We start from the raw sequence: 72,089 nt of genomic DNA on the forward strand, positions 1-72,089 counted from the left end.
TGGATGAAGGACAGCAGACTGAAGCTGAACTCAGACAAGATGGAGGTCCTCATTCTCGGACCCACCCCATCAGCCTGGGACGACTCTTGGTGGTCCACGTCACTAGGCACAGCCCTGGAACCCACGGACCACGCACGCAACCTGGGGGTCATCCTCGACTCCACTCTCTCCATGACCAGGCAAGTCAACGCCGTCTCTGCGTCCTGCTTCAACACCCTCCGTATGCTTCGCAGGATCTTCAAATGGATCCCCCTCGACACGAGAAAAACCGTTACCCAGGCCCTCATTAACAACAGACTCGACTACGGGAACGCCCTCTACTCAGGAACTACAAAAAAGCTCCTGAGATGACTCCAGCGCATCCAGAACGCCTCGGCCCGACTCATCCTCTATGTCCCCCCCCACAGCCACATCACACTCCACCTGAGAGGCCTGCACTGGCTCCCCGTCAACAAAAGGATCACCTTCAAGCTCCTGATCCACGCACACAAAGCACTGCACAACACCGGACCCACCTACATCAACAACCGACTCAGCTTCCACACCCCCACCCGAAGCCTCCGCTCAGCCAACCTCGCCCTCGCCACAGTCCCCCGCATCCAAAAAACCACTGCCGGCGGCAGATCCTTCTCCTACCTCACCGCCAGGACCTGGAACACTCTCCCCACCATCCTACGACAGACCCAGGACCTACTGGCCTTCAGAAGACTCCTCAAGACCTGGCTCTTTGACCAGTAGCACCCCCCCCTCCCCAGCGCCTTGAGACCCTCGCGGGTATGTAGCACGCTTTACAAATGCAGTGATTGATTGATTGAGTGTTTAACTGGGTTTGGGTCATTTCTCATTTGTAATAGTACATGACAGGTGTGATAATACAGAGATAGGTTGATTGCACCAACATTGTGGATTCCGGTGTATGGGCATATGTGACTGATCATACTACTGCGGACCATGATCATATACCTGTTGTACTGGATTTGCACACTTCAATGACGCAATCGATGGCCAAACGTATGGAATATAATTAGGTATTACCCAGTTTGGGCATGTTTTGCGTCAAGAGAGGATAGCAAGGCGACGCAACTCAATACAGTAACTCAATGCATATGGGTCAATGTGTGTGATTTGGCTCTTACTATTGTAGCTGTCCCACTGTGTGAACATTACAAGACGCATTTTTGCAAATCTGCTTGTATGCATGTGGAGTCAATGTGTCCAACCTTCAGATGCTATTCAGTGTGGAAATGAGAGAGGACATGTGTTTGTCATACACGTAGCAACCACTGATGTGTGCACTTCCTAGGTTTTTTGGAACATAAGCACCACCAATGACAAAGCATGCACAGGATAGCTAGCAGACGGTTGATCATGGCAGTGTTCCAAAACTAAACCATCACTTGTCCTGGAATGTTGGATACTACTTCCTAGGCACTTGTTTTTTTACTCCCCATGAGTCAGACATGGGATAATGCTATGTGGGTACCGTGTTTGTGACACCAAGTCCCAAATACAACCCACAAATGTCATGTCTCGCCACAGTTGGAGTCATATAAATGAGCCATGTCTTGCCTGTGGCAGTGGAGGACCAACAGACCAAGCAGCACGTGTTCACATATTTACAGTGGTAAAATGCACAAAGTTGTCTGGTTCAAGTGTGTGGGCCAATGTTTAGCCTCTATCATTATTGGGGTACATGTTGTCACAGTTACATGCAGGTCTATTCATGAGTCTGTGGAACCATTTCCTGCATCTACAAAGTATCCATGACACATCAATTGAAGGAAAGCCAATGAGGAATTGAGAACACACGAGGATAGTCCAGCTATGGCACTGCAGACGTGTTATGAGACTGACAACAGGGCAACCTTGGTGTGCTGACAAAGTTAATGGATCAGGATTCTTAAACCGGCAGGTTTCCTCACAACATTTGTACACTGGTTGGCCTCTAAAATTCCCACTGCATCTGGGAACATCAGTGCCTCTGTGTCCAGTAATCTCACAGCTATTCATCACGCAAACCCCATCAATATTTGGGGGGGGCAATGTGAATCAGCGTATGGACTGTCAGGGTCCTACCATGTGTTTACATTTCAAGCACATTATCTGGCGTTGTTTGTTGTGGTGGAGGAACCATACCCAATCCATGCATACAGGCATGGTACACTGTCACTACCTGTCACTCGTGCATACATGAAACCCAGACAAGGGATGGGCCATGATTAGGCTATTTGGAGAAAAGTTCCATCCCATGGTACGATAAGTAAACTGATTATGCTATACAATGTATTTGAGTATGCATTGTAGGGATAATGTTATGCAATAATGATTATCCAGACCATGATACAGTGATTAGAATAGGTGTTTATTGACATATGGTAAGACAGTGGTGATGGATAAGTAGAGTTAAAAGAAATTTTGGACAATATGTTGTCTCCGACGCAATCCTGCAGCTGTGTTTGGATGGTCCCCCTCATGTTGATGGACAGCATCCTCCCATTCCTCCTCTTCAGGCATTTGTGTGCCAGGTTCATATAGGGGAATGTTCCTTCTTACACATATGTTTTGCAGGTTGGCACAGGTTAAAATTATTTTGCACACCATTTCAGGTGAGTATAGGAGGCTGCATCCGGTGATGTTGAGGCACCTGAATCTTGACTTCAGGATGCCAAAGGTACTCTCGACTATGGTGCGTGTCCTCCTATGTGCCTCATTATAGGCATGCTTTGCTGCAGTGCTTGGGTTTGCAAATGGGGTCATGATTCATGGCTGGATCCCATACCCCTGATCAGCTGAAAGAGAAAATGAGTGAGAACATGTTGATGTAGCTTGCCCCATAATTATCACTTTGCATGGCAGTTGTTCTCTTGTGTTGTCTGTGACTAATCTGTGTTTGTGTTATTGTGTGGAATCCTAGGCTTCTAGGATGTACCATCAACATTGGGTTGTTTCCTTATCTGAACGGGTGTTTGGCTTATTGACCGATGTCAGCAGTATTTTTGTAGAGTTGCAGTACAGTGTGTACTCCCTTGCATTATGTCATTTGAAAGTGGTGTCCCTGTGTCTTAACTGGGGGTGACATGATACTTCCATACACAGAATCAATTCCACAGTGGTGGTAACACGGTTGCATCTATATACCCTGGACATCCCATCCGATTTCACATGCGCAATATAATTATTTAAACATCAGTGAGACCCTTAGATTTGGCTAGGTGACAATGTACAACACATCTCAGTACGTTGTCAGCACTGACGTGTTGACAATTGACTACACACTAATTTCACATGTGTGACAAGTTCACTGCAGACCTATTTCTCTGCCCTTGCCAAGTCGACTCAGGTTGTAACGTGTACCTATACTACTGAACATGTCCTAGTTCAAATGGCTAACTTGGTTGTGAGGTTGTCATTTTGAGTGTCAGAAGTTCCGTATGCCTGTACATCTGTTGTATGTGTGTGAATTTGTCTCAATGCGTATGTGTAGGAATGTGCACTTTCAATATTGTCCCATAAATATGTGTTCTTTGCACAGTCCACTTGCTTATAGTAGTGGGGAATTTGAGAGCAGGAGTGATGTGAGATATTGGTTCAGCCTCAATGATTGCATGTCACCTTCATTGTAGTCATCATCATGCTATGTATGTCATGGTATTTGACCTGCAGCATTACACATTACACACTCCTTAAACAGTACATATTGGTTGGAAGGGTGTTTGATTGAGTGTTATTGATGTGATATTGAAAGATTAATCTTCAAAATTGTACTGCCAGTTGAGGCCACGCCATTGTCATTTTGTTGTTTTAAATTGTCCCCTTATGTCTGTGGAGTGGCATCTGTTGTTATTTGGATCTGTCATTTGTCCATAGGTGTGTATCCCATTGGGTGAGGATATCAAACTTGCCTAGCAGTGTCACAACCTCATTGTCTTCCTGGCCACGTGTCGATATCGTGGTGTATGTGTTGTGTGTCCTAGAGGGTTGCTGTGCTGTGTGGATATAACTGGGTTTCTGTACTTACCAGCAAGTAGGCCATTTCCATATCGTCCATCGTGGAAGTGTTGATTGAAGGTGCAGTGACGGAAGATGAATGAATCATGTACACTCCAGGATACTTTGCCACAATTTTGGTGATCAATCCTCGCTGATCGACAATGGCCTGCACATTGATGGAGTGTGTGTGCTTCCTGTTGCGGTATAGATGTTCAGTTGCAGCAGGTGGCACAAGGAATACTTGTGTGCAGTCAATGGCACCAAGCACATGTGGGAAGTCATTAATTTGGTAAAACCCCTGTTTTGTCTCCTGCTACTTTTGCTGTGTGTTGGGGAAGCTGATGTGGCGTGGTGTGAGGGCGATGATAGCATACAGTACCTTGGGAAGGAAGGCGGAGAAGGAGGGCTGTGAGATCCCGGCAACCAGGGCACCAGTGGTTTGAAAGGAGCCACTTGCCAACATGTGGAGTACAGCTAGCAGCTTGGTTTCTGGTGGAATGGTGCAGAGTGTCTGCAAGCTGGATGCCAACTGTGGCTCAATGTTGCGCAGCAGCTGCTGAATGGCTTGCCAGTTGATCCTGCACCTCTGGATGATGTCTTGTTGGCGGAGTCCCAGAAAGGTTGTCCTAGTGCGGAATATCCTCTCCTGCCTTCTGCATTGCCTTTGGGGTCCCTGCTGGTGTTGTGGAAGCTGCTGTTGTTGGTCCTGTGCTCTGCGTCTGCGTGCATGCTGGATGAAAATAACCTTCATGTTTTCCTTTTGGAGCTCTGCTGTTGCTTCTGTGTGTTTGCCCCATGTTAACGCCTGCCCTGACCCAGGCATTATTATTTGATGCAAATCGGGCTGTGCGTCATTTTTTGCCTTCGCCTCCCGGCCGTGCGGGATTTTTGTGAGATTGGATAAATAAGGCACACAGGTGTTGAAGTCATTTTTTGGACGGGAACACCTACCTTGCATGTCATTAATGCAAGGCAGTTTCCCCTATCCAGAAAATGACGCACACGGCGGAATTTTGGCGTTCGCAGGCTCGGGCGTCAAAGTTTAAATATGGTGCACGGTTTTGCCACACATTTGGCCCAAACAGAGTATAAATATGCCCCTAAACCCACTAATAGACTACTTTAAAAGCACTCGAGTTGGCAAACAGTGCTGTTCTGAAACACAGACAACAACTCAGATTCTAAATTTTATGGTAGAATGTCTACAACAGCATATCGGGCTTAGCAAGCCAAAACCAGTATCATAGAGGAAGAATAGCACAAAGCCATCCAAGGTCCACCAGGCACTATCTAACTAACACAATGCAGATTCATAGAAGTACTCAAACAAAAACAAAGTTGCCAGTAGCCAAGGATAGAACAATCAGTAAGCCAAATCAAACCCAAAATAACTAAACAAATTAGAGAAATGTTTTAAATGCAACAGTTCAAAGTCAGACTCTGCAAATAACACAGGAGTAGACTAACAAGAATTAATTGCTAGATCACTATCACCACACTGCCATGCCAAACATGGTTACACAAACTACCATAATCAATTTTTCAAAATCAAACTTATACACCAACAGCTACAATAACTATACATACCCACATAACCCCTGCTCCAGAAACCCTTAATAAAACCCTAAAAAGGGTCTTACCTTGTCTGTCATACAGCAACAGGGAACCACGACTGACAAGAATGAAATCTACTACAACATGACACTAATAAACTACAAAACGCAGGTGTGCAAAACAATGACCACTAAATGAATATTAAAAGAAGTAAAAGTTGATTTTTCTTTAGAAATCAATAGAGATAGCTAAACAATTATAACAAGTGTTAAAAGATATTTGTAAAAAGTGTAAATGAGTCTTAAACTTTTAAGTAATGTATTGAACAAATACACATTCATAAGTAAGCTATAATAGAAATGTAAATGTCACTAACTAATATATACTTACATAATGCATTCTAAAAATGTAAGACTATAATAGAAAAATGTTTAAAACATCTAACTTTAAAGCATGTAATATAATTAAGAAATTAAAAATGATCAAACACATTATATCAATACAGATTAAATATTAGTTAATGCAAATTTGTAATTACAATAAACAGTTTTATTAATAATTGAGATATCATAAAAATTACAATGTAATAATATAGGAATTGAGATTTGGGCTCATATTTATGGGGAATTGGCGTACGGCAGCACCACTTCTTGCTGTGGTGTCCTAGTCCAATGTGAACGGGCAGGAATGCACCGTATATATGGAATATGGTGCATTCCTGCCAGAGTGGATTTGCGTGGCATCATGGATATGGTTAAGAGGATTGCACCGCCGGACCGTCAATAAATGTGACGGTCCAGTGACGCAAGCATCTCATAAATATGCCCCATAGTTTATTTAAAAAGTAAAATGTCATACTTTTTATAAAGAAAATGTATTAAATAATTACATGTATTGAAAAAGTAAGACGATATATATATATATATATATATATATATATATATATATACAAAAACTTCACATACACAAAAAATAAATACATTTGAAATTAATAAAAAAAAAAAAAGATAAATGTACATTTTCTTCAGTTATAATTTCATTTTAATTATTTTAAAAAGAATAAAAATGAGGAAACATAAAAAGTATTAAATCTTACTTTACAATATGTAACATTTTTAAAAGTAAAACTACAATTAAAATATTTCAATTAGACTTGAAATCATAAATATAAAAAATAAATACTTCTATACTCTTTTCACCCTATTCCCTGATAACCCTGATAGCCCCTAGATTCTTTTGAAAACCTTTTCAAAATTGTTTTTTACAAGAATAATACCTGCACGTTCATTAGAAAATAAAAACAAATTTGAAATACCATTTATGAAATGTACAAAGAAATTGCTAAAGATTTGAAGTTATGTTTCTCTTTAAAATGAAACTGAAATGCACATTTTATACATGTATACAATACTTTGATGTAATTATACTTTCATACTTTAAGACAAACAACTAAATTAAAATAATAGAATGAATTGAAACATGAAATACATTGCATATTTTATATGTATGTTTGTTGAATTAAAATTAAATAACAAGTATATATAAAATTAATTAAATATGTTTTAAAGATCTCTACACCTTTTTTCGGCGTAAACCCAAAATTCCACAGCTAACATTTCTATTGAATTTTTTTTATAAACAACAATCCATAAAATAACTTCAAAATAAAATACATTAAAGATTACAATTAATAATTAAAATTAAAATGTATAACATCCCATATTGTTTAAATAACTCTATGAAAACATTTAAAAAGTAACACAAAATTTTGCAACACTTTTGTAAAAATTAAATGACATACAGTAATATTTTTATAAAATATATTTTTTACAACAATATATAAACACTAAAAACTATATTTTTACCTTATATAATTATGTCCATGATGTGCTTGATATCACAGTATCTCAGTAGTCATATTTTTATATTGGGGTATTTAATTTTCAGTATTCTGTCAAACACCTGATCAACTGAACTGAATTTGGCTCGTAATCAGGACCCTTGAACGATAGAATAGTTCAACTACAGCAGGGCAAAAAATATCCATGGTATGTAAATTCCACTTGTAGGATCACACAGTTATTTGATTTAAGAAAACAATTTAAAGGTAGTCCATAGTATGGTATCTAAGCACTATGCCGTCAGCATTCACTTTTCAAAAGAACATGGCCAGTTTAATAATCAATCCTTGCTATTATTTTAACAGGTGGAACACTCAGATGTCAGGCATATTGGTGAAATATGAAGGGACAAGATCCCTTTGGGTCTGTGGATGTTGCTTGAGAATATTTCTACATTTGTTTCTGAGAATCTTTGCAAACGAAAGATAAATAAATGTGTGGCTGCTCTCTTGCATGACTTCGCAACTCATTTAATCATACTTCGCTTATTTTAAATATATCGTTTTTTTCCTTAATTGTCTTTCAGAAAGAAATGTGCTTACCATTTAATGTTGATTTCATTATTTCATATTTGTAGTGCTGTTTTGCTTATTTGAAATAGTTGTCTGCTTTGATCTATTATGTTGGTTGGGTAGTTCAAGTTATATATTTCCCTTTGATTTCCACATATTTTACTCAATTTCTTTCATGGTCTGTAATACTTCTGCATATTGACACACCTTACCTGCCTTCCTTCAAACTAGCAAGCAGTGCAAATAAATTGATAATAGTAGATGCTGTTACATTTGTGCTGATTAGGTTTCAACATATGTTCATTTTAGTTTTTTTAAAGTTTTTTTTTAAAGAAAGCATTTCTTCCTTTCCATTATTTGTTACCACACCTTCAGTTTTCCCTATGAATGTTTGTGACTTTTTAACTAACATGCTTCTTATAGGATATTTTCCTGGGAGGTCTGGTCACCTGACTCAAATCTCCTGCATTTCCTCAAAATAGAAGGTAGTTGTTAGAAATGGGGTCTTCGGTTGGCAGTCAGGTTACCCTCTGTTCAAGCGAGGACCCTCACTCTAGTCAGGGTAAAGGAGAATCACTGTCAGCTAACCCCCGCTCACCCCCTTGGTAGCTTGGCAGACTTACCTTCAGAGTCTAGGTATGAAGTATTTGTAGCAACACACACAAAAACTGTATAAAAACACTACACAATGACACAACACAGGTTTAGAAAAATAGGTAATATTTATCTAAACAAAACAAGACCAAAACGCCAAAAATCCAACATACAGAAGTCAAGTTATTAATTTTAAAAGCAAAAGAGTCTTAAATCATTTTGTAATCAGTAAAAACACTGTTAGCATTGAAAAGTACCTGGGTAGCGTCAAAATAACACGCACGGGCGAGTGTGCTTTGGAAAAGGTTAGTGATGCATCAATTTCTCACCCGCAAGCGAGACCATGCATCTTTTCTCCTTCTCTGGTCGGGTCGGCGTGCATCGTTTTTCCTCTCCGCAGGAGAGCGATTTATCGATCCGGGGAAGCACTCTGGTCCGGGCAGTTGCATAGTTTTTCCTCACCCAGCAAGGTTTACGTCAAAAATCCTGCTGCATGGTATCAGCAAAACTGCGCTGTGTGGGTTGAGATGTTACCAACCTCCATTAGCGGTGTTGTGTGTTGTTTCTCCAGCGGCGTACGGCGATCTTCCAGCCGCGCTGCAGGCGGAGCGTCAATTTCAGCTGCGAAGCCGGCAGCGCGTTGTTTCTTCAGCCGCATCTCGGAGGTTGCGTTGGAAATTTCTCTGCACAGCGGTCTGTGCGTGGATTTTCAAACTTGGTCTGTCAGCTTTGCCTGTCAAGGCCCCAGGAACTGGATAGGGCACCAATTGGAAGGGCAGGAGTGTCAGCAGAGAGTCCATGTGCTGGCAGTGGAAGTCTTTGATGGCCCTGAGACTTCAACAACAGGAGGCAAGCTCAAGACAAGCCCTTGGAGATTTCTTCACAAGCAGGAATGCACAACAAAGTAGATCACGTTTTTGTCCCCTTGCACAGGCAGAAGTAGCAATTGCCTGATAGCTCCACAAAGCACAGTCATAGACAGGGCAGCACTTCTCTTCAGCTCTTCTCCAGGCACAGGTTCCTCTTGATGTCCAGATGTGATCTAAAGCCTGTGGTTTTGGGTGTCCTTCTTATACCCATTTTGGCCTTTGAAGTAGGTTTACTTCAAAGGAAAGTCTCAATTGTTTGTGAAAGCCTGCCTTGCCCAGGCCAAGCTGCATACACACACCAGGGGGTTGGAGACTGCATTGAGGGCAGGCACAGCCCTTTCAGGTGTGAGTGACCACTCCTACCCTCCCTCCTAGCCCAGATGGCTCATCAGGATATGTAGGCTACACCCCAGCTCCCTTTGTGTCACTGTCTAGAGAGAGGTGCAAACAGCCCAACTGTCAAACTGACCCACACAGGGAATTTACAAATAGGCAGAGTCACAGAATGGTTTAAGCAAGAAAATGACCACTTTCTAAAAGTGGCATTTTCAAACACACAATCTCAAAACCATTTTTACTAAAAGATGTATTTTTAAATTGTGAGCTCAGAGATCCCAAACTCCACATGTTTATCTGCTCCTAAAGGGAATCTACGCTTTAATCATTTTTAATGGCAGCCCCCATGTTAAGCTATGAGAGAGATAGGCCTTGCAACAGTGAAAAACAAATTGGCAGTATTTCACTGTCAGGACATATAAAACACATTAGTATATGTCCTACCTTAAACATACACTGTATCCTGCCCCTGGAGATACCTAGGGCCTTCCTTAGTGTCTTACATGTAAGAAAAGGGAAGGATAAGGTCTGGCAAGTGGGTACACTTGCCAAGTCGAATTAGCAGTTTAAAACTGCACAAACAGACACTGCAGTGGCAGGTCTGAGCCATGTTTACAGAGCTACTAATGTGGGTGGCACAACCAGTGCTGCAGTCCCACTAGCAGCATTTGATTTACAGGCCCTGGGCACCTCTAGTGCACTGTACTAAGGACTTACTAGTAAATCAAATATACCACTCATGGAAATCCAATCAACAATACAATTTACACAGAGAGCATATGCACTTTACCACTGGTTAGCAGTGGTAAAGTGCTCACAGTTGTAAAGCCAACAAAAACAGGTCAGTAAAAATTGGAGGAAGGAAGCAAAAAGATTGGGGATGATCCTGCAAAAAGGGCCAGGTCCAACAGTAGTGCACTGAGGATGCATACAGCAGCTGAACTATAAAGGGTGCATGCCAAATTGAACTGTTAGACTGTTGGAGCATATCTCTGTCTCTATCTAGCACATAGCTTAGCCCAGAAAACGCCTTGATTATGCAGTTTTTGAAATACTTTATGTAGGTCAATCTTTATTACAAATCTGTAATATGGGGCTCTGGCAATTTCACTTTTTTCAACAACAGTGATTCTCCCTCAGTGTGGCAACATGAATCCTCTAGCCATACTCAACCAGTTTTACCTCTCAATAAGTTGAAGGCTGAGGACTGCATTGATAATTCTAATGATGCTTGGAGGACAACACAGATCTGTGTCTTATCAAAGAGAGATAGTTAGTACATCATTGTGCTTTGGATATAGCCGCAGCTCAATTTACAAAGAATGTTGGAAATTTGCTCAGGAAAAGTTGTAAATATATTTGGAGCAAACTTTTGACTTTCCTGAATTTATATAAAGTTCCTAGAGTATTTTTGTGTAGTAGGAGATTCACAGAAGCATTTAGATAATAAACATTTGTGGATTTTAAAATGTATTATATAACATGCATTTCTGAACACGAACATGCAGTTTACCTTCAATTTACACTTACTTTTTTGAATACTTGAAGACAACATTTCTGAGATTAACTTACTTCTGCCCTCAACAAAATAATTTCTGAATAATTTTCACATATGGGAACAGTATGTAACCAACCCCCAAACTTGCAGGTTTGTGCAATGTTCAACAACTTTAGATGGTTTACCTACCCATGAATAACATTAGCTGCTCCAATGGGTAGATTTATTCACACACAGAATTTCACCCTACTTGTGTAATGTTATTTGTATGTTGCTTTCCAAGTGCACAGTCTTGATTTGCCAATAAAAAATGGGAAGCACATGATGGTGATCAACTTTTATTACAATAACTTGTAAAAGTAGTCACATTCTCCCAATCTAGTATTGATGTCTGAAGCAGGGAGATAACAAATAGCTTCATATGTAGTGATCTTCCTCCATGCACTCCAGGAGTGTTGAGCATGGTCCTCTAGATCACAATTTTTCACATCCTTAGGTGTATGCTGTTGTGCTACGATCAGCTCAGTAAGTGGTCCTAGTGCCTTTCTACACTGCATGACAGTAGTCCCTGTTTTCTTCAACCAACTTATAATTGTCCCAAGTCAACTGAATGTTTGAATTACTTGTTTCCTTCCTGCAGATATTCAATTAGCTGCACTTTGAAATGATATACCCTATTAAAGTTGGACAAGCTTTCATGTTGATGAAAAGCTAGTAAGATAACAGTACCTGCCAGTGTAGAAGAAGATAGTGTGGTATAGAATGCTGTACCCTCTTAAAGGAAATCAGGGGACAGAGTTCTGTCTGTGATCTATAGCAAGTATCATATGAGCACCCATAGCCATCAACAGCTCCATCATGTCCCAGTTCAAGGCTACCTTTTGTTTAGTTCCCTAGTGTACAAGAACCTTGTCTCTTATCTTCGTCTGTGGTGCCATTTGATGGCTCTTTTAGCGGACACAACTGCTCTGCAGCAGAGAATGATGGGTTTATCTTATTTCAGAGTGCAGTTGTGGGAGCATGGTATACTATTGATGATGTAGGAGGATGGTCATTGAACCACCATGGGGTTTTGTTAGTGGCCAAGAAAACGACTTGCAAATTGGAGTTAATTATCCCTTGTAACACAACACAAAGCAGTCAGGTTAAATCAAACGCAGTGTGCAAAACATTTAAGCAGTGCAGCCATAGTAGAAAAATTTACAATAAAACTCCACAACCAATTTGAAAATAAAGGAACAATTTATGAGAAAAATATGGCCAAAGCAACAAAACCCTGTAAGTGACATTTATTTTGTAAAGATTTAAATGAAAATAGCACCAAAAAGCACAAAATGCCTATTATTGTCGTTGGAAGCAGTATACCGGGCCCTAGGCATGATTTGAGGCCGACTGCAAAGGAGCTGTGGTTTAATTCAAGTTGATTGTTCCCTGTGTCTGAAGTCAAAAAGTTGAAAAAATTTCCAAGGTCCTACAGAGAAATTTACTTTATAACTTTTGTGAAGAAACGTTTTGCAATTTCTTCGAAGTCCCAATGCAGAAAGGGACTTAGGCGATGATTATGAGTTTGGCAGTAAGGTCACAGCCGTGGAAACAGCATGCTTCTCCCTGAACGGCAAATGGCAGTTCGCCAGCCCAATTACGAGTTAAGCGGGTGCACATAGGATAGACTGTCCTGCCACTGCCGTCACCCCCAGGAAATACAGGCCACAACTCTGGAGGTCAAGGCCAATATGTATGTGTGAGGAGGACAACCAGGCCCATCACCAGTCCAATCACGATGCAGATTGCTGCCGATGTGACTGTGGCAGCCACATCAACTCACCTGAGCTGGTAGAAACAGGGGGATAAAAGGCATAAACTCACCAGTTCTCGTACACTGACGTAATGGAGCTGATATTACACATCCTGCTGCTGCTGGATGACAGCCAAAATCCATACTGTTGTGGATGCAACCGACGATAAGTCCTCATCTCACCCGTTTACATTTGCTTTCTATGTCACAGATGCACAGACAGGTGCAATATAAGGTGCAGGGTGGCCCTGGGACAAAAATAATTTGTGTGTCCCTATCTGGAACAGCCAATAATGTTTGCACCTAAGTCACCTCTCTGATGTCCTCTTTGGCCAGCTCACTGACACTGCACAGGGTCACTCCTCCAATATCAAAATGTGTGCCTCTAGAAGTGACAAGAAGAGTGAAGTGTATCCACAAAACACTAACACAACAGCAGGTCCACACTAACATCAAAGCAAATAATCACAGTGACACCCTCAAAATTCACACAGGCTATGTCCACTATTGATGGACAACAAACCTAGGTGGGGATGTAGCATTAAAACAAAACACACCTTTGATGCTATAGTACTGCACTAGACCCTCACACATCAGACGCGTCAAACAATTACATTTGGAAAATGCTATACTAAACAATACACCTAAGAACTAATGCAAGCCCACCATGGAAATACCCCCTACAGAACAGGCTTTTTACAATCAGAGGGCCCCCTGAAAGTCTGGGTCTCTGGGCCAGAGCCCACTTTGTCCATGCTCCTAAATGTCTCTGTGCACAGGCCCCAGGCTCAAATTATAACCAGGACATACAATAGCATCACCAGGTGCTATGTACCTGTGTACAATGTGGAAGTGCAAGATATTTGAGCAAACACATCGATAACTGCATGCCTCACATACAACTAAAGTAGGTGTAAAAGACACACAAATCAATGGACACATGTCACAAAAAGAAGACGAAAAGCCACTTCAACCACCGTACGGGTCTGGAGAATTAATTGACTTACTTGCACATAGTCAACACATATCCAACATACATTATAGGGTGGAGTGCAAGTCAAATGAGGGTGACAATGCACAAGACTAGCTGAACCCTTTACCATTTGAAATACCACACAAAACAATGTCAGGCCCAGTATGGATACATCACACATATATATCCATACAACAGTGCCCCTTAACCTATGTAAATTCTGTACTGGTAAAAAAAAATCAATATAGTAACCTGGTCACATTGATCACCATTAAAGGGGAAAATAACACACCTGCAGTCTCACACCCCAGTGTTACACAGCACAGAAATTAGGTAGGGCATGTGCTCTCCACCATGATGAATGCCGGCCCAGAAAAGTACAAACCCAACACATTCTACCACAGTCTGTGCATGTACATAAGATGGTACACCATAAACATATGAGGAGCATAACATGCCATACCCAAAGACATTGTGTCACATAACCAATATTCAAACATTTGGATGCTCACAGAAGTGGCAAGAGAAAATTAAACAAGGACCAAGGTGTTCTCAAGATGAAGAAAACTCTTTACATATCTCAAAGAGCAAAAAGTGTCCAAACAAAAATCAAAGGACAATGGCCAGTCCAAAAGATATTTGGTGTGCACAGTGCTGTGCCTCAAAACTTGCTTCTTCAGACACTGCCAGGTAACCTCCTTACAAAAGGGCATCTATTGGGCAGGGGAGGCACCTCTGAGACATTATTGGGGTGGGGTTCGTTTGGGTTTGGGATGGGTGGACATAGCATAGGAGTGGGGGGTTTGGAAGAGGAAGGGGTGAGTTGATACTTAGGAGGAGGGGTCTTGGATATGGAAGGGGTGTAAAGTTTCTTGGAAGGGATAGCTAGTGACCTGCAAGGGTTGGATGAAGAGATACTAGAGGTGGGTTGGGAAGTGGGAGGGGCAGTCGTGGGTGGGGTGGGAACCTCTTTTGCAGTTGGGGTAGGAGGTTTGGGAGGGTTCAGAGCCTGGGAAAAGGATGGGTAGTGGGTTTGAGAAGGGGTCGGGTTTTGGAGGTAGAGGGAGTGACCATGACAGATGTGCCTTGTGTTGTTGGTGCAGGAGTGTCTTTTGAATATGCTGCAAGTATGAGTGTCAACTAAAGATGGGGTGTTGGGTGCTTGCTTGTGTCTGTGTTTTGTGGGTATGTATGAGGTGAATGTGGTGTCAGTAATGCTTGCTGATGTGGAGGTAGTGGGAATTGATGTGGTAGATGTTGCTGTGGCAGTGGCTGTGGGTTTAGTTGTGTGAGTGGTGTGTGAATGGATAGTGCATGTGGGTGTGGTATTGTCAGTACTGGATGTGGTGGTGGGTGTATGTTCTGTACATATGTGTGTGGTGTCCAATGTGCTGTGTGTGGATGTGATGGGGGAGTGGTGTGTGTAAGTGGATGTTGTGTTGCCTGTGGTGGGTGTGAATGTAATGCATGTGATGGAGTCTGTGATGGTGGTGTGTGTAGTGTTATTGTGTTTTGGATTCATGTCTGATTGTTTTCTTGTGCTTCTAAGTGTGGATGTGCTACTTGGGTCTGTATGGGTGTGTGAGTGAAAATGTGTGTCTGTGCTTTGGACAGGTGGGGAAATAGGGTATTGGTTTGGTGAAGGGGAGGGATAATAGGTAGGGAGGAGGCTGCACAGAGAGAGGAGGCCAGAGCCTGAAAGGATCTCTGTAGGCCAGGCATAGCACTATGAATGCCTTCCAGGCAGGCCAACATCTGATGGAGATGGCTGCCTTGCCCAAACAATTCAGAATGACAGTCTGACCCACAGAGATGGGAGGTCAATAGCCTCCTCAGTCTGTGCCGTGGGTGGGACAGGATCAGCAGTTGAGGTGCCTGGATCAAAGGAGTCTTAGGATAGTGGCCCTGGCCAACTGGGTGGGGAGCTACAGGGAGGGTGCAGATGGAACTGGTAGTGGGAGACAGGGATAAAGATGGCACAGATCCTGTGGGATCTGCCACCACTTGGGAGTGTCCACTGCAGCAAGACTACAAAATTGAGCTTCCGTCCTCCGTGGTACTCCCCAGACCCTCGCAGCAACTGGGCCCCTTGCTGTCCTGTGACTCATAGCTGGACCCACTGTGGCCAGAAGCTTCCCCAACAACATTGGCACTGTCTCCTTCACTTCCCTGGATGTACCTGAAATGACACATTAAGAAGGGTTAATTGCATCTGCGTAAACACACCTGTTCATCAGATTCAAGCACAAAATATTACAGGAGGGCACAAACTACTGCATGTACTTGGCTCACTGCATGTCTTCCAAATTTGGCAGGATCTAGTGCATGCATGCTAGATTAGCAGAAAATAGTTGGTCACAGTGATGTCATAGTGATGTCACAAACTCCCCCCAACCTAGGCCAGATTTTTTCTATTGAACACTCCCTCATCGTCCAAGTAGTCAGACAGTTGACCGGCTTGTATACTTTGGTCCTTGTAGCATACACTGCTGAACCAATGGTACAAAATATGATGCAGAGCAACAAGACAACACTACAGTGTCCAGACAAGCGCCAGATTCCCCCTAATGTTAATTTTCCTGAAAAAAACATCATAATATGGTGATGGGCAAGTCATTCAGCAAGGAAGATGCAATAAGTTCTGTGTCAGGGATCATGCCACATACAAATGCACAGTTCACACTGCTTAAACTTTTCTGGTGACACTTCTTCATTTGACTTGTTTCAAGATAGTACAGTGAAAGTTGTGCTTAGGTAGCTTGCCTGCCTATCACATGCAGCATATAAATGTGGCCCGCAGAGAATCATGGCCTAGACTTTGGGAGATACCTACTACAATTTCACACATCACAATTAGTCCATATAACAACAGGAAAATCACCAATGAACTGGTGACAACACCATTTTCACCTTGCATTCCTAGAAGCCCACACACCTTTGATGTTTGTTTCATGCCAGTGAATGACAATCATATAAAGAGGTGCACACACTTCAGTTTGATGGGATGGCAGAATACTGCACCATTTAGGATATGAAACACCATGGCTCTGTAAAAATGAGTGCAGGCACTCACATATGGAACTAAATTGTCACACATGACCCCCTGATGCATGTCACCAGTCACTGAATGTACCTTCAAACAGTATTGCAGATGAAAAAACTCCAGAGAAAGGTACACTGGTAACATGTAGCCACTACTGCTGATGCCACCTGTGATGTTTGCATACTCATTTCATTGGAAACTCTTTACTTACCAATGGGAAGTACAGGTCAGTTACTGCAGGTAAAGTGCACCTGTAATATGGGTCCCAGAACATGAAACACAGTAGTGAGGGAGCATCTCTCCTGGCAAAATCAAGACGAGTGGGCTGTCTTCTACAACGTTCTACCAGAACATCAAACAACATGAGGTGATCATGGCCTTACTCAGTCATGTGTCTGCTCAAAACAGAAAATTGGCAGAGGCCTGGACTCTTCTGGCCTCTTGGTCATACACAATGAGGCAAAGAGCATCATCATGCACCCACTACCAGACCTACACAATCAAGCACTCTTCCTGTGTGTTGGACATGACACACCCACAGTGTTTTTGGACAAATGGTTCATTGAAAAAGAAAACAGTTTGTAACGTGTCATGGATAACTCTGGGCTGCATTCACCCCCTTGAATCTGCTGTGAGGCCCTCAACTTGCCTATCCAACTCTGGATAGACTGCTGCCAGAATATGGGCCATTAGGGGGGCAGCTGCCGGCACGTGCCCTGTTGGGAGGTCTTCCCCAGATGGACTTTTGTGATCTTCTTGGTCCAGTGCCTCGGGTCCTCCCACTGCTTCCTACCGTGGACGCTACGCTGACAATAGCCCCCAGGGTCTGCATTTTCCAGGTGATGGCTTTCCATATTGTCTGCTTCTGATGGGCGTTGACCGGTATGGACACAAGAGATGAAAATAAAGTATGTCAATGCAATTATTTGGCTATTGTCATTGGTTGTAACTCAATTTGCCTACAACTTGCACAAGGCAGAATCAACAATGAACACGTAACAAGTTTGCTTTCCACAAGCTAAGCATTAGTAAGATATGTAGATACATGTGGTGTCATCCGCTGCCCAACCTCATCCCTGGTCATGTCCTACACTGACTAAGCCAACACACTACCATTATGTTGCCGAAGGCCACATACACAAACTGTGCTGCTGGCCATAATGAAAAATGACACACCATTCTGCGTTTAATAACAGCACACTATTTGTGCTTTACTGTACAGACACCTTTGCAGCCAGGCCCATTCACTTGATGCATATGGTCCATACAGTTTGGAATCAAATTACAGACTACATCCTAAGACTTGGACACTCACAACAGCCCTCCCATTATAACCAGTGACAGCTTCCTCAATGCTGATGTGTGGAAATGTGGATAAGTTAAAGTAATCTCATTCTACGCCTGTTGAAGTATGTGTGTGTATATGTATCTACATTTCCATAGTTGTCTTTGGTGTGGATGGATGTTAACAACTTATTGCTACATACTCCAAAAACAAAACAATATCTGCACTGGAACTGTGTAACATGTGCACTAGGCCTGTGTTTGTAAATCATTACATCTGGGATTTGGAATACAGCTCTGTAGGTGTAAGGGGCCTGTCAACATGAAATGTGACACATTCCCAATGTGGATCAATGGAATGAGGCATCAGGTCAAACGGGGTTACCGCAGTCACCATTCCAAATGTATTCACTGTAAAACCTGGATAATAATGTGCTCATCCAGGTGTCAGAGATCTATAGGGACAATACTCTTGGCCTCAGTTGTAGTGCCACACAATCTCATCCCCAGCCTGGCCCATGGTAATGATTGGGCACAACTCAATCTCATTTCTTGCTAATTGTTGGCAGGGCATACTACTCCAAAGTGACCCTCCTATTTCATGCATTTCAAAATGACTTTTTGAAACTTTAAGTAATTCCCTATGTGTGTGCACGGCTGTGTGGCACTCTAAACCTGTCTGTGAGCTTTAGCTAGTTCACAAACAACATATTTTTTGAGACATGGACTACACTGAGTGATAAGTGGCAACTTGCACCTACTAACCTCATACTTAAGAGGTTATTTCAGGATACATTCACAGCTCATGCAGCAAGGGTCAGATATGTATTTGCAGAGTTAGTAAACCCTGAATGCCACATTACTCCCAGCTCCCAGGTACATACCCTACCAATGGAATATACAGGTTTCCACACTTCACACATCCTAATGATGATGTTCAGTACACAGTATGTAGTGCTGCCCAATCCAAGACATCATTAGCCTATATAAGGGCCACATTCCTGTACCCCTGTAATCAGAGTGAACACTAGGTGACAGAGGCACAATGTTATCTCTGGAATGGACATTAGAGATTAAAACTGAGAGACATATTAATGTGAGAGAGCTAACTGTTACTCTGGTAAGCCATAGAGCTGGCCATTCAGGGAGAGGACAACAGTTGCCAGCATCTCTAGCTCCTCTGCTGAGAAGGCACAGGCCCTCTCACCTGCTTGGGTGGATATGATTGCTCCTAGAGGTCCCAAACAGCAGTTAAAATGGAGGAGATCTTGATAGCACCAGTGTGAGGAGGAAAGTGAGCTTTTTTCAAAACCACAGCAAACATGTACATGACATACGTGGTCAACAGTGTATCCAGACACAGCCATTGGTCTGTGTACTCCACAATCAACAATGTTAGCCTATGGCTGTGTCCGTCATGCACTCATTCATCTACTGCACGTTCAAATTCCTTCTGCGGTGTCTGATGCTCAAAGTCCAATATGTGAGGTCAGGCAGCCGCCATTTTAGCAGCTGATAATGCTGCAATGGAGACTGTTATCTACGTCACCGCTGCTACAAATGAGGGGTGACATCTGTAATCCTGTAAATTACTTTTTGCAAGGATTTTAATTAACCTCTCAGGTGCCTGGGATGAGCTGGTTACGTCCTCGACCACAGTGCTTGGGTGACGAGTATGTACCCAGCTCATCCTGTACCTGGATCACGGGTTGCCCCCATCAAGTGGAAGAGAAATGCTTGCATTTCTCTTTCAATCTGGTGGTGGGGGCGGGCAGAGAGATATGAAAGGAAAGGAAAGGCTTTTCCTTTTGTTTTACATCTTTCTTAGCACTTCTGCAGCCCGATCAAAAAGCGATCGGGCTGCAGAAATACCCACTAGATACCAGTGAGGTTTATTTAGAAAAAATAAACAATGAACGGGAGTGACCCCTTGGACAAGGGTCTCTTCACTGGGGGGCGGATTTATCTTAGGCCAGATCAGCCTATTTCCATTAGGCCGATCTGCCACCAGAGGGGATAGAAACCAATTAGACACCAGGGATTGGTGTGTATGTTTTGTTTGGGGCAGCGGCCTCTTGGGCAAGGGTCACTCCCCATGGGGACACATTACTGTTGGCCATTTCTGCCCCGCTTGGGGGCAGATTAGCCTATTTTAATAAGGCCCATCTTTCCCCAGGGGTTGCAGAAACCACTTAGGCACCAGGGATTCGTATGTGTGTATGTGTTTTATTCGGATGGGCAGCCCCTTGGCAAGGAGGAACATTACTGTTGGCCATTTCTGACCCCCTTGAGGGCTGATCGGCCTATTTTTGTAAGGCTTTCTGCCCCCCAGGGGGGGGCAGAAAGCCCACCAGACACCGGGGAAGATTTTTTTTTTTAAGTGGTTTGGGGTATGGCCATACCACCACCCAAAATAAATGGGGACAAAGTTGTTCTGCTCACCGGTGGGCAGATGGAACAATTACCCCCAATCCACTCCCCGGGAGAGCAGAAAGCCTCCTAGATGCCAGGGAATAAAATAAAAAATAGTGGGGGGGGTGACTACCAACCAGCATGGGCATGGTTATGCCCCCACCCCAACTGAAGAGGGTAACAGTCTTTCAGCTCTCCCCCCGCAAACTAAAATATCTTATCCCAACGGTAAGCAAGAGGACATTTGCTTATTTTGGGTTTTGGTTTCCATTTGGGCCATGAGAGCTTGTCTAACTCTCAAAATCGTCCCACTTGGAATGGTGAAGGCTGCACTTTTTGGACTTTGGGATGCTGCCATGTAGGAAAATCTATGTGACCTAGGCACATCTGAAAACTAAACATCTGGGTGAGTCCAGGGTGGTGTGCTTCACTTGCAGCCTGCTCCATTTTCTTACCCACAATGCCCTGCAAACCTCCAACTTTGCTTGAAATCACACATTTTTTCCACATTTTTGTGATGGAACCTTCTGGAATCGTCAGGAATCTACATAATTCCTACCACCCAGCATTGTTCGATCTATACAAATAAAATCTCTGCCCCACTTATCAGCCTAAGAACATTTTGCTTAAACTGCCCTTTTGGACCCGCTTTGTTTTGCCACAATTTCAACATGGTTTGGCTCTTCCCTGTCACAGGCACTTGGCCCACCTACACAAGTGAGGTATCATTTTCATCGGGAGGCTGAAGGGAAAATTGGGTGGCCAGAAATGTGTGCTGGTGCGGTGATCCCACACAGAAATGTGGGGAAATGTGACTTCTTAGCTAAATTTGAAGTTTGGTGAGGATTCTGTGTAAGAAAACACTGGGGGATCCACACAAGTCACACTTCCCTGGAATCCTTTGGGTGTCTAGTTTTCAGAAATGTCTGGGTTTGGTGGGTTTCCCTAGATGGCTGCTGAGCCCAGGACCAAAAATGCAGGTGCCCCCCCTGCAAAAACAGGTAGTTTGTATTTGAAAATTTTGATGTGTCCAGGTATTGTTTTGGGGCAGTTCCTGTCACGGGCACTAGGCCTACCCGCACAAATGAGGTACCATTTTTATTGAGAGATGTGGTGGAGTGTTGGGTGGAAGGAAATTTGTGGCTACTCTCAGATTCCAGAACTTTTTGTAACACCGAAATATGAGGAAAAAGTGTTTTTTTGCTAAATTTTGAGGTTTGTAAAGGATTCTGGGTAACAGAACCTGGTGAGAGGTCATAAGTTACCCCTTCCGGAGTTCCCCTAGGTGTCTAGTTTAAAAAAACTCACAGGTTTGGTAGGTTTTCCTGGGTGCCGGCTGAGCTACAGACCAAAATCCACAGCTTGGCACTTTCCAAAAAACACTTCAGTTGTCAATGTAAAAAATTGATGTGTCCATGTTGTGTTTGAGGGCGTTTCCTGTCACGGGCACTAGGTCTACCAACACAAATGAGGTACCATTTTTATTGGGACCCTTTGGAGAACTCTAGGTGGAAGGAAATTTGTGGCTCCTCTCAGATTCCAAAACGTTGTATCTCCGAAATGTGAGGAATAAGTGTTTTTTTTTGTTTGCCAAATTTTGAGGTTCACAAAACATTCTGGGTAACATAACCTAGTGAGAGCCCCACAACTTACCCCATTCTAATTTTAAAAGATGTATAGGTTTACTAAGTTTTTCTTGATGCCGGCTGAGTTAGATGCCAAAATCCACAGCTAGGCACTTTGCAAAAAACACGTCAGTTTTCTTTGGAAAATGTGAGGTGCCCATGTTGTGTTTTGGGGCATTTCCTGTTGTGGACACTAGGCCTATCCACACATCTGAGGTGCCATTTGTATCGGGAGACATGGAGGAATGCTAAGTAGAAGGACATTTGTGGCTCCTCTCAGATTCTACAACTTTCTATCACTGAAATGTGAGGAAAAAGTGTTTTTTGCCAGATTTTGAGGTTTGCAAAGGACTCTGGGTAACAGAACCTGAGGAGAGCCCTATAAGTTACCCCATCCTGGATTCACGTAAGTGTTTAACTTTAAAAATTTACAAATTTGGTAGGTTTCCCTAGGTGCCAGCTGAGCTAGAGGCCAAAACTCACAGCTAGGAACTTTCCGAAAAACACGTCAGATTTCAATGTAAAAATGTGATGTGTCACTATTGCTTTTCCTGTCGCGGGCATCAGGCCTACCCACACAAGTGAGGTACCATTTTTATAGGGAGACTTGGGGGAACACCGAATAGAAGAACTAAAGTTACTGACCTTTGTCTTTCTCTACATTTGTTTCTTCCAAATGAAAGACAGTGTGTAAAAAAGACATTTATTTGAGAAATGCCCTGTAATTCACATACTAGTATGGGGACCCCAGAATTCAGAGATGTGCAAATAACCCCTGCTTCTCAACACCTTATCTTGTGCCCATTTTGGAAATACAAAAGTTTCCTTGATGGCCATTTTTCACTCTTTATATTTCACCAAATTAATTTCTGTATAACCGGCATGCAATAAAAACCCATTGCAAGGTGCAGCTCCATTATTGGCTCTGGGTACCTAGGCTTCTTGAAGAACCTGCAAGCTCTAAATATCCCCGCAAATATAAGAGTCCAACAGGTGTAATGGTATATTGCTTTCAACAGTCTACCATAGCTGAAAAATGTTATAGAAGAAAACGTGGACAGGAATGGCCCTTTTTTCACCTCAATTTCAATATACTTTTAATTTTAGCTGTTACTTTCTGTAGGAAAACCTTGAAGGATCTACACAAATGATCCCTTGCTGAATTCAAAATTGTATCTACTTTTCGGAAATGTTTAGCTGTCCGGGGGCTAGCATTAGTTTCACACCCATTTCTGTCACTAACAGTAAGGAGGGTAAAAGCACAAAAAATGGGGTATGTCCTAGTGAACTGCCAACATTGTGTTGAAAAATGTGGTTTTCTGATTTAAGTCTGCCTGTTCCCGAAAGGTGGGAAGATGGTGATTGTAGCACTGAAAATCCTTTGTTGATGCCATTTTCGGGGGAAAAAACGTAAGCTTTCTTCTGCTGCCCTTTATCTCATTTAAAAAAAACTAAATTGTAGCTGAATTTTGGCTCAAAATCTGGGTACCTCTATAATCCCTATGATGTTGGAAAAAAGGGACGCAAATTTGGCGTGGGTAGCTTATGTGAACAAAACATTATGAGGGCCGAAGCACGAACTGCCCCAAATTGCCAAAAAAAGGCTTACCCTCTGAAGGGAAAAGGCCTGGCAGTGAAGGGGTTAAACCATTCATGTGTCTGGTGCGTTAGTGTGCTTGTTGGCTTGGTTAGTGTGGTGCACTGTAGACAGTCATTGACGTTATCCTCCCCATTTCCAAATATATGGAACATATGATTTATTTAAAATAAACATCAGTGTTGTACATTTTGGCCATCAATGGGTCAGAGCAACAACGGGGATTGTTAATGCATGTTGCAGAGTATAGTATTTAGATGAAAATGTCCTGTCACATGATTTTTGACTTACTATTCACTTATGATATTCTGATGATTGTGACCAACCTTCATATACTTTTCCATTTCACACATAGGTACCCTGTGAGAGGGAAAGGTTGACAGCCTCCTGTGTACCACCCATTCCCAGACCTTCTGTCAATGGCAGTAAGGGATATCATCTGCAAGTTTCAATTGAATAGGCAAACCATACTGGACCTATGTCATCAGTTGGAGCCTGATCTCCTTCCACAAAACACAAATCTTACATGTGTTACACCAATAGGAAAGTGATGGCAGTATTGCGTTTCCTGGCAACAGGTTCCTTTCAAGGCACTGTGGCAATCTGTGGTGGTATGTCACAATCAATGTTCTGTTTTGTTCTAAGAGATGTTCTTTCAGCAGTGATTTGACACCTGGACAGCTACATCTTGTTCCTCAGGCGTGAGGATTTAGCAAATGTGAAGGCTGGATTCTATGGAGTTACAAGGATATCCCACAATGCCATTGATGGCACCCATATGGCCTTAGTTCCAGCACATAACAGGGAACAGGTTTACTGCTTGGCTGGTCTGTACATTTCCAACATCTTTGCCTGCTTCGCTGGATTTGCTCAGGAACTGTGTAACTGAATGTTGCACCTCTGACTGTCTTCCACCTAGGAGACTTAGCCTATTTTAACCGCCCATGGGTGTTGGTCCAGCTAAGGAGTCCTACAAAGCCTGGCAAAGTCTGCTTCAATGAGGCCCATGAAAGGACAAGGCGGCCAGTTGAGCAGACTTTTGGGCTTCTGAAGGCCAGATTCCGCTGTCTGGAAAAATCTGGAGCCCTCCTCTATTCACCCAGGAAGGTCTATAAGCTCATTGTAGCCTGCTGTATGCTTCACAACCTGGACCTGCGATAGAACATCCCTTGTATCACAAAGGATGGAGAGCCTGAAGTGCCACCAAGTGTGGATTATGGAATGCCAAATTATGGTAACAATGGTGAGGAGGGCAGAGCTGTATTGCATCAAGATCGCATCAGCAACTTCTTCTCAAGAGTATAAGTATTTTGTCAACCTGTCATGACTGGTTAAAGGTTTTTGTTGAGCAAGGAATGCCAGATGGAAAATAGTTTTGTGTTGCTTTGTTTTGCTCATTCAATTTGGAATGGACTGTGTTCTCAAGGATTTTTTCTATCTTAAATGCCTTACCTCTATTGGTTGTCAGCTAATTTTCCTTTCTATTCTGTTTCAGGCACCTTCACTATGGCATCATCATTTCGACATTTCAGAGTTGGGAAACTACTGGGTATTTGGTGCTGTTTTGATGTACAATGTTGAGAGTGGTAGTTCTGTGGTATGACAGAAACAGAATTTAGATGTACAAATCCTAGGGCAGCTTACACAGTGATGCGTTGGAGGTAAGGCGTAAACCATTGCACTTGTTCTTGGTCATGTGGGGGTCATAGTGCACTGTGTGTGCCAACATGTGCTACAACAAGATTTTGTGTTGGAGCACGCAACATGATATTCTCCCTCAAGTTTGGCTAAATCTTTATTTGTGTGATGTGTTGGTAGCTGTTGATGCTTTTTATCAGTGTAGGGCAAAGTGCTTGTAGCATGACACAGAGATTTGTTGTTGAGATTCCACAAGACACTGGGAATGTTGTTTGGAATGGTCCTGTGCTCAGACAACGTTGTACTGCCATGTATATGCATATTGACCCTTGACCCTGCTTCAGGCAGGTTGCTCCCTACACCACTGCCTCTGCTCCAGGTGCCCGTTTTTTCTTGGATTCCTTTTTACCCGCTCCCCTTGGCTCCCCTTGGCCCCTGCCGCTGCGTTCCCGTGGCCCCGCCCCTCCCTCCCCTTCAGATCTCCTTTCCCGCCGCTGCGTCCCTGCGGCCTGCCCCCCTGCTCTCCTATTTGCTGTTCTCCTCTCTCCTCCCTGCTGCCACTCCCTCCCACCTCCCCTCATATGGCAGCCGCAGGGTGGTGACGAGAGCGACCCTTGACCCTGCTTCAGGCAGGTTGCTCCCTACACCGCTGCCTCTGTTCCAGGTGCCCATGTTTTCTTGGATTCCCTTTTTCCCGCTCCCCTCGCCTCCCCTCGGCCCCTGCCGCTGCATCCCTTTGGCCCCGCCCCCTCCCACCTTCCCCTTCAGATCTCCTTTCCCGCCGCTGCATCTCTGTGGCTCCGCACCCCTGCTCTCCCATGTGCTGTTCCCCTCCCTCCTCCCTGCTGCCACTCCCTCCCACCTCCCCTCATATGGCAGCCGTAGCGAGGTGAAGAGAGCGACCCTTGACCCTGCTTCAGGCAGGTTGCTCCCTACATCGCTACCTCTGCTCCAGGTGCCCGTGTTTTCTTGGATTCCTTTTTTTCTGCTCCCCTTGGCCCCTGCCGCTGCGTCCCCGCGGCCCTGCCCCCCTTCCTCCTCTTCAGATCTCCTTTCCCGCCGCTGCATCCCTGGGGCCCGGACCCCTGCTCTCCCATTTGCTGTTCCCATCCCTCCTCCCTACTACCACTCCCTACCACTTCCCATCATATGTCAGCTGTGGTGCGAATGTGCCACTGGCGTGCCAAAGGTGCGCCTAAGGCAAGCCCGTCTGCGCCCGTCCGGACCCGTCCGCGGCCAGCGCCAGTCCCCCTGGACCCACGCGCCCCCCGCACCACCAATCACCGCTACACAGCCAATGACCTCCACGTCCTCAATCCAGGACGCTCATCCATCTGCTTCCAGTCCACTCCGAAGCACACCAAAGGACCCTTCTCCTGCAGAGCCTGCAACTTCACCTGCACCCTAACCACCAAGCTCCGACACAGAGCCGCAGACAACCACCTCAACTGCATTCTGCTCAACACCTGCTCCGTCCACAAGCACGCAATCGAACTCTGGGACCTTCTGCCCTCATCATCACCTGACGTCGCATTTCTCACCGAAACCTGGATGAATTCAGCCTCAGAACCAGACATAGCCATAGCCATACCTGAAGGCTACAAGATCACTAGAAGAGACCGCAGCAACAAACCAGGAGGAGGAATCGCCATAGTCCACAAAAGCACCATCAGAGTCTTCACCAGCTCCCACACCACCATCAACTCCGCCGAGCAGCTCCACTTCAAAATCCACGTCAACGCCAACACCACCCTCAGAGGAACACTGGTCACAGACCCCCGGGCCCCCGACCTCACTTCTGCGCCGACATCGCCGACATCATCATTCCCAAGCCCTCGCCTCAACTGACTACATCCTCCTCGGCGACCTGAACTTCCACCTAGAAAACAACAACGATATCAACACCACCAACCTACTCGACAACCTCGCCAACCTCGGCCTCAAGCAACTTGTAACGTCACCCACCCACACCGCAGGACACACACTCGACCCCATCTTCTCAGCCAGCAACCACATCTCCTTCAGCCACACCACCGAACTTCACTGGACCGACCATCGCTGCATCCATTTCTCCTTCCAGAATCCGGTCACTCACCACCTCACCACTCAATCGCCCCACCACTATTGGAACAGAATCTCAACAGAACAGCTGATCTCCACGCTCTTCCAGGCACCCCCTCCTAGGACCCAGGACCCCAACACAGCCTCCACCAACCTGCATCAATGGATAGACGACTGCGCCAACACCCTCGCACCACTCAAACAACCCTCGGACCTCCACCACAGATCCAAGCCCAGCGAAGGTCATTGAGAAAATTGTGAACAGCCAACTATCCCCCTTCCTGGAAGACAGCAAAGTGCTCGATACCTCCCAATCCGGATTTCGCAAGAACCACAGCACTGAGACCGCACTCATTGCTGCCACAAATGACATCAGGACCATGCTCGACGAAGGCAAAACAGCAGCGCTCATCCTCCTGGACCTCTCCGCAGCCTTCAACACCGTTTGTGACCACACCCTTCGAAAACGCCTCCACAACACCGGGATCCACTGCAAGGCCCTCGACTGGATCTCTTCATTCCTCTCCGGCAGAACCCAGAGAGTCCACCTTCCGCCTTACCTGTCCGAATCCTCCAAAACCATCTGTGGCGTCCCCCAGGGATCCTCCCTCAGCCCAACACTTTTCAATGTTTACATGGCTCCTCTCGCCAACATCGCACGATTCCACCACATCAACATACTATCCTACGCAGATGACACCCAGCTGATCATCTGTCTCATGAATCACCCTACAACCGCAAGAAACAACCTCCACAATGGACTTCACGCCATCGCCAACTGGATGGAATCAATCCGCCTCAAGTTAAACACAGACAACACAGAGATCCTCATCTTTGGCAGCAACCCCTCCGCTTGGAACAACTCCTGGTGGCTTACCTCCCCAAGAGCCGCACCCACACCCACCACCCAAGTATGAAACCTGGGAATCATCTTAGACTCAGCATTCAGCATGACTCAGCAGGTCAACACAGACTCCTCTTCCTGCTACAACACCCTTTGCCTGCTCTGCAATATTTTCAAGTGGATTCCCGTCTAAACCAGAAAGACAGTCACCCACGCCCTGGTCAGAAGCCGACTGGACTACGGCAACGCGCTCTATGCAGGAACCACGGCCAAACTACAAACGAAAATGCAACGTATCCAAAACACATCCGCCCGACTCATCCTCGAAGTCCCACGCCGCGACCACATCTCTGCCCACCTCAGAGAACTACGCTGGCTACCCGTATCGAAGAGGATTATCTTCAAACTACTCACCCACCCACACAAAGCCCTCCACAACACAGGTCCAGCCTACTTCAATGACAGACTCACCTTTCACACTCCCTTCTGTCAGCTCCGCTTCGCCAGCCTCACCCTCACCTCCGTCCCCCACATTCGCTGCACCACCGCTGAAGGAAGATCCTTCTCTCACCTCGCTGCCAAGACCTGGAACTCCCTACCGCTCCACCTATGCCAGACCCAGGACCTCCTGACTTTCAGGAAAAGCCTCAAGACATGGCTATTCGACCAGTTGCTCCCCCCCCACCGCCTTGAGACCCTGACAGGTGAGTATCACGCTTTATAAATTACGTGATTGATTGATTGACATCTTTGATGAGGAATTCCCTTTGTGGACTAGATGATATGGCTTCTGCTGGTGACAAAACTCACGTAAAGTTTGCCTATTCACAATGAAATGGTCAGCTGGGTCCCCTCCTTCCATGTTGAGAATGTCTGCAAATAAATCATGACCACTGGTGCAGAACATTGGTGTCTTGTCTGATTTGCTATGTGTCTGACATGGGTCCTGATTATTGTTGATGCAATATACTTGAGTTGGTATATGGATACGCACATGTATGTATGTTTGGGTGAGACATCGTTGTGATCCTGAGCTAAACCTTGAATATGTCCAACATATACATACTTACACAAGTACATATTTATACCATTGTCAAGTTCTTGTGGTAGTATATGCATACAGTGGTAGATGTGTGAAAAACAACAGGAGGAAATTAGTCAACTGCTGTTTTTGTTTTAGTTTATTGAATAGGATAACTGAAACATTGGGTATAACAAAAAGAAAAGTGAAGAAGTCAGTCATGGTGGATGAAACCATAGTTGTAGTTCCCTCAATCTTTAGAGTCCAAAGTCCAAAATACTGAGCTGTCTGAAAGGTATGTGTGTCCAGAAATAGTCCACAAGGTGAATGTGTAACACATACTTGAGGAAATTAAGTATGAGGTTTCTTGGTGGTGGATGTATTGCCATCCTTACCTCCTTGTAATTTTCTGGGAAGGCCCCACTTGCCAGTGCAGGGGGATCCACATCTGCAGGGACTGGGGGTGTGTGATGGTACATCCTCCTCTGGCAGAGCAGAGCCTTTCTTCCTGTGGGTCCTGTAGATGGTCCTGATGGAGTTGGACCACAGGTAGAGGTTGATGGTGCTGGGAAAGCCCTGCACAGGAGGGTATGGATGTCCACCAGCCCCACTAATTATGTTGGAGTTATAGGCCTCCAACTGATAGTGTATGTCCCTGTACAGCTGCTTCATCTCCCTCAGTTTGGTGAGTACCTGGCCCATCATGCCTTTGGACTTATGGTAGGCCCCCAAAACCTGGCAGATGGAATCTTGGGTGTGAGTGTCTTCAGTGGTCTCACTCTGCCTGCCCACAGTTACCCTCCCACGACTCCTCCAACCACAAACACGTGTCCTTAGTCCAGGGTGCAAACTCCCACTGGTGCCTGGCTCCTCTGTAACTATGGTAGTGATTATCACATCAGGATTCAATACTGGGGGGCACACAATGGTGGTTTCTATACCAGGTACACAGGCAGTGGTGGATGATGTTTGCTGATGTGTTATGACTGGGGTGGGAGGTGTTGTTGTGGGCCCAGTGACACACAAAGTTGATGTCTGTCAAGGCAGACCAGATGGACCAGCATCATCCTCCTCATCCAGATCACCAGGAGAGTTGTCGTACCTGAATTCTTGGTCCGGGGGTGGCGTGGGTGTCTCACCTGTCTGCCTGGGCAGGCAAGGAGTTCTGCCCAATGGACCTGTTGTGAGATAGAAAACAATGTTATTGTTGGAAGTGTGTTGGCTACCTCCTGGTCTATTGTGACACAGTGAGTAAAAACGTAGGAGAAGAAAAAAGGTAAATATTACTATTGTGATACATTTAATTGATCTTAAACTTGTTGTGAAGACATTTGTAGACATAAAATTCATGTACTTAATTCATGCATCTCTTTTTGGATGTCCTGATGTGTTTCCCTTTAGCACTGATGTCTGCACGTGACATCTCCCCACTATTCTATGCCATCACAGTAGAGATTTCACATTTCTATCTGACCATTTTAAAGGCCTCGCTGTGTACCATACAGGCAAGAGCACAACTTGTATTAATTCACATTACTCATCATGTGTCCAGTGCTGTAACAATGGTTAACCTGTAATTAGTAGAGAACTGAGTTGACTTCATGCCTAGCTAAACTTTGGCCTTTTGGATGGCCCTTTTAGTTAGCAACTGACACATAATAGCTCCTAAATTGTGATTTGTTTGTGGGACTAGACTTACAAACTCCATTGCAACAAGTGGATTTGATGGTAATTGATACATGTGATCCCTTCTACAACACACATTGGCAGTGATAAGAAAAACCCTCTCTGTTACTTTATGGTTTCCATGTTGGAAAACTAGATGGTTCATATATTTACCGAAAGTGGATTGGGTGCAGACAGGACATTGAGACTGGGTGACAGTTAGTGAGCTGTAACTTACCAGAGTCGACTCCCCCAGGTATTCCTGCCAAGCTTTCAGGATGCAGGATGGCCAAGACCTTCTTCTCCCATGGTAGCCATCTGATAGGGGTGCTAGGAGGACCACTACCAGTCCTATTGGACTCCATGTGTTGTATTTGTCTGCATTCAATGATCATTGTTTTTGTGTGTTAGAAATGGGTCTCTAGTTGGCAGTCACTTGGCACCCTGTCAAAGTAGGGACCTCACTCAGTCAGGAAAAGGGAGAAGCCCGCTCAGATTAGCCCTGCTTACCCCCTTGTTAACTTGGCACGAGCAGTTAGGCTTATCTCAGAAGCGATGTGTAAAGCATTTGCACATAACACAGTGATAAGTGAAAACACTACAAAAGGACACCACACCAGTTTTAGAAAAATAGGCAATATTTATCTATAGAAAACAAGACCAAATACAATAAAAACCATACAGTAATAAATATATGAATTCTGTATGATTTACTCAAAAATACAGTTCCTTAAAGTTGATAGCTCCCGCTGGGGCTATCATGGCGTCGTGATCAACAAAACCAACAGTTCAGGCCGAGTGCGGCATCGTGAGCCAGCTACGATGTCTGAAAGACCCGCAAACAGTACCTTTGCAATTGCCTGGCATTCTGATTCTCATGGTGTGCGCCAGAGAATGGCTTTGCTGGCGTCTCTGGCGTCGCAGTGTTGGTTCCGGAGTCGGTGCCGGAGTCATCGGGTCCTTGAAGTCACATGCGTTGCAGATTGAACTCTGGGTTGATGAAGTCAGAAGCACTGGTGTGGATGGCATTGATGCTGAGGTGCAAAGTGAGACGGTGCAACGTTCGGTGCCCACAGGTAACTGTGCAGGAGGAAGCTCAGTGATGGCTTCCAGTGGCGTTGGTGCGACCAGGGCTGCAGTGTGAAGCGGGCAGGTGTGACATGTGGTGTCACCAGGTCACGGTGCAGGCAGTGGTATCATTGTTGCTGAAGCGCTGTCATCAGTAGGCCCGAGCTGGTGGGGTGGGACGCGACGGTGCTTTGTGACCCTCACAAGCAGTGTCCACAGGCCGCAGTGCAGGCAGGGATGCCTGGTGACAACACTAGAGTTGGTGGTGCTGGCATCAGAGGGCCTGGGATGTGGTAGGGGACAGGAAAGTGATTTGTGCTCCTCACCAGCGATGACCACAGTTCATGGTGCAGGCAGCAGCACCGTGTCAGCAGGAGCGGCTTCGTTGGGGATGCCCAGGCTGCTGTGTGAGCAGGCAATGCCAGACTGCGGGGCCCACATGTCGCAGTGCAAGCAGCGACTCGGTAAAGTTGTCAAGTGCAGAGCGGGGCAGTGCGGCTCTGCGCAGCATCGGCAGGTCAGTGGAGTCATTGGTGGCGCCACAGTGGTTTCTCCTCTTGAACAGCACAAAACACACAGTTCCCAGTGCTGCTAATCGTGGAAACTGAAGTCTTTGGTGTCCCTGAGACTTCCAACAGGAGGCAAGCTCTACCCCAAGCCCTTGGAGAACTCTCTCAAGCAGTACACACAACAAAGTTCACCATTTGCCCTCTTGTCAGGCAGAAGCAGCAACTGCAGGCCAGTCCAGGTAAGCAACACAGCAAAGGGACAGTACTCCTCCTTCAGCTCCTCAGTTCTTCTCCTGGGTAGACATTCCTCTTGATTCCAGAAAGATTTTAAAAGTCTGGGGTCCAATACTTATATCCCTTTCTGCCTTTGAATTTGGCAAACTTCAAAGGAAAGTCTCAACCGTTTGCAAGATCCTTCCTTGTACAGGCCAGGTCCCAGACACACACCAGAGGGTTGGAGACTACATTTTGTGAGGGCAGACACAGTCCTTTCAGTTGTAAGTGACCACTCCTCCCTCCACTCTAGCTCAGATGGCTCAGCAGGATATGTAGGCTACACACCGGCTCCCTTTGTGTCACTTTCTAGAGGGGAGGTGTAAACAGCCTAACTATCAAACTGACCCAGACCGGGAATCCACAAACAGGCATAGTCACAGAATGGTTTAAGCAAGAAAATATCTAGTTTCTAAAAGTTTCATTGTCAAACTAGCAAACTAAAGACCAACTTCACTAAAAGATGTATCTTTAAATTGTGAGTTCAGAGACCCCAAACTCCATATTTCTATCTGCCCTCAAAGGGAATCTGCACTTTAAAGTTATTTAAAGGCAGCCCCCTTGTTAACCTATGAGAAAGATAGGCCTTGCACCAGTGAACACTGCAGTTTGCAGTATTTCACTGTTAGGACATGTAAAACACACCGGTACATGTCCTACCTTTTAAATACACTGCACCCTGCCCATGGGGCAACATAGGGCTTACTGCAATATGCGTAAGACACAGAGGTATGCCAATTAATGGTGAAACTTGTAGTTTCCCTGAACACTAACGACATGTTCTTATTCTCAAAAGATGAGGGGACTGAGGTTGACCAAACAATTTCTATCCATGAATTATTTGGCAGAAAATCAGGAACAGAATATCAACTGGGATAAATGAAACATGTTTTACGGTCATCCTACTGTAAATGAAGATGTACTGCCAATGTCATGAATTCTTAGATGGGAAACAGTCTTACTTTGCTACCTAGGGGTGCAGATATATCACATGGACACCACCTTTGGGTATGGAAATATCAGAACTGCAGTGGCCTTGATGTGCAATGCTGCATTTTGAAACTCCTCACCATTTACAATAATGAGAAGAATAGCTGTAGCAAAAATTGAGGTACTCTAATGCATTTTATAAAATGTTGCTAATTTACTGATATTGGTACCCAGATGTCTATTTCAAGATCTTGATACTATGCTACTGACCTTGTTATGGAACATATTCAGACCAAGGAAACAATTAGTACATTTTCAATGAGGGTGACACAGGATGGTCTTGGTGTCCCAGACTATGAACTTTATTATTTAACAATGCAGCTTCAAGAGGCTAATAAATGGCTTGACAAAGATAAGCAGATACTAGGAAAGGAAAATAGTACCCACAAGAGAGAATTAATTAACATTGTTTCTCAAGTAAAAGGGCACATTAGGTAGCATGCAGAGAGTGGTGAAGTGCCTTAGAACTGTTGGATATGTTGTCTGTAAAGAACATACACTATGATTCTGTAGTCACCCTAGATTTCTCTAAAGGGTATACCTGAATTTCACAAGAGTCGACTCCCCCAGGTATTCCTGCCAAGCTTTCAGGATGCAGGATGGCCAAGACCTTCTTCTCCCATGGTAGCCATCTGATAGGGGTGCTAGGAGGACCACTACCAGTCCTATTGGACTCCATGTGTTGTATTTGTCTGCATTCAATGATCATTGTTTTTGTGTGTTAGAAATGGGTCTCTAGTTGGCAGTCAGTTGGCACCCTGTCAAAGTAGGGACCTCACTCAGTCAGGAAAAGGGAGAAGCCCGCTCAGATTAGCCCTGCTTACCCCCTTGTTAACTTGGCACGAGCAGTTAGGCTTATCTCAGAAGCGATGTGTAAAGCATTTGCACATAACACAGTAATAAGTGAAAACACTACAAAAGGACACCACACCAGTTTTAGAAAAATAGGCAATATTTATCTATAGAAAACAAGACCAAATACAATAAAAACCATACAGTAATAAATATATGAATTCTGTATGATTTACTCAAAAATACAGTTCCTTAAAGTTGATAGCTCCCGCTGGGGCTATCATGGCGTCGTGATCAACAAAACCAACAGTTCAGGCCGAGTGCGGCATCGTGAGCCAGCTACGATGTCTGAAAGACCCGCAAACAGTACCTTTGCAATTGCCTGGCATTCTGATTCTCATGGTGTGCGCCAGAGAATGGCGTTGCTGGCGTCTCTGGCGTCGCAGTGTTGGTTCCGGAGTCGGTGCCGGAGTCATCGGGTCCTTGAAGTCACATGCGTTGCAGATTGAACTCTGGGTTGATGAAGTCAGAAGCACTGGTGTGGATGGCATTGATGCTGAGGTGCAAAGTGAGACGGTGCAACGTTCGGTGCCCACAGGTAACTGTGCAGGAGGAAGCTCAGTGATGGCTTCCAGTGGCGTTGGTGCGACCAGGGCTGCAGTGTGAAGCGGGCAGGTGTGACATGTGGTGTCACCAGGTCACGGTGCAGGCAGTGGTATCATTGTTGCTGAAGCGCTGTCATCAGTAGGCCCGAGCTGGTGGGGTGGGACGCGACGGTGCTTTGTGACCCTCACAAGCAGTGTCCACAGGCCGCAGTGCAGGCAGGGATGCCTGGTGACAACACTAGAGTTGGTGGTGCTGGCATCAGAGGGCCTGGGATGTGGTAGGGGACAGGACAGTGATTTGTGCTCCTCACCAGCGATGACCACAGTTCATGGTGCAGGCAGCAGCACCGTGTCAGCAGGAGCGGCTTCGTTGGGGATGCCCAGGCTGCTGTGTGAGCAGGCAATGCCAGACTGCGGGGCCCACATGTCGCAGTGCAAGCAGCGACTCGGTAAAGTTGTCAAGTGCAGAGCGGGGCAGTGCGGCTCTGCGCAGCATCGGCAGGTCAGTGGAGTCATTGGTGGCGCCACAGTGGTTTCTCCTCTTGAACAGCACAAAACACACAGTTCCCAGTGCTGCTAATCGTGGAAACTGAAGTCTTTGGTGTCCCTGAGACTTCCAACAGGAGGCAAGCTCTACCCCAAGCCCTTGGAGAACTCTCTCAAGCAGTACACACAACAAAGTTCACCATTTGCCCTCTTGTCAGGCAGAAGCAGCAACTGCAGGCCAGTCCAGGTAAGCAACACAGCAAAGGGACAGTACTCCTCCTTCAGCTCCTCAGTTCTTCTCCTGGGTAGACATTCCTCTTGATTCCAGAAAGATTTTAAAAGTCTGGGGTCCAATACTTATATCCCTTTCTGCCTTTGAATTTGGCAAACTTCAAAGGAAAGTCTCAACCGTTTGCAAGATCCTTCCTTGTACAGGCCAGGTCCCAGACACACACCAGAGGGTTGGAGACTACATTTTGTGAGGGCAGACACAGTCCTTTCAGTTGTAAGTGACCACTCCTCCCTCCACTCTAGCTCAGATGGCTCAGCAGGATATGTAGGCTACACACCGGCTCCCTTTGTGTCACTTTCTAGAGGGGAGGTGTAAACAGCCTAACTATCAAACTGACCCAGACCGGGAATCCACAAACAGGCATAGTCACAGAATGGTTTAAGCAAGAAAATATCTAGTTTCTAAAAGTTTCATTGTCAAACTAGCAAACTAAAGACCAACTTCACTAAAAGATGTATCTTTAAATTGTGAGTTCAGAGACCCCAAACTCCATATTTCTATCTGCCCTCAAAGGGAATCTGCACTTTAAAGTTATTTAAAGGCAGCCCCCTTGTTAACCTATGAGAAAGATAGGCCTTGCACCAGTGAACACTGCAGTTTGCAGTATTTCACTGTTAGGACATGTAAAACACACCGGTACATGTCCTACCTTTTAAATACACTGCACCCTGCCCATGGGGCAACATAGGGCTTACTGCAATATGCGTAAGACACAGAGGTATGCCAATTAATGGTGAAACTTGTAGTTTCCCTGAACACTAACGACATGTTCTTATTCTCAAAAGATGAGGGGACTGAGGTTGACCAAACAATTTCTATCCATGAATTATTTGGCAGAAAATCAGGAACAGAATATCAACTGGGATAAATGAAACATGTTTTACGGTCATCCTACTGTAAATGAAGATGTACTGCCAATGTCATGAATTCTTAGATGGGAAACAGTCTTACTTTGCTACCTAGGGGTGCAGATATATCACATGGACACCACCTTTGGGTATGGAAATATCAGAACTGCAGTGGCCTTGATGTGCAATGCTGCATTTTGAAACTCCTCACCATTTACAATAATGAGAAGAATAGCTGTAGCAAAAATTGAGGTACTCTAATGCATTTTATAAAATGTTGCTAATTTACTGATATTGGTACCCAGATGTCTATTTCAAGATCTTGATACTATGCTACTGACCTTGTTATGGAACATATTCAGACCAAGGAAGCAATTAGTACATTTTCAATGAGGGTGACACAGGATGGTCTTGGTGTCCCAGACTATGAACTTTATTATTTAACAATGCAGCTTCAAGAGGCTAATAAATGGCTTCACAAAGATAAGCAGATACTAGGAAAGGAAAATAGTATCCACAAGAGAGAATTAATTAAGATTGTTTCTCAAGTAAAAGGGCACATTAGGTAGCATGCAGAGAGTGGTGAAGTGCCTTAGAACTGTTGGATATGTTGTCTGTAAAGAACATACACTATGATTCTGTAGTCACCCTAGATTTCTCTAAAGGGTATACCTGAATTTCACAAGAGAGATGGAATAAATCAATACAATTGTGGCAGGAGGAGGCAATTAAATGAATAGTTAATCTCTACAACAATGGCATATTTTTTAAAATATCATTATTGAGGATTTCCAAAAAAGAAAATAACGAAAAGGCAACATGGAGCATCCACAACATCACTTTCAAAGGCTGCACTTTGGGCAAAATCGAGCATTACCAGTATGCAGCAGTAAAGGAGGTACACTGCAAGGAACTGGGGGTGAGAGGGGGCGATTGAATTAAATCTCACAGCAGCCACCAGCCCTCTCAGTGACACTAACACAGCGTGTCTTATAGTAGCAATCAAGAAAAACTACATAGAGTATACTCTCCAGGGGCTTTGTTAGCCAGACAATCGCTGCACCATAGTGGTGGCACCCAGATCAACATGATCATCCATGAAATCCTCAGACTCCAAGTCATAGTATCACAGACAGAGACCCCATACTTTTCTGAATTTGCAGGGACAACCCCTACTCTTGTACTCGACTCTTTCTGCATTCATGTACATATCTGTTAGAAATAGGGTCTCTGGTTGGAAGTCAGTTTGCACCCTATACAAGCATCACTCTAGTCACAGTATGGAAGGTACACATCTAGGACAACTCTTGCTCACCCCTTTGGTAGCTTGGCACAAGCAGTCAGGGTTATTTCAGAGGCAATGTGTAAAGTATATATACCAACACTCACAGTAACACAGTGAAAACACCACAAAAGGACTCCAAACCAGTTTAGAAAATTGCCAATATTTATCTAAATCAAACAAGACCAAAATGGCAAAACTACATCGTACACAAGCAAAGATATTAATTTTTGAATTAAAAAAAACCTTAATCCATATAAATCAATGGATATGTTGCTTGTACATAAAGTACCTGGTATGCATCAACAATGAAGCTGCACGGGCGAGCGTAAGTCGTAAAAGTAAGCAATGCATTGATTCCTGATTCACAAGTGAGGCCGTGCGTTGATTCTTCTCTGGTCGGGTAGGTGATGTGTCGTTTCTCTTTCCACAATAGCGATGTGTTTGTTTCCGGACAGGCAACCTCTGGTCCGTGCAGGTTCACTGTGGTTTTGACGGTCAGTGATGATGCGCGCGCCTGGTGCATGGTGGTGAAGAGCTGCGCTGCATCGATTTACAACGCCGCAAGATGGTGTTGTGCCGATTTTCCAGCCGGAATGCAGGTGGTGCATCAAATTATCACCCGCAAAGTGGGTGCTGCATATGTTTTTCTCCTGCTTGGTTCCAGTGAGTGGATTTCAACCTTGGTTCCACCAGCTTCTCCTGTCAAGGTCCAAGGACTGGATAGGGTACCACTTGGCAGGTAGGATTCTCAGCAAGAGAGTCCACGTGCTGGCAGAGGAAGTCTTTGTTGGCCCTGAGACTTCAAAACAGAGGGCAAGCTCAGTCCAAGCCCCTGGAGACACTTCACAAGCAGGAAAACACCACAAAGTCCAGTATTTGTCCTCTCTAAGGCAGAAGCAGCAACTGCAGGCCAATCCTGCAAAGCACACTCACAGGCAAAGGGGCAGTACTCCTCCTACAGATCTTCAGGTCTTCTCCTTGGCAGAGGTTCTGCTTGATCCAGAAGTAATCTGAAAATCTGGGGTTTTGGGTCCGCTACTTATACTCATTTCTGCCTTTGAAGTAGGCAAACTTCAAAGTATAATCAGTTGTTCACAAGATCCTGCCTTACCCAGGCCTGGCCCCAGACACACACCAGGGGGTTGGAGACTGCAATGTGTGAGGACAGGCACAGGCCTTTCAAGTGTAAGTGTCAGCTCCTACCTTCCCACTCTAGCCCAGGAGACTCATCAGGTTATGCAGGATACTCCTCAGCTCCCTTTGTGTCACTGTCCAGAGGGAATTCACAAAAAGCCCAACTGGCAGTCTGACCCTGACGTGGATTCCACAAGCAGGCAGAGGCACAGAATGGTTAAGCTAGGAAATACCCACTTTCTAAAAGTGGCATTTTTAAACGGACAATCTAAAGACCAACTCTGCCAAAAGATGTATTTTTAATTTGTGAGTTCAGAGACACCAGCTCCACATCTCTATGTGCTTCCAATGGGAAATTACGCTTAAAAGATATTTAAAGGCAATCCCCATGTTAACCTGTAGGAGAGATAGGCCTTGCAATAGTGAAAACCGAATTTGGCAGTATTTCACTATCAGGAAATGAAAAACACACTAGTACATGTCCTACCTTTTAAATACACTGCATCCTGTCCATGGTGCTACCTATGGCCTACCTTAGGGGTGACTTGCATGTCGTAAAAGGGAGGGTTTGGGCCTGACAACTGAGTACCCTTGCCAGGTCAAATTGGCAGTGCAAAACTGCACACACAGACATGGCAATGGCAGGTCTGAGACAGGTTTACAGGGCTACTCATGTGGGTGCACAATCAGTGCTGCAAGCCCTGATTGATAGTATTTAATGTACAGGCCCGGGGACCCTCTAGTGCACTCTACTAGGGGCTTACCAGTAAATCAAATATGCTAATCACGGAAAAGCCAATTAGAGTTACAACTTACACAGAGAACACTTGCACTTCAGCAGTGGTAAAGTGACCAGAGTACCAAAACCAGCAAAAACGAAGTCCAGCACACAGTCAAAAACACAGGAAGCAGAGGCAAAGAGACAGAGAAAACAATGCCAAGGATGCCAGGTCTAACAATATCCATGCCATCTTTCCACAGACTCAATGTGGGGACCTCCTTTGCACCCCAGTATCTGGTTACATCTCTTTTTGCCACTATGAGCACTAAATTACAGAACAGGAGTTTAAGTCTAGAGACATCAAGCTATGTAGGGATCCCCAGAAGTATGTATTTCGGGTCAAGTGGGATGTCAACCCCCAACACAGCGTGCAACTCTCTCGAACAATTGCTGACCAGTAGGACTGACTGACGGGACAGCCCCAAAGTGTATGTAGGAAGTCTCTCTGTTCCCCGCACATCTCAAGTATTTCAGGGTGGCCACCCTGCCCATTCTGTGTAGTCTGGCATGGTCATAGTAAATTGGGTGGAGTACCTTGAATTGCACAAGGAGGAAGCAGGACTTTATGGCAACTTCCTGGGGATGCATCAAAGCCGCCACCCAGACAGTGTTATCAGTATCCTCAATGTTGGTCACCCACCTCTCTTTTAGTGTGCCTAAGGTATCAGGATCATTGTTGTTAATAATTTTAATAGTAGAAGATGACCTTGGTACTGAGTTCTTTCATAATCAACCGTCCCTCGAATGGGGAATAGTCAGGTATTTCAACAATGTCCAACCCTTCCACTATCCAAGCATGATGGAATTTCTCAAATTTCAGGCACTGATTTTGTTGGCGGTAGTATTCCCGCCTTAGGGAGGGGAAGGACATAAAATCTCCAGAAAAGTCCCATCTTTTAGTACTTTACCTATCTTAGAGAAACCAATGGTGTCCCAGGGTCTGAACCAATGTAGTTTAACCAGTTCCTCTGGCATTCCACCTTCCCACAAAGGTGTTTCCCTGGTAACCTTTGACGCCCATCCTACTGTCTTAGAGGATATGCGTCACACTGTGATGAAGGCAATAATACACTTGAATTTGAGCAGATATAATGTAGGGGGAACTTGTCTGGAACTGGGTCTTCTCCAACGCATATGTTGGGTGGTCAAGACTTGCAAACAACCAATCATTGATAGGCATCAAATGTGCCACTCAGTAATAAGCCCGATCTGGTAGGAAAATCCCCCCATTGTATCAATTGCAGTGCCACCCTTGGGGGCATATTAACAAGGAACTAGTACATAGTCTCTGATGCGCCAGTCTCCTTGCGTCACCCTGCGTCACCCTAATGACACCATGGTAGTGCTGTATTTACAATATAGCACACCATGGTGAATGTTGGCACAATAGTGTCAACACTTTTTACGCTAATGTGGCGCTTTGCTGGACTAGTGCCAAAACCTTTGACTCTGGTCCAGAAAAGCTTGGGGAAGTCCATAGGAAATAGCCTAGTGTCACCTTAACACCTTCCCTGAGAAGGTGTTAACAAATGACACTAGAATGGTGGAGTGAAATCTTATAAATTTCACTGTGACATTTTTTTGGGCCCTCCCTGTAGGGGAAACGCCCCTGTTGCATACATTATATCTGACGCAGATATAATGTGGTGCAAGAGTTTACAAAGTGGTGCAATGCTAGCATTGTGACACTTTGTAAATATGGTGAAGGGTGAGGGCCTATTTAACGCCACCATAGTGTAAATAAAAAATGACGCCATGGCGGCGCACAGAGGCAAAGAGGTTGTAAATATGCCCCTTGGTGTCTCCAATTCCACAGGAATAGTCTCACCTCCAGGAATTGTGTAGTATATCTTTTGAAGGCTATACAGTAACTTGGGGGGCATAATCATCTTAAATATGTGGCAACTTGTACCAATGTTCCACGTCATCCTGGTAGGCCGCACACACCTGCCCAAGGTTAGTTGCCTAACATAGATCTCTGTTAGGAGTGACCTGAAAGCCTAAGTGCTTAAAACTCACTGTCTCTACTCTTAATCTACCTGATAGGCCGGTGGTGTCTAGGGTTGAAAAAGTACAACTTCTCCCAATTTGTTTTAGATCTCAAATAGCCACCGAAAATCTCTATGGTCTCATAGATTATGGGAAATGTGGCCTGAGGCTTGCTTACATGTAGGAGAATGTCATCCACATAAAGCTGGATCTTCTCTGACAGGCTGGATTATGAGACTCGAAAGCTCCATATATCCAGGTGGGTATGGAGCGTGCATGCCAGTGACTCCAGCATAGGTGCAAATAGGAGAGGGAACAAAGGGAAATCCCTGATGTATCCCCCTCACTACCGGAAATGTCCTCAATAGGATCCGATTCACTCTAACCGCAGCCACTGGGGCTTGATAAAGTAATGTCACCCATCACCTAAATCTGGGACCAAAGTCAAATTTCACCAGTGTCTCTCTTGCTAACCAGCTGCCCCCCTAGACTTGGGCTGGAATGGCACCGCTGGTCTGACTGAAGAGATCGTCCCTACCTCCCTGTGGGGGGCTGGTCTCCTTGTTCGCGGCTGCCTATCCCTGTGCCCTGGCCCTGAATCTCTCATGGGTGCCTAGCATGTGAAGGGTGCTGCCTTCCTGCTCCCAGGGAGACCCTAGAACTAGCGCTTGGTGAACACTTTATAGCATCTGGAGGCACTCTGCAACTTTGCATGGGAGAATCACCACCACAACTCAGGCGTTACAAAAACCCGAGCGCATCGAAAGTGCACTGTATCCTGTGCCCCCGGGGCACTTCCAAGTAAACTGAGAATAAGGGAGGGATCAGGAGGGATTATGGTCCAGTGTATATCCTCCTTAAGTGAACATTGAAAATCAGCGATACACTGTTCCAATCATATAAATTCTTCGGGAACCACGGACCGGGGTAGGTCTCCGCCTGGCCAGCATTGCTCCAACAAACGTTGTTTAGCGCTGGACTATTGGTCCGTGTAATCCTAGGATGCCCGCCTTCAATTTTAGAATTAGAATTATTTATTCCATATTTATGTAAGTGATTATTACACCTCCCTACTAATTGCTGGTTGAGAGACACTTGTATTAACTTTTTGATAAATATATGTGGCCCTTATTATTCAGCAGATACATATAGTCACATAAGGTCCTGATGAAGCATCACTGGATCCGTTTGGACCACCAGGATGCGAAACATGTTGACCCATGAGGTGGTAGTCTTTGGAGAATTGCCAGACTCCTCTCACTGATATGTTCTACATTACAAGAGTGATTGATCTTAACTTCTTTATTCACTCTTTTGATTCTAATTTTTAACCTTGGCCCTGACCGTTCATTGGGTCCAATAAAATCCACAGTCCCAGTGGCAGTTTTGAGAGTCAATTTTAACTACTTACCTGCTTTTGATCTCCGTTGATTCTTTAGTCACCTTTGGGGTCACGGCACCACCACATATTAAGATCTCCGGCAAAGAGCCCCCCGTCAGGGGTGGTGCCCGTCAGACATTGCAGCGCCAGTCTGACGAGGAGCAGCGCCTATGATGAAGCATGACACCCTATGGGTGTGTGAGGCCCCTTGCTCCTAGAATTTAGGACCCCGGTCACTATTTATTTTCTGTTTTATATGATTGGAACAGTGTATCGCTGATTTTCAATGTTCACTTCCAAGTAAAGACTGGAGTGAGCACACTCCTAAAGGTGCCACAGTGCCACACTCTGAGAAGTGCCCCCTGGGCACCAACTGGCATCCACTTTTGGGCTAAGGTCACCTCTGTGGCCCAGAGGATACTTGTGCACCACGTCGAGTTCAGGCATATCACCTAGGGGGGGTGTGGTTGCATCAGAGGGCCGAGCCCTCGTCAAAGGCTTTTACCTCACTGGCCACCCATGCTACTGACGGACTGTGGCCAGGATGCAAGCCTCATCGGAGGGTCCCTGTGCTGCTGGGCCCTTCCCCTGTTGTGCCAGGGGGCACCTGTTGTTGCTGGACCCTTCACCAGATTACAAGGACTTTCAGGTGGGTTGGAAGCCTCATTAGAGGCCTCCCGCAGGGCTGGGACACTTTTCCTGTTGTTCCTCTGCTTCCCCCCCTGGGAGGGCCGGTCGTGGCCCGCAGTGATAGTGGACACCCCAGTGCGGGCACGGGTCCAAGGTGGGGGCGCTACCTAAGAATGGGGGGTGCATGAAACCCCCCTCCCTTTCTCCAGTCACCAGGCGGCCTCTGTTTTGGTGCTGAGGAGCACTGGGGGCCCCCCTTCGCCCTGAACGGGACTGAGAAGGACCTTACTGTGGGCCATGATGTTGCCCTGATTTGACAGGTACTCTCTGATATTCCTTTTCAGTGGCATTATTTGGATGTGTCTTTTTTACGACTTGCCATATATATTTTCTGATGTTCCTTTTAAGGGCATTTATGATGATTTTATGACAAGTGCCTTTCTTTAGTAATATTTTTCTCACTACTGCTTATGTTGCAGAATAATCAGTAACCTATGTGTTTTATGTGACTACTGCTGGTTTTTGCAGAGTAACAGTACTGTGTAATGTTCTGGCAATTGCTTTACTAGCAGGGTTACTGACATGTTGTGTTTGGTCTAATGATTTGTGTACAATACAGTTTATTTTTATATAACGTGGTGTGTTTCCTTTGTGGTGTGTGTACTGCATCACATGTGTTGCGTGTGTTGTGCAGTCGCTTTACACATTGCCTCCCGGTTAGGCCTGACTGCTGATGCCAAGCTACCAAGGGAGTGAGCAGGAGTTATTCTGGGTGTGTAACCCCCTCACCCTGACTAGTTTGGGTGGGTTCTGCCTGGTTTAGGTGCATACCCTAGCCAACCAGAAACCCCATTTCTAACATTGGTTGCCAGCGGTGAGGATAAGACTTGCGCTTGCACAATACCATTGTGACTCATTGTTGCACCACGAATTGCACTTAGACCATTACATGTTCTAATTCTCTTTTCAAAATGATTCTCCTGTTCTCTCAAACCAGTAATTTGATCTATTACTCCTGTGTCATATACTTGCACTTGGAACTCTTGGGGACAGATTTATGGAAAGTGGTGCTTCACTGAGTGCAGCGCCACTTTCCCTGTCCCCCTTGGCACCCCCCTATCGCCAAAATGTGTGTGTGCCATATTTACAATACGGCACACAATGGCGCAGGGTAGGTGGCAATAGTGTCATTTTTTATGATACTATTGATCTACTCTGCAGGAGTAATGCCAAAATATTGGCACTACTCATGCAGAGTACATAGGAGCCCATTCTAAAGCATGGAAGCCCTCTTTTAACGCTTGCTCTTGAGCAGGCGTTAAAAGTGGCATAATAATTGGCACCAGGAAATCTCATAGGTTTCCTTATGCCATTTTTCCGGCTCCCCTAATGGGTGACCGCACCCTTTGCATACATTATGCCTGGTGCAGACACAGGGGGTCATTACAACATTGGCGGTAAAAGCCGCTTAACGCCGTGCAGAAGACCGCCAATACACCGCCGCAGCCGCGGAATTCCGCCACAGCTATTATGACCCACATCTCGGAATCCGCCGAAATACAGACACCCACACAAGTCCGCCACACCAAAGGTCAGTGTTAAACTGGCGATAACAAATCCTCCACCGTCACGCCAACAGAAACACACCCATGCTATTACGAACCACGAATCCATGCGGCGGTCTTTCAACTGCGGTATTCCATTGGCGGTACACACCGCCACGCTCAAAATACACACACATCCCCAAAACACCGCCACATTGGACAATTCAAAATACACACACCTGATACACATACAAACACCACTCCCACACACCAAATTCAATATAAAACACATACCCACATCACCCACAAACCACTACAACCAGAAATTTTGAGGAAGCCGAGAGACAGAGAGCACAGCAATTGAGAACCCCCCCACACAGAGGCACACAACACCATCACCCATACAACATTCCACGCACAAAACACCACACACCACTACACATCAGCACACACATCAACACTTACACCACCCCACACATCACCCACATCACCCCATGTCACGCCAAAGAAACCCCAGGTTTTCCGAGGAGGAGCTCAGGGTCATGGTGGAGGAAATCCTACGGGTAGAGCTACAGCTATTTGGCTCACAGGTGCAGCACACCTCCATAGCCAGGAAGATGGGACTATGGCGCAGAATCGTGGACAGGGTCAATGCTGTGGGACAGCATCCAAGAAATCGGGAGGACATCAGGAAGAGGTGGAACGGCCTACGGGGGAAGGTGCGTTCTGTGGTCTCCAGGCACAACATCGCAGTACAGCGGACTGGCGGCGGACCCCCACCTCCTCCCCCACAACTAACAACATGGGAGGAGCAAGTCTTGACCATCATGCATCCTGAGGGCCTCGGAGGAGTCGGTGGAAGAATGGACACTGGTAAGTCAAATCTTAACTATCATATCCCCCACCCTACCTGCATGCTATCACACACCCCCACCCTCACCCCCTCCCCTATCACTACAACTCCTCACTAATGTACTAATAACACAAACCACTCATCCCAACACCAAGCTCTGCATGACACAACTAAGCATGCTCACCCCTCACCAAAGCATGCTCACTGTACATACCCATAACAACCCCCTAACCATCATCACACAAACCCACACACAGGAATGCTTGCACTGGGGTACACGCACACCCACCCATTGCACACCATTACACACACACATGCAAAAATCAGGAGGGTCCAGACATCTCCACTCCACCCACAGAAGAGGCCCACAGTGACGACAGCAGCTCTGCCCTACTGGATCCTGATGACCAGCCCGGACCATTGTGGGCCTTGGGACAGTCGGTTCCCCTTGCACAGGCACAGCCCAACACTGACCTTCCACCCTCTGGTAACACTAGCACAGCACCTACCCAGCGGGCCCATACCTCCGTACCCAGGACACGTCAATCAGCGGTGTGTCCACCACTACAGGGAACCCAGGATAACCCACCACCCCAACAACAACAGGGACCTGGGGGCAGTGGTAGTGGGCACACGGTCCAGGGGACGGAGGCCCAGGAACACAGGGGAACTGGGAGGGCTGCTATGCGACAGGGGGCGGACAGGCCAAGGGAACCCACCCTCCATGAAGCCCTCTCCTCCATCATGGGAGCATACCACCACTCCCAGGAGACGATGGCGACGGTCCTGGACAAGTTTCAGGAGACCCAGCGCCTGCAGGATGAACAGTATTTGGGGTTCAGGGAGGAGCTCAGAACCATCAGCTCCGCCCTGGGCACCATCGTAGGGGTGCTGAAGGACATACAAAAGACCATGAGGGACACCGTGGCACTCCAAGGGGCCCCTGACACTAGCATGGACGATGAACTGCCCACCACCTCCGCCGGCGCTAGTGGACAGGACGCCCCACCACAGGACCACCACACCAGCACCCCACCCCCTGCAGATGGAGAACCACCCCGTAAGCGGTCCCTGAGATCCAGGAACAGGACAGAGCAAGATGGCAAGACCCCCGCCAGGAAATGAGACCACCCTGATTGTCCTCCCGCTGTCCCACTTTGTTACCCTGTCCAGATTTGAACTGCCCCAGCTCCACTTCCTATGCCCATATGGGCAGTGCACCTGTGTGACCAATAGACTGGACTCTGCCATGGACATTCCTCCACCGTCCCCCATCACCATTTTACAACCCCCCTCCATTTTTGAGCACTTAAATAAACACCCTTGAAGCACAAAACAATCTGGAGTCAGTCTGTGATTTGGTAAATTTGTATTATCAATGACAGTGTCAAAATGCGTTTCCAATTGTAAAACCAACATACCTATGTCACACATCACAAGTCCATGAAGGATGCAAGCAGATGACACACGTTGGTAACCACACCTGTGAAACTGTAATGGAAAGGTACAACTCAGTTACCAAATACGACTACAAAATGACAGACAGGATAGAGGTAGAAGTGTGAAAGTGAATGTAAAAGTAAAATAAAATGTTCTCACCTGTGTGTCACTGGAAATATTGCTGTATGACTGACTCCCTGTTGTCTATGTCTTCTTCCTCAGCTTCCTCCTCATCATTGTCCACAGGCTCCACAGGCTCCACAGCTGCCACAAGACCGCCATCTGGATCATCCTCCTGCGGAAAAGACAGCTGGCATTGCAAAGCAAGATTGTGAAGCATCGAGCAGACGATTATGATCTGGCACACCTTCCTCGGTGAGTAGAATAGGGAACCACCTGTCATATGGAGGCACCTGAACCTGGCCTTCAGGAGGCCGAAGGTGCGTTCGATCACCCTCCTAGTCCGCCCATGAGCCTCATTGTAGCGTTCCTCTGCCCTGGTCCTGGGATTCCTCACTGGGGTCAATAGCCATGACAGGCTAGGGTAACCAGAGTCCCCTAATAGCCACACATGGTGCCTCTGGAGTTGACCCATCAAATACGGGATACTGCTATTCCGCAGGATGTAGGCGTCATGCACTGAGCGAGGGAACATATCATTTACCTGGGAGATGTACTGGTCTGCCAAACATACCATCTGTACATCCATGGAATGATAACTCTTCCTGTTCCTGTACACCTGTTCACTCCTGTGGGGGGGGACCAGAGCTACATGGGTCCCATCAATAGCATGGGCATAGAAGTCACCTTTAACTGTAGCCAAATCCTCCACCTGAGGGAAAACGATGTAGCTCCTCACATGTTTCAGCAGGGCAGACAACACTCTGGACAACACGTTGGAAAACATAGGCTGGGACATCCCTGATGCCATGGCCACTGTTGTCTGAAAAGACCTACTTGCAAGGAAATGGAGCACTGACAGCACCTGCACGTCAGGGGGGATTCCTGTGGGATGGCGGATTGGTGACATCAGGTCTGGCTCCAACTGGGTACATAGTTCCTGGATAGTGGCACGGTCAAACCTGTAGGTGATGATCAAATGTCGCTCCTCAATTGTCAACAGGTCCACCAGCGGTCTGTACACCGGAGGATTCCGCCATCTTCTCAAATGTCCCAGCTGACGGTGCCTAGGAAGGACAACAGCGACCACAGAGTCAACAAATTCCCAGGTATGCACCCACAGATACACAGAACAAGACACAAAACACAAAACTCTTCTTTTATGTGTGTTGAGTGTAGGCCTAGGTATGTGTGACGCAGTAGTAAATGAAGCCATGTGGGCCCCTGAAATGGTGGCTGCCTGACCTCTAAACTGGGACAATGGGATGTGAGGTAACTGCGCTGGCGTTGTACACCATCGCGGTAGGCGGTCACAGACCGCGGCGCAATGCTGCATTGGTTAACATTGGACCCTATGGGTCCCAGGAGCCAATGATGAAGTGCGCCGGCCGTGATGACACGCACCGCCGCGGACGTCACCGCCGCGGACGTGACCGCCATTTTCTATCCGTTCAATCACTCGATACCTGATCTTCGACAGGAGAGGACCTACACTGCAAGTGCTGCTGTGACCTCGGTCTGGAAGAGACAATGGCTGCTGCGTCTGGGGAAAGGGCCCCTGCCTTCACTGCTCAGGAGTTGGAGAAGCTAGTCGACGGGGTCCTCCCCCAGTACACGCTACTCTACGGTCCTCCAGACCAACAGGTAAGTACAAAGGGAGCACACTGTATGGGCTATGCCTGGGTGGAGAGGGCTGGATTTGAGTTGGAAGGGGTCAGAGTTCTGGGAACATGAATGAGTGTGAATGCATGTGCCACATGGCAAGGGAAGGGATGGGGTCACTCACATTGACGGTGCAGTTGGTAATGACTTCTCTTCTTCCCCTGTACATGTCATGTAGGTAAGCGCCCACCAGAGGAAGGACATTTGGCGTGCCATCGCCAAGGACGTCCGGACCCTGGGCGTCCACCAGAGACGGGGCACACACTGCCGGAAAAGATGGGAGGACATTCGCCGCTGGAGCAAGAAGACGGCGGAGGCTCAGCTGGGGATGGCCTCCCAACGTGGGAGGGGTGCCCTTCGCACCATGACCCCCCTGATGTACCGGATCCTGGCAGTGGCCTACCCTGAGTTGGATGGGCGCTTGAGAGCATCAAAGCAGACACAAGGGGGTGAGTACACTCTCATTCTTGGGACTTTGCGCGCAGTGGAGGGGTCTGGGTGGGGGAGGAGGGCTGTGGGTTTCCCTAGGCCAGGGCGAGTTATGCAGGCTAGGCCCCTCCGTAATGCAGGCCATGTGGCACTCCACCCCACCTCAGTAGAGTGCCAAGTACAGGTATACATGCCCCTGTGGCATCTATGTGTGCAGATGTCCACCATAGCCATGTAGGCCAGATCCCAGGAATTGCATCTGTAGAGGCCAAGAGCACGGCGTAGTGCAGGGGGCTGCTGTGTCTGTATTGTCCGCCAACGGTAGCGGTAAGCCATGCACTCAACCTGTATTTCTTCTGTCGTCCCCCCCTTTTTGTGCTCTCCCTGTTCTTTTGTGCGTCAGCATCATCAGGCGGAGGTACAGTGGCACCGGAGCACGAGGGAGCTGCATCCCACATGGCCATGGAGGGCCACACCACAGACTCTGAATACACCAGTGGGACGGAGGGCGAGGGGAGCTTCACGTCGGTCACCGGATTACCAAACAGCGACACAGACTCTTCCGCCGATGGGAGCTCCCTTGTGGTGGCGGCACCATCTGTGACCCCCACTTCTACAGGTACAGTCGCCACCTCCCCTACCAGCACCGCCCTCCCAGCAGCCCCTCAGCCTTCGCTCCGTGCCTGCTCACCCAAGAGGGTGGGCATCACCTTCGCCCCAGGCACCTCAGCCCCTGCCCCTGTCACCCCTGCTGTCCTCAGTGACCTCCTCAGGTCACTCACTGTTGGGCAGTCTACCATTGTGAATGCCATCCAGGGTGTAGAAAGGGAGTTGCAACATAGTAATGCATTCCTGGAGGGCATTCATTCTGGTCATGCTGCCCTTCATCGAACCCTGCAGTCTCTGGCCTCAGCACTGATGGCAGCAATTGTCCCTGTGTCTAGCCTCCCCCTCCAACTTCGTCCACCCAGACCCAATCCCCTGTACCCCAGCCTATCCCAAGCACACCATCAGACAAGCATGCATACACCTCAACACACACAAGTGGCTCAGGCAAACATAAGCACCACACAACCCACAGGCACTCACACAAGCATCACCCACAAATAGACACAGCAGCATCCACTGTCTCCACTGTGTCCCCCTCGTCGTCGTCTCCCTCCTCCCTCCCAGTGTCGTCTACACTCTCACCTGCATGCACTACATCTACAGGCACTAGGACTCGCACCAGAACACCCAGAACCACACCCCGCTCACCTGCACTCACCACCCCCACTACTATTTACACGTCCCCTGTGTCCACTCCCAGTGTGTCTGTGATGCCCCCTCCCAAAGTACACAAACGCGGCCACTCACACACCCAACATCCATCCACCTCACGACAGCCTCCAGTACCTGCACCTGCACCCAAATCACCTAAAGTTACACCTCCTACAACCACCTCCTCTTCCTCCACTCCCAGACCCCCTCCAGCTATCCATCCCAGTCTTCGTCAGCAACACTTCCTCAGCAACGTTGACCTCTTTGCCCCCACCCCCACCCCTCCAATTCATAGGTCCCTCACCTCAGCCAAAAAAAGTCCTGTACCAGTGCTGCGTGTCAAAGGTGGGAGGAGTGCACCGGCCACCAGGGCAGCCAGTGTGACACGGAGCCAAAGCACTGCCAGTCCACCCTCTGTAAAGCACCTCAAATTGGAAAGTGGCTGACGGGACAGGGTGAAGACTCCTGGCGGAAAACCTGCTCACAAGGGTCCCAGGGGGAGTACCGAGTCAGCTGTGACTCCTCCAAAGGTGGTGAAGGGCCAGAGGAAGTCTGCACAGTCTGGGAAGAGCAGCACGGCAGAGAAGGGCGCCATCCACCCCGGCAGCCGGAATGCCACCGCCAGCACTGTCGTCAGTGGTCAGGAGACCACCGCCAGAGTCAGTGCCCAGGAGGGCAGCAGTATCGTCACTGGTCAGGAGACCACCGCCGGAGTCAGTGCCCAGGAGGGCAGCAGTATCGTCACTGGTCAGGAGACCACCACCAGAGTCAGTGCCCAGGAGGGCAGCAGTATCGTCACTGGTCAGTGTAGGAAAGTACCATCTTGCCTGGCATGGTACCCCCATATTTAACTGTATATATGTTGTTTTAGTGTATGTGTCACTGGGACCCTGCCAGCCAGGGCCCCAGTGCTCATAAGTGTGCCCTGTATGTGTTCCCTGTGTGATGACTAACTGTCTCACTGAGGCTCTGCTAACCAGAACCTTAGTGGTTCTGCTCTCTCTGCTTTCCAAATTGTCACTAACAGGCTAGTGACCAATTTCACCAATTCACATTGGCATACTGGAACACCCTTATAATTCCCTAGTATATGGTACTGAGGTACCCAGGGTATTGGGGTTCCAGGAGATCCCTATGGGCTGCAGCATTTCTTTTGCCACAAATAGGGAGCTCTGACAATTCTTACACAGGCCTGCCACTGCAGCCTGAGTGAAATAACTTCCACGTAATTTCACAGCCATTTACCACTGCACTTAAGTAACTTATAAGTCACCTATATGTCTAACCTTTACCTGGTAAAGGTTGGGTGCTAAGTTACTTAGTGTGTGGGCACCCTGGCACTAGCCAAGGTGCCCCCACATCGTTCAGGGCAAATTCCCCGGACTTTGTGAGTGCGGGGACACCATTACACGTGTGCACTATACATAGGTCACTACCTATGTATAGCGTCACAATGGTAACTCCGAACATGGCCATGTAACATGTCTAAGATCATGGAATTGTCACCCCAATGCCATTCTGGCATTGGGGAGACAATTCCATGATCCCCCGAGTCTCTAGCACAGACCCGGGTACTGCCAAACTGCCTTTCCCGGGGTTTCACTGCAGCTGCTGCTGCTGCCAACCCCTCAGACAGGTTTCTGCCCTCCTGGGGTCCAGCCAGGCCTGGCCCAGGAAGGCAGAACAAAGGACTTCCTCAGAGAGAGGGTGTTACACCCTCTCCCTTTGGAAAAAGGTGTCAGGGCTGGGGAGGAGTAGCCTCCCCCAGCCTCTGGAAATGCTTTGATGGGCACAGATGGTGCCCATCTCTGCATAAGCCAGTCTACACCGGTTCAGGGATCCCCCAGCCCTGCTCTGGCGCAAAACTGGGCAAAGGAAAGGGGAGTGACCACTCCCCTGTCCTGCACCTCCCAGGGGAGGTGCCCAGAGATCCTCCAGGGTGCTCCAGACCTCTGCCATCTTGGAAACAGAGGTGCTGCTGGCACACTGGACTGCTCTGAGTGGCCAGTGCCAGCAGGTGACATCAGAGACTCCTTCTGATAGGCTCTTACCTGTGTTGCTAGCCTATCCTCCTTCCTAGGTAGCCAAACCTCCTTTTCTGGCTTTTTAGGGTCTCTGCTTTGGGGAATTCTTTAGATAACGAATGCAAGAGCTCATCAGATTTCCTCTGCATCTCTCTCTTCACCTTCTGCCAAAGGATGGACCGCTGAGTGCTCAGGACACCTGCAAAACCGCAACAAAGTAGCAAAGACAACTACTGCAACCTTGTATCGCTGATCCTGCCGCTTTCTCGCCTGTTTCCTGGTGGTGCATGCTCTGGGGGTAGCCTGCCTCCTTCTTGCACCAGGAGCTCTGAAGAAATCTCCCGTGGGATGACGGAATCCTCCCCCTGCAACCACAGGCAACAAAAGACTGCATCACCGGTCCTCTGGGTCCCCTCTCAGCACAACAAGCGTGGTCCCTGGAACTCAGCAACTCTGTCCAAGTGACTCCCACATTCCAGTGACTCTTCAGTCCTAGTTTGGTGGAGGTAAGTCCTTGCCTCCCCACGCTAGACTGCATTGTTGGGTATCGCGTGATTTGCAGCTGCTCCGTCTCCTGTGCACTCTTCCAGGATTTCCTTCCTGCAGAGCCAAGCCTGCGTCCCCGACACTCTAACCTGCAGTGCACAACCTTCTGAGTTGTTCTCCGGCGTCGTGGGACTCCCTTTTGTGTCTTCGGTGAGCTCTGGTTCACTCCTCTTCCAAGTGCCTGTTCCGGTACTTCTGAGGGTGCTGCCTGCTTCTGTGAGGGCTCCCTGACTTGCTGGGCGCCCCCTCTGTCTCCTCATCCAAGTGGCGACATCCTGGTCCCTCCTGGGCCACAGCAGCATCCAAAAACCCTAACCACGACCCTTACAGCTAGCAAGGCTTGTTTGCAGTCTTTCTGCGTGGGAACACCTCTGCAAGCATCTTCACGACGTGGGACATCCATCCTCCAAAGGGGAAGTTTCTAGCCCTCTTCGTTCTTGCAGAATCCACAGCTTCTACCATCCGGTGGCAGCTTCTTTGCACCCTCAGCTGGCATTTCCTGGGCATCTGCCCACTCTCGACTTTGTCGCGACTCTTGGACTTGGTCCCCTTGTTCCACAGGTACTCTTGTCCAGAAATCCACTTTGGTTGCATTGCTGGTGTTGGTCTTCCTTGCAGAATTCCCCTATCACGACTTCTGTGCTCTCTGGGGAATATAGGTGCACTTTACACCTACTTTTCAGGGTCTTGGGGTGGGCTATTTTTCTAACCCTCACTGTTTTCTTACAGTCCCAGCAACTCTCTACAAGCTCACATAGGTTTGGGGTCCATTTGTGGTTCGCATTCCACTTTTGGAGTATATAGTTTGTGTTGCCCCTATACCTATGTGCTCCTATTGCAATCTACTGTAACTTTACATTGCTTGCATTACTTCTTTTGCTATTACTGCATATTTTTGGTATTGTGTACATATATCTTGTGTATATTTGGCATCCTCATACTGAGGGTACTCGCTGAGATACTTTTGGCATATTGTCATAAAAATAAAGTACCTTTATTTTTAGTATATCTGTGTATTGTGTTTTCTTATGATATTGTGCATATAACACCAGTGGTATAGTGGGAGCTTTGCATGTCTCCTAGTTCAGCCTAAGCTGCTCTGCTATAGCTACCTTCTATCAGCCTAAGCTGCTAGAAACACCTCTTCTACACTAATAAGAGATAACTGGACCTGGTACAGAGTTTAAGTACCCCTTGGTACCCACTACAAGCCAGCCTCCTACAGTCAGGAGACCACCGCCGGAGTCAGTGCCCAGGAGGGCAGCAGTATCGTCACTGGTCAGGAGACCACCGCTGGAGTCAGTGCCCAGGAGGGCCCCGGCAGCCACAGCCCCGCTGGGCAATAACGGACCGTCATGCAACACACCAATGCACAGGTCAGAGACCGCCATGGTGAAGACCGCTGAACAGGGAAAAGACCGCCATGGCGAAGACCGCTGAACAGGGCAAAGCACCAATGAACAGGGCAAAGCACCGCTGAACAGGTCAGAGACCGCCATGGCAAAGCACCGCTGGACAGGGAAAACACCGCCACATCAAGCATCGTTATCCCATGTGCAGCTGGGACAGTGACGGAACAGGAACCGTCACGGGGGGCCTGATGCAGTCTGGGCACCATTCCCCCTCCAGAACCAGTGGAGAACAGCATCCACTCCGTCTGTCCTTCACAGGATGAAGCACTCTGGGCACCAGTCCCCCTCCAGAACCAGTGGAGACTGTTATCCACTTGAGAGACTGTGGCTTTGCACTCCCCAGGATGGTACAGTGGGCAAGCCACCCACTGTAGAGACTTCAGAGACTGTGGCTTTGCACTCCCCAGGATGGTACAGTGGGCAAGCCACCCACTGCAGAGACTTGAGAGACTGTGGCTTTGCACTCCCCAGGATTGAACAGTGGGCAACCCATCCACTGTAGAGACTTGAGAGACTGTGGCTTTGCACTCCCAAAGATGGTACAGTGGGCAACCCACCCACTGTAGAGACTTGAGAGACTGTGGCTTTGCACTCCCCAGGATGGTACAGTGGGAAAGACACCCACTGTAGAGACTTGAGAGACTGTGGCTTTGCACTCCCAAAGATGGTACAGTGGGCAACCCACCCACTGTAGAGACTTGAGAGACTGTGGCTTTGCACTCCCCAGGATGGTACAGTGGGCAAGCCACCCACTGTAGAGACTTGAAAGACTGTGGCTTTACACTCCCCAGGATTTAATAGTGGGCAACCCACCCACAGTAGAGACTTGAGAGACTGTGGCTTTGCACTCCCCAGGATACATCAATGGGCATGGAGCCCCGCCGTGGATCTGGCGTGGTGCTGTATTTCGGCTGAGGTGCCCCCCCCCTTCCCTTCCCCCTGAGGTGCCTGTTGTATTTCTATCAGATGCCCCTGCAGTGTTCTCTCCGTTTGTGGACAGGTATCTAGTGTGGGCCTCGCCCATGCATTTTGGGCCCAGTGGTGCACAGACATTGATATGTGCATACCTGCACTACTTCTCGTAATGTATAAAATTTGGAATGTGTATATATATCTGTATATATTTGGTAACTGTATTTTGATACATTACAATGTTTGAACTGATTTCCTTTTGTCTTTGCATTCTTCCGGGGGGGTTGTGGGTTGTTACTGTGATGTTTGGAAATGCATTGGTGTGTGTGTTGTAATGTGCGAGGGTGGGGGTGGGGGTGGGGGTATTGCCTGTGTGTGTCCCTGACTTTTGCCTCCCCTATGTCGTAGGTGCAGTACTCACCGTTGTCTTCGGCGCCACCGTTGCTGGTGTTCGTAGACGAGCAGGAAGACAAGGGCAGGGAGTATTTGTAGTCCCGGCTCCATGGTGTCCTCCTTCCTCGTGGAGTGTGTTAAGGTGAGAGTTTTCCCATTGCAAAAGCTGTTTCCGCCGTGTTTTTATCCACGGTGAATCCGCCCTGGAAAAGGTGGCGGATTGGCGGGTTGTGATACTGTGGGTGGTACATTGTCTTCCGCCTGTCTATTGGCGGTGACCGCCGCGCTGCTTGTCTGTACCGCCGTGGCGGTCAGAGTGTTATAGTGGCTGTCTATGTTGGTGGTTTCCGCCACGGTCATAATTCCCTTTTTTTGTCCGCCGGCCTGTTTGCGGTAGTACCGCACCTTTAACACCGTCCACCAGGGTTGTAATGACCCCCATAATGTAGCACAACGGGTTACAGAGTGGCGCAATGCATGCATTGTGCCACTCTGTAAATAGGGCACAGGGATTTTGGCCTCCTTGAGCCACATTAACATAAAAATAAATGGTGTTAATGTGGTGCAAGTTGGCACTAGGAGCCTATAAATATACCCCTTATTGTTTTACACCTATGGTTGCTCTCATCAAAATAGAATCTACCTTTGACATGGACGAGTTGTAGGACTACACTCTAGAAGAGTTAAAGGGATTCTGCAGGGAGGGGGTATAACTGTATGTGGAGAATCTGATATGGGGACCTTAGGAGAGCCCTGTTTAATTTTGAAGAGGCACACTGGGTAGCGACAGTAAAGGACGGCCAAGGGGGTGATGGTTCTGAAGGTGACCCTGAAGAGGACCATGAGAGTAGTGAGGGCTCTGAGTGGGAGGTTCCCCGGTCCACACCCCAAGGGGATAGTGACCCCACAGAGTTTGACATGGAGGGAGACAATGACTGGCCAGCGACACCAGTAGAGCAAGAGGACCCCATAGATAAGGAGTATCTTACTGGGTCCTTGCCTAGCAGCAGTGCCACCTCCCATTCCCTGTCACCTGAGGAGCTCAGGGACAGGCAGAAGAAACGGACCTGAGGCTACAGCTAGCCCAGCTGGTTGTTGAAGAAAAAAGGGCTGAGGAAGAGAAGGTTTTAGTCCAGGAGAGGATGGCAAAGGCTGACAGGGCATTTGCCAGAGAAAGACTCGGTCTAGAGCACAGTCTGACAAATCTGGACTCACCAGCACTGCAGGTGGAGTCCAGTGGTGGCAGCATAATTGATTGTAGTGTTAGGCACAATCCCTACCTACCCATAGGTACAGACAGTTGTCCCAAGCCTCTTTACTGTTTCTTCTGGGGGTACCACTTTCAAAAGGACGGTGGAATCTCCAGGAGAAGGGGCAGGGGGATGAATGATTCTTCCCAGACATTAGCTCAACCTCAGGGGAAGGACCCTAGGTTGGGAAGCCAGTTACAGAGGGCCATCCTTGAGCTCATAGGTGAGCTGAACAGGACGACTGACACAAGCAGCATGGCAGTTCTAGTTTCTGGGGGTACCACTTTCAAAAGGATAGTGAAGAACCCTAGAAGGAGGGGCAAGGAAAGAAGGACTCTCCCCTGACCCCTATTCAGTCTATGGGACCAATCCCTAGGCTGGAGGACCAGTAGCAGGGTAGAACCCCTGAACTGGTGGGAAGTAAAGTGGAGAGAGAATGCTATGCACCTGGTGCTACCGCCCCCTACTCAGAGAGATTTCAGAGACCCGAGGCCCCGGGGTGGGCTGGGACCTGGCTTTGGCCACAGAGAAACTAGGATGCCTCCATGGGTTAGCTTAGATTGTCTGGGAAGCACAGACAGAGGGATCCAACTGGGATCAGAGTGGCGTAGAACTGGATCATGCTCCTACATTTGCGGGCCAGGGTCCATGTTCTATTGCCTGAAGCAGGGAAGTCCATCAAGGTATTGATTGGTCCCTCCTGGCTTTAGTCTGTTAGGGGGTTATTTTAGACCTGGCCCTTACTATGGGGTCATTCCCCAAACTTTTTGCCTTCTCCTCCTAATTTTTCTGACCCTTTTTGGCTGACGTTATGACTCTTGCCACTTTATCACTGCAGGGAAGCACGTTCCATGAGTCCCTGAGACATCACGGCTGAAGGGATTTGCAGTCACTCACTGCACCTTCATGCGTAGGGATCTCTGCACCCCATCCCCTTTAAATTGCAGGACGGTTGCTGCCTGCACAGTGAAAATCAGACTAGTGGCTTCAAACAATGGGTACACCTTTCACTAATGTACTTTAGCCAGTGTAGGCACAATTTTCTCTGCTACAGCATTTGGACAATGTATTTTCCACACTCCAAGATTGCAGCCTGCTTTATTCATTCATAGGATATTTGCTTTGCCTTTTCACAGAGCAATATTGCCACCTCATCACTATATGATTTCTGCTCCTTTGGAACCCCAAAACATGAAAGTATCCTGCCTTTGAAACCCCAATACACGAAAGTCTCCTGACCGACAATAGTTACCTCAATGGCCAACGCCAACCACAGTGACGGATTTACTGACAACTATTCATTTGGTCCACATGGTGTGCACACTGTCTAACCCCCAGTCGCCCAACTTTCTTCCAACTACTTTCCCTCCAGATTCCTTCCTCATACACATGACGAAGTGGATTTCCGGCCATTGTGTGCCTCATTTCTATTTGGGGCAAAGCAAATATATACGATTCTTCCATCACGCTCTTAAGACTTGGTATAATTTATCTACCTTTCACCAAAGCATCAATAATTTGGCGGCCCCCACGTTCGCTAATTTTCTAGACAGCCTTGCTTACATTATCAGTGCGGTCTGACTAACTCCTAATTCTTTCACAATCTTTAATGGTAGGAATGCATGGCCAGAAAATTACTCGATTATATGGCTTATCCAGGTTATCACCCCTTGTTTTTCACTGTCAATTTCACTAAACACGAGAACAACATTACAATAGTAAATGTTGACAAACAACCAGGCTTGGACACAGTGTGACTTTTCTCACAGTTTGGCACTTGTTTGCTGTGCTCGTATGCCACCAGAAAAAATGTCTTTCATTTTTGGAAACAAATATTGATAATATGCTTTCTTATTTTTGTGTCTTATTGTGCGCTGTTTTATTGTCCCTCTTATCATTGTGTAAAAGCCATCCTGTATAGATGATTGCCATTTGTGTATATCAAGCCCTGAAAAACCCCAAGGCCTGCACTTCACAGGGGGCGAACCATGCCTTGACTGCCCCTTTTGCTTTTCTTGTTTTGTATTTGATCAAACTAGGAACTACAATAAACAAAGAAAAAAAATCCAGATACACTTGGCAACCAGGGAATTTCCTTTCAAACTGTTCCAATGAAAAAACGTGGACGCTGTTTCCTCCATTGTTACTAGTATACTAATTAACATATACTCTTACACAGGCACTGGTTTTGCCTGATTTGGGTAGAGCACATTGAATGTAATAAGGCAGACTGACCTGGTCAGTACCCAGTTAAATGTGTGCTGTGGCACAAACAACAGCAGAGCACTCTACTTGTAAAATGGGCCTCTCTTGTCCCTAGGACTATAGCACAATACCGAGTGCGCTTATAATACATTTGAATTTTAGGTTAATGTCTCTAGGGCCCACTTCTATGTTTTTAGTTAATGCACTAGGAGACATGACAATGTCACAGTCAAATATCCTTAGGATGCAGCGCTGTGTGGTTGGTCAGTGTCTTTAGATTGTAGTGCAGTGTGGTGTGTTAGAGCCCTGGGGTTCAGTATCTGTAGGCTGCACTGCAGGGCAGTATGCTGCTGTTTTTAGGATACAATGCAACGAGTTAGGTTACCATCCTTGGGGTGATGCTGGGTAGCGCTGTTATCCCCAAAATGCAGAGTAGTGGGGTGGTTTCGTGTTTCTATGTAGATTAGTGTCCTTGTGTTACAGCGCAGTGTGCTGGGCTTGTGCCCATAGAATACAGTGCAGTGTAGTGGTTTAGCATGACATTAAAATAAGGTAGCTTCTACAGAGTTGGACCTTAGTACTCAGTGGTTGCAGCAGTTTGCTGCGTGACTGCCTCTAAATCGCCTTATGTAAGTGTACGCTCACAGCGAGAGCTAAAGGTTTGTTCTGCCAGACTTAAACGCACGTTGAATGTAATTTCCCATTTGTGATGTAGCAATTTTCTTAGAACGAAAATTTAAGGCACATTAGGAAGATTGCTTTGCTGCGACAAAAACAACTAGTGTTTTATGCTAATGATCAGCAACCACGAAGATGAATGAGAATCAAATGCAAGGTTTATCAAATCAGTTTTACTATGTTCAATATGGCTCAGGAGGAAGTAATTAAAATGTATAGATTAAACATGCAAACAGTCATTGATTACCCGACTTGAGACTGAAGGAAACATTGTATTGGCAATTACCATTAGTGCAACAATCTATTCTACTATAAAACTATTGACTGTCTCACATTTTCCTTTTTTCTTTGTCAGAACCCTGTGAAAGGCCACTTTTAAAGAAAAATATGACATGCAGAGGGTAGGTTTAGAAATACAGGTTTGGCCATTGCATTCAAGTACTTCCTTAAACCCCCAACCATAAAATAACATTAGTAACAATAATAAACATGTTTACTAAACTAATGGACCAGGCTACCGTGGCATACATTGGCACAATACCTTAAAACCAATACACAGTCACACCTTTAGCATCAATATGATGAATATATATACTTCCATCACAGAGCTTGACTTTTTATTATTCAACAAGTATACCCCCAGGTAATCACAGCACATCTAAAACAAGAAACAGGGGGTAAGTTCTAAGTTGGCATCATCGTTGTGCCACATTTCTGGTGCAGCTAAAACACCAAGGGCCAGATGTAAGAAGCATTTTTCCGGTCGCAAACAGTCCGCCGTAAAAATGCTTTTTTCAATGTACCAAAGCAAAATGTGACTTGGTAACTTGTTTACCGAATCAAGGGCCAGATGTAGCAACGTAAAAATTTGCGAGGTGCAAAGTGCGAGTCCATGCGACTCGCAATTTGCACCTCGCAAATTGGTATGCAGTACGGTGTCTCAGACACCGACTGCAACTCGCTATGGGGTCGCAATGATCCACCTCATGAATATTCATGAGGTGGCTCGCAAATTGCGGCCCCATAGCGAGTATAGGCACTCGCAAACATGGAGGCCTGCTGTCGTCAGCAGACCTCCATGTTCGTGACTGCTTTCAATAAAGCATTTTTTTTTTTTTTTTAAGTGTAGCCCGTTTTCCTTAAATGAAAACGAGCTGCACTTAAAAAAAAAACGAAACCTTTAGTTTCGGTATTTTTTCAGGGCAGGGAGTGGTCCCTGGGACCACTCCCTGCCCTGAAAAAATATTTTTGGGTCCATTCACAAAGTGGAAGGGGTCCCATGGGGACCCTTCCAATTTGCGAGTGGGTTACCATCCACTTGAAGTGGATGGTAACTGCGATACCATTTGCGACCGCATACGCGGTCGCAAATGGTATTGCATACCACTCAGACTCGCAAATAGGAAGGGAACACCCCTTCCTATTTGCGAGTCTGAAATGCATATTGCGAGTCGGTACCGACTCGCAATATGCATTTCTGCATTGGGAAACGCGTTTAGCGAGTCGCAAACGGCAATTTTTGCCGTTTGCGACTCGCTAAACGTTTCCTACATCTGGCCCCACATTTTACTTTTGCGATTCGGTATTAAGAAGGGTCCAGTTTAGGGCATTCCTTCCTAACACCGAATTGCACAGGAATGTAGAAATGTTTTGTGACTGTGAATATGGCTGCAAAACAATCGCAGTTACTACCAACTTCAAGTAGGTGGTAACCCAATCGCAAATGGGAAGGGGTCCCGGGGGACCCCTTTCCATTTGTGAATTGAAGCGTAAATATTTTTTTCAGAGCAAGTAGTGGTCTCACGGACCACTGCCTACTCTTAAAATATGAAATGAAAACTGCATTTTTTTGTTTAAAATGCATGCTATTTTCCTTTAAGGACAATGGACTGCATTTTTTAAAAAAACTGTTTCATTTAAAAATTAGTCACAGACATGGTGGTCTGCTGTTCCCAACAGACAACCATCTCTGTGAGTGCAGCCATTCCCAATGGGGTCGCAAATAGCGACCTACCGCATGAATATTGATGAGGAAGGTCTTTGCAACCCCATTGGGAATCGCTAAATGTGTCTGAGACAATTTGTACATTTCATTTTGAGAGTGTGTAATTGAGACTTGCAAAAAGTCACAATTAGAGACTAGCAAGATAAAGTGGTCATACATCTGGCCCAAAATGCTTTTGGAAATTTACATAGTGACGTGAGGGCTGATTTGTGTCGCCTTTGTGTGGCTTTGTAAAATAAAATTAATGCAACAAAGAGCTGTGCGCTGTATTGTGTTATACTGTGTCAAGTAGATGTGATTTGGGTGGAGCACGGACATTCCCATGCGTTGGCACATGTATTTTGATGCAAAGCCAGCTTTCTGCAGCACACATAGAAGTCGAATATGCCTTTAAGGATTATTTTTGTGCAGGAAGTAATCTCTTTTTGCACAATAACAATCATGCCAGTAACACCAGACTGAATTGTGCCATGGCACAGGGAGACCAGCCACAAGTGAGCCAGTGCTAGGAAAGAGATGAACTGCTCCATACCTTTGTAAATACTTCCCTTGCTTGATCTCACATCCCGAGCTTGCAGGCACCCACTAACTGCTAGCACCTCTCTTCTTTGAGACATTGCTTCCTAAGTTTTATTGCCTTCTTGTAAGCAGCCCTAGCTTCACTGATAGAGTGGGGGTTCCTTGGGTGGTCCTTAAGGACTTTGTGTAGGCGTTTCCTGGCAATACGGCAATTCTTATAGAACCATCCATCGTTATGGTCTTTTAACGGTCCTTGAAGATCCAACATAATGAATCTGAGGCTTCTATTCAGAGACTGAAAATCCGCCAGAATGGCCACTGGTGGGCCTCAAATAGTAAGAGGGAGCTAGAAAACACATTCCTGCATCTCTTAACAACCTCCACCAATAGGATGGGGATCAAAACTTTCTGCCAGCTGAGCCTCCCACCTTGGTCTTTTGGAATCATCCCAAACACACCTGGAGTCAAGTTTACAGTCCCAGTAGCGGGAGTAACCATTCTAGCCTCTATGGCATTATGGTCACTAAACGGTTGGTTGTGGATCAGCCCCTTGGTAAAAGATTTAGCAAAACTATTAGAAATAAAAGTATAATCAATTATGGTCCATTTTCCCCACCCAACTAAAGTTGGTTTGAGTAAGTCACCGCTTGCCACTCTCTCCAGCATATTACAGAGACTGGCACGTCTCACTTCAGTCACCAGCAGTTTACCTCTAGGGTCCGGGGGTTCTGCGGGCGATAACCAATCATCCATATGGAGGGGATCTACACCCAAAGGGGCTGTCCTATCTTGGCATTAAAATCTCCCACTAAAAGGACATTAAAACACCACCTCTTAGGGGCCACACTCTTTTCCAAGATCAGAAGTGCTTGGAATAGAGACCTGATCTGACACCCGAGTAACAAAGTACGTTATAAAAATTTACAACAAAGAAATGAAACTTTTCAGAAACCACAATCCAAGATATCTGTATAGAACTGTGGATGAGAGGGATTGGAACAACTCTCAGCTGTGCAGTTACTCGAAATAATAAAGCCAAACCACCACTAGCTCTTGACCCTTGTGAAGGAGTTGCTAATACAACGTGGGTCTCAAAACCCTCTACAGAAAACAACTCCTGTGCCCATGTTTCTTGAAGTAATATGATGTCGTACTGGGAGATGAACGTAATCCACTGAGGGTCGGAGAGTTTATTCCCCAGACCTGCACAGTTCCATGAAAGGAGGCACATTTTTTTTGCTCCGCATTTGCTGTCATTTTTTGAGGTATGTAGTCCCTTGTACCAGAGTTTAGTGCTTCCCATGTAGCGGTGTGCCCCCTCGCGCTTTATAGTGCTCATTGGAAATGGCAAGTGGGGGCAGGTGATGTTGAAAATGGCTGCATCCTGGGGCCACAAAGCAGTCTGGGATATATAGGGGGTCATTCCTACATTGGCGGGCGGCGGTCGCCGCCCGCCAAGCGGGAACCGCCACTTGGCCGCTCCGCGGTCAAAAGACCGCGGAGGCCATTCTGGCTTTCCCGCTGGGCCAGCGGGCGCCCGCCAAGGGAGCGCCCGCCGGCCCAGCGGGAAAGGCCCTGCAACCCAGAATCCGGCTCCAAATGGAGCCGGCGGTGTTGCAGGGGAGCGACGGGTGCAGTTGCACCCGTCGCGATTTTCACTGTCTGAAAATCATGCTGGGGCCCTGTTAGGGGGCCCCTGCACTGCCCATGCCAGTGTCATGGGCAGTGCAGGGGCCCCCAGGGGCCCCACGACACCCGTTCCCGCCATCCTGTTCCTGGCGGTAAAAACCGCCAGAAACAGGGTGGCGGGAAGGGGGTCGGAATCTCCATGGCGGCGCTGCTTGCAGCGCCGCCATGGAGATTCAGCCCAGACAGGGGAAATCCAGCGGGAAACCGCCGGATCCCCTTTTCTGACCGCGGCTTTACCGCCGCGGTCAGAATGGGCAGGGAAGCACCGCCAGCATGTTGGCGGTACTTCCGTCATTTAAGCCCTGGCGGTCGCGGACCGCCAGGGTTAGAATGACCCCCACAGTCCCTTATAGCTGTGTTTAGCGTGTCTGGTTAATTTCTTCAGTTTATTGTTTATGACTTTCAAGCTTTCCCTGGCAGTACTGAACAAGAAGTAAATATGCCAGAATTTCTGCCCTAGTTAGAGCGAACAGTCTGAGGCACTTTGACAGAGAACCAATATCCAACAGGCTGTTGGTCAAAGATCTAGCTTGTAGAACCAGCACAGGCACTACAGCTGGAACTATTTTGTTAAACCCAACTCTAAATAGAGCAGAGAGACCATGTATTTGGACGAGAGGACCATGGCCATATTTTTTTAGATTTTTCCCATCTGGCAAAATCTAAATGAGGATCATGGTTTTAAGCAGGAAGATTATTCTGGCTACCACAAAATCTGCCATAGATTTGGAATGTACACGATGTCCAGACTATTTTCCAAGATGCTTGAAATTCGTCTAGGGGTATGCCTCAGAATTACAGATTTGGGAAAGTGTACCACCCCACCCTGCCCTAAAAACTACCCTGATCCCTCACCCCGCCCTGAACCCTAAAACATACCACATCTTGTTCTAAAAACTACCCCAATCCCCTCTCCCCCACCCTGAACCTTAAAAACTACCCTGTCCTGTCCTAAAACGACACCAGCCCCTCTTCCCCACCCTAAAAGCTACCCAGCCGTGTCCTAAAAAGTCCCCCTGAACCCTCACTCACACCCTAAGCGGTGCCCTGTCCTAAAAACTATACCAACCCTGCCCCACCCTGAACCCTAAAAACGACCCTGTCCTAAAACCTACCTGACCCTTGCCCTGAAGCCTAACACCTACCCTGCCCTGTCCTTTAAAACTACCCTGCACTGTCCTAAATACTATCTTAACCCCCTGTCCTGCCCTGAACCCTAAATCCTACTCCACCCTGTCCTAACAACTACCCTGACTCCCCACCCTGAACCCTAAAACCTAACTCACCCTGTCTTAAAAACTACATCGACCCCCACCTAGAACCCTAAAACCTACCCTTCCCTGTCCTAAAAATTACCCCAACTCCACCCTGAACCCTAAAACCAACCCCACCCTGAGTGTGGCTCAATGGTTAGAGCGGCAGGCCCTGAAGCAGAGATCTGGCTCAAGACCAGGGTTCAAGTCCTGCTTCGGCAGGTCTTGGGCTCAATTCCCCTTGACCAGATAATTCTCGCCTCGGTGCCTAATCTAATTCATGGTTCCCACTCTGCAACTCTGGGCAATAGCTTGCTTAATCTCCACAACGGCCCTGACAGCGCTTGGATGCCTGGCTTCACCCTGGGGGTGCCCAGGAGTGGGCACCTCACAGGGAAAAGCCAGGAGGGGTTCCATAGCGGTATGAGTACAGCGCCTTGAGACCCTAACAGGTGAGTAGTGCGCTATACAAGTGCAAATTTACATTTACATTTTACACAAAACTACCCTGCCCTGTCCTGAAAAATACCTGACCCCGCCCCTGAAACCTAAAACCTAACCTGCCCTGTCCTAAAAACGACCCTGCCCTAAATATTATCCCGACCCCCGTACTGCCCTGAACCCTAAATCCTACCCCACCCTGTCCTCACAACTACCCCGACTCCCTGTCCCCACCCTGAACTCTAAAACCTACCTCGCCCTGTCCTAAAAACTACACCAACCCTGCCCTGAACCCTAAAACCTTATCCATCCTGTCGTAAAAATTACCATGACTCCCTGCCCCATCCTGAACCCTAAAACTAACCCTGTCTTGTCCTTAAAACTTCCCTGACCCCCTGATCTCCTCCCCTAAACCCTAAAAGCTACCTTGCTCTGTCCTAAAAACTACTGTGCCCTGTTCCAAAAACTACCCTGACACCCTGCCCACACCCTTAAACCTACTCAGCCTGTCCCAAAAACTACCACAACCCACTTGCCCTGAACCCTAAAATTTATCCCACCCTATCCTAAAAACTACCCCGATCCCCCTTCCCTGTACCTTAATACTTACCTAAACCTGTCTTATAAATTACCCCAACCCCGCTTGTTAGAAATGGGGTTTCTGGTTGGCTAGGGTATGCACCTCAGCCAGGCAGAACTTACCCACTCTAGTCAGGGCAAGGGAGTTACACGTCCAAGACAACCCCTGCTCACCCCCTTGGTAGCTTGGCACGAGCAGTCAGGCTTAACCCGGAGGCAATGTGTAAAGTGTATGCACAACACACACAACACATGTGACGCAATATCCCCACCACAAAGGAAACACAACACCAGATTATATGAAAATATACTGTATTGTACACAAGGCAATTATCAGACCAAACATCACATATCAGTACTATCCTGCTACCTTAGCAGTTGTCAGAACGTAACACATTAGTTACTCTGCAACCTAGCAGTAGTCACACATTACACATGGGTTACTCAGTATTCTGTAACATAAGCAGTAGTCAGGAAAACACGTTATTACATCACAGCACTTGTCATAAGAATATCATAAAATGCCCATAGTAGGAACATTAGAAAACATATGGCAAGTTAGAAAAACATATTAGCAAGCATGTCCATAAAAGGAACATTTGCATACACATATGTAAAAACATCAAACGCAGGAAGGTAATATATGAATCAAACAAAAGTCTGTAGAAAGAACTTTGGATTGCAACTATATTGGTCCTTTAAACAGTACCTGGTTGGATGAAGGCACCTCCAGTGCCTAGAAGGCGAACAATGGGGCCCCCGGTGCTCCTATGCGCAAAACGGGGGCCTCCCTTATACTCTGGGGTTAGAGGAGGGCGACATGCACCTCCTCTCTTTTATAGACAGGCCCCTCCGGGGACCGTGATTACTGGGGGCCCCCCAGGGCCTCAACCGGCCCTCACAAGGGGGGCCAAAGCCAGCAAAAACAACTTAGGGCAGGAGGGGGCACCACGCATCCCCTCCGGTTTAATGACAGGCCCCTCCCGGGTCCCGTGATCTCTGGGGGCCCCCGGGCCTCCACTGGCCCTTCCACCAAGCTGGGGGGGGCACAATAATGCCCGTTTTACCTAACAGCAGAAAAGGAGCGTCCTGCTCCTACCGCAGAGGCCAGGGGGAAGGGGGCACTCCCCGCGCCTTCCCCTGGTCCTGCCGTGAAGCCACAAGAAGATCAGACCCCTCCTTGGGCCCGAGCAGACACTCGCCTGTACCCGATGCGGTGCGCGAGTGTTCTTCCAGCTTCCCGGGCTGCTGCGGTGATCTTATTTAAAGGGGCACAATGCAGCAAGGAGCCTACGAGCTCCCAAGGCTCCATAAGCGCGCTGCAATCAGTGCTATGGCAGCCGCAACCACGGAGAAGCACCCCTCGTGAAGAAATGGATGCAGGGGTCAGGGGCCACAGCACCCTGCCCATGGGGAGTAGAATCTTAAGACAAGGTCCTCAGGTGGAGGGCCCAGCTACAGGCCAGCACAAGGGAATGGCAGCAAGTAGCAAGTCCTTCACAGTGACCAGGGAGGTCACAGGTAGGCACAGCAGCAGCAGTCCATGGCGGTTCCTGGTGAGTCCTTTCAGCCTTTGGTGTCCAGTTCCAAGATAGTTCCAAGAGTCTCCAAATCGTGGGGAAAATTCCCCTGTACTTATAGTCAGTTCTTACAGTGTTTTACAATGGTAGGGAGAGGAGGTTCCAGCCAGTTACAACTGGTTCTGGGAGTGCCCCCTCTCTCCTTTCAGCACAGGCTCCAAACATCAGTGGGGGGTTAACGACCCTATTGTGTGAGGCCAGGGCAGTCTTTACAAATGCAGGTGTGCCCCGCCTCTCCCTTCTCTCAACCCAGGAAGACTATTCAGTATGCAGATGCACCTCTGTGACACCTCCACCCTCCCTGTGTACAGGCTGTCTGAAAAGTATGCACAAAGCCCCAACTGTCACTCTGCCCATACGTGGATTGGAGTCAAGCTGCAAAACACCAGAGTCATAAGCACAGATAAATGCGCACTTTCTAGAAGTGGCATTTCTGTGATAGTAATAAAAAATACACCCACACCAGTAAGCAGCATTTATTATCACCATCACAACCATACCAAACATGCCTACGCTACCCCTCATAAATCAGACAATACCCCTTACACATAAGGCAGGGCATTTCTAATGCAATCCTATGAGAAGGCAGCACTCACAGCAGTGAGACACCAGTTAGGCTGTTTGTCACTATCAGGACAGGCCACGCAACTTGGCACATGTCCTGCCTTTCTACATACATGGCACCCTGCCCATAGGGCTAGCTAGGGCGTACCTTAGGGGTGACTTGCATGTAGTAAAAGGGGAGTTCTGGGCCTGGCAAGTAAGTTTAGATGCCAGGTCCCTGTGGCAGAAAACTGCGCACACAGGCCCTGCGCTAGCAGGCCTGAGACTGGTTTGAAAGTCTACTTCAGTGGGTGGCGCAAGCAGCGCTGCAGGCCCACTAGTAGTATTTAATTTACAGGCCCTGGGTATAGAGATACCACTGTACAAGGGACTTATAGGTAAATTAAATATGCCAATTAGGTATAAGCCAATCATACCAACTTTAGATAAGAGAGCACCTGCACTTTAGCACTGGTCAGCAGTGATACAGTGCTCAGAGTCCCAGAGCCAACAGCGAGAGGTCAGAAAAACCAGGAGGAAGGAGGCAAAAAGACTGGGGATGACCCTGCGTAAGGCAAAAAGTCCAACACTGCTCCTACCCTAAATCCTAAAACCTACCGCACCCTGCCATATAAACTACCCCAATCCCGGACACCGCCCTGAACCCTAAAACATACCCCATCCTGTTCTAAAAACTACCCAACCCCCCACCCTGAACCCTTAAAACTACCCAGCCATGTCTTAAAAAGTACCGTGACCCCTCACCCCCACCCTAACCTACCATGTCCTGTTCTAAAAACTACCCAAACCCCGCCCCCACCCTGAACCCTAAAAACTACCCGCCCTGTCCTATTAACTACCCTGACTGGCCTCGCTGAATCGTAAATCCTACCCTGTCCTGTCCTAAAAACTACCCCAACCCCCACCCTGAAACCTAAAAACTACCTTGTCCTAAAAACGATCCGCCCCCCACCCTGAAGCCTAAAACCTACCCTGCCCTGTCCTCTAAAACTACGCTGCCCTGCCCTAAATACTATCCCAACCCCCTGTCCTGCCCTGAAGCCTAAATCCTACCCCACCCTGTCCTAACAACTACCCTGACTCCCGCCCCCACCCTGAACCCTAAAACCTACCTCGCCCTGTCTTAAAAACTACATTGCCCCCCCACCCTGAAGCCTAAAACATACTCTGCCCTGTCCTAAAAATTACCCGACCCCATCCTGAACCTTAACACCTACCCCACGCTGTCCGAAAAACTACCTGACCCCCCACCCACTCCGGCCCCACTTACCTGTCCACCACATTCCACTAACACCACCCCGACCCAAACCCTAAAAGCACTCCTGCCCAATCCTAAAAACTACCCTGACCCCACTGCCCCTGCCCTGAACCCTAAAACCTACCCACCATACCCTAAAAACCCCCACCCACCCCAGTCCTACTTACCTGGCCACCACATTCCTCTACCACCTCCCCGCCCCAAACCCTAAAAGCACCCCTGCCCTATCCTAAAAACTACTCCGACCCCTCCGCCCTACCCTGATCCCTAAAAACTACCCCATCCTGTCTAAAACCTAGCCCCCTGCCCTGAACCCTAAAACCAACCTCGCCCCCTCCTACACCTTCCCACCTGCCCCAGCCCCACTTATCCGGCCGCCTTGTTCCTCTACCAACATTTGCATGGTTCAGGCACATGCATGGTTCAGGCACGCATGGTAAGGCCTGCATGGTTATGGCCTGCATGGCTCCGGCAGAGTAGAAAGGGCAGTTTCCCTTTTTTTATTTTGATGCTATTATTTTAAAACTTTTCTTGCTGTTGGCCACTACTACATCCAATTCTGCAAGCTTTAGTGAGGAATCCTACATACATTGAATGTTTCCCTCTCACCTCTCGCCACCTCTTATCTGATGTAGTTATATAATTTCATGTGTTTTTTACACTATTTCACAGCCCCTCTCACAGAATATGACATAATTAACTCTGATTGGAGACTGTAGGTTGGCCAATTTTACCACTTTTGGGTAAAGTATGACAATAAGGTGGAACACATGGTTTCCTTAACAAAGTCAACAGTGGATTCTCCCCGATAACTCGTTGGCTGCCTATGTCTGAGTACTCCACTGCTAGACATTTTCTCTAATGCTTACACAGATCTTGTACAAACATTGAAAGTTCATTTCCCTTTGCCATTTGCACCTTGTAATCCCGGCCTCCTGATATAACTCTGTATGTGATTGACCTGAAACATTTACATATCTTCTGATCAAGTAGAATGCTCTTTTAGGGCCGTATTTATACTCCGTTTGCGCCGAATTTGCGTCGTTTTTTTCGACGCAAATTCGACGCTAAACTAACGCCAACTAACGCCATATTTATACTATGGCGTTAGAGGCGAATAGCGCCAAAGTTCCCGGAATGTGCGTCATTTTTTAGCGTGAACCCCTTCCTTGCGTTAATGATATGCAAGGGAGGCGTT

Source organism: Pleurodeles waltl, chromosome 4_2 (assembly GCF_031143425.1).
Source record: "Pleurodeles waltl isolate 20211129_DDA chromosome 4_2, aPleWal1.hap1.20221129, whole genome shotgun sequence".
NCBI classification, from domain to species: Eukaryota; Metazoa; Chordata; class Amphibia; order Caudata; family Salamandridae; genus Pleurodeles; species Pleurodeles waltl.